General features: G+C 39.7%; 1 protein-coding gene across 1 annotated transcript; it reads right to left on the bottom strand.

The window, feature by feature from the left end:
• Positions 1-4,882: 4,882 nt before the first annotated feature.
• ACSM4 (acyl-CoA synthetase medium chain family member 4) lies at positions 4,883-29,524 on the bottom strand. Its single transcript, XM_004052629.2, has 13 exons — positions 29,064-29,524; positions 26,854-27,064; positions 22,842-23,049; positions 16,315-16,458; positions 15,413-15,569; positions 12,797-12,876; positions 11,059-11,182; positions 10,286-10,366; positions 10,040-10,141; positions 9,201-9,328; positions 9,003-9,102; positions 6,508-6,627; positions 4,883-5,315 (listed from the first exon to the last, which is right to left on the bottom strand). Exons 1-13 carry the CDS (start codon positions 29,262-29,264, stop codon positions 5,229-5,231), a joined length of 1,743 nt encoding a protein of 580 aa, XP_004052677.1. The 5' UTR covers positions 29,265-29,524; the 3' UTR covers positions 4,883-5,228.
• Positions 29,525-65,491: the final 35,967 nt, after the last annotated feature.

Here is a 65,491-nt window from a genome sequence, read left to right as displayed (position 1 = left end):
CTGCTAGCTTTTGAATGTGTTTGCTCTTGCTTTTCTAGTTCTTTTAATTGTGATGTTAGGGTGTCAATTTTAGATCTTTCCTGCTTTCTCTTGTGGGCATTTAGTGCTATAAATTTCCCTCTACACACTGCTTTAAATGTGTCCCAGAGATTCTGGTATGTTGTGTCTTTGTTCTCGTTGGTTTCAAAGAACATCTTTATTTCTGCCTTCATTTCATTATGTACCCAGTAGTCATTCAGGAGCAGGTTGTTCAGTTTCCATGTGGTTGAGTGGTTTTGAGTGAGTTTCTTAATCCTGAGTTCTAGTTTGATTGCACTGTGGTCTGAGAGACAGTTTGTTATAATTTCTGTTCTTTTATATTTGCTGAGGAGAGCTTTACTTCCAACTATGTGGTCAATTTTGGAGTAGGTGTGGTGTGGTGCTGAAAAGAATGTATATTCTGTTGATTTGGGGTGGAGAGTTCTGTAGATGTCTATTGGGTCCGCTTGGTGCAGAGCTGAGTTCAATTCCTGGGTATCTTTGTTAACTTTCTGTTAACAGGTGAGATGTGTTTCCTGGTGAGATGGGTTTCAGGTGAGATGGGTTTCCTGAATACAGCACACTGATGGGTCTTGACTCTTTATCCAATTTGCCAGTCTGTGTCTTTTAATTGGAGTATTTAGCCCATTTACATTTAAGGTTAGTATTGTTATGTGTGAATTTGATCCTGTCATTATGATGTTAGCTGGTTATTTTGCTCATTAGTTGATGCAGTTTCTTCCTAGCATCAATGGTCTTTACAATTTGGCATGTTTTTGCAGTGGCTGGTACTGGTTGTTCCTTTCCATGTTTAGCGCTTCCTTCAGGAGCTCTTTTAGGGCAGGCCTGGTGGTGACAAAATCTCTCAGCATTTGCTTGTCTGTAAAGGATTTTATTTCTCCTTCACTTATGAAGCTTAGTTTGGCTGGATATGAAATTCTGGGTTGAAAATTCTTTTCTTTAAGAATGTTGAATATTGGCCCCCACTCTCTTCTGGCTTGTAGAGTTTCTACCGAGAGATCAGCTGTTAGTCTGATGGGCTTCCCTTTGTGGGTAACCCGACCTTTCTCTCTGGCTGCCCTTAACATTTTTTCCCTCATTTCAACTTTGGTGAATCTGACAATTATGTGTCTTGGAGTTGCTCTTCTCGAGGAGTATCTTTGTGGCATTCTCTGTATTTCCTGAATCTGAACGTTGGCCTCCCTTGCTAGATTGGGGAAGTTCTCCTGGATAATATCCTGCAGAGTGTTTTCCAACTTGGTTCCATTCTCCCCGTCACTTTCAGGTACACCAATCAGATGTAGATTTGGTCTTTTCACATAGTCCCATATTTCTTGGAGGCTTTGTTCATTTCTTTTTATTCTTTTTTCTCTAAACTTCTCTTCTCGCTTCATTTCATTCATTTCGTCTTCCATTGCTGATACCCTTTCTTCCAGTTGATTGTATTGGCTACTGAGGCTTGTGCATTCGTCACATAGTTCTCATGCCGTGGTTTTCAGCTCCATCAGGTCCTTTAAGGACTTCTCTGCATTGGTTATTCTAGTTATCCATTCATCTAATTTTTTTTCAAGGTTTTTTTAACTTCTTTGCCATTGGTTCGAACTTCCTCCTTTAGCTCAGAGTAGTTTGATCTTCTGAAGCATTCTTCTCTCAACTTGTCAAAGTCATTCTCCGTCCAGCTTTGTTCCGTTGCTGGTGAGGAGCTGCGTTCCTTTGTAGGAGGAGAGGCGCTCTGATTTTTAGATTTTCCGGTTTTTCTGCTCTGTTTTTTCCCCATCTTTGTGGTTTTATCTACCTTTGGTCTTTGACAATGGTGACGTACAGATGGATTTTTGGTGTGGATGTCCTTTCTGTTCGTTAGTTTTCCTTCTAACAGTCAGGACCCTCAGCTACAGGTCTGTTGGAATTTGCTGTAGGTCCATTCCAGACCCTGTTTGCCTAAGTATCAGCAGCGGTGGCTGCAGAACAGCAGATATTGGTGAACCGCAAATGCTGCTGCCTGATCGTTCCTCTGGAAGTTTGGTCTCAAGGGAGTACCCGGACGTGTGAGGTGTCAGTCCGCCCCTACTGGGGGATGCCTCCCAGTTAGGCTACTCAGGGGTCAGAGACCCACTTGAGGAGGCAGTCTGCCTGTTCTCAGATCTCAAGCTGCATGCTGGGAGAACCACTGCTCTCTTCAAAGCTGTCAGACAGGGATTTAAGTCTGCAGAGGTTATTGCTGCCTTTTGTTTGTCTGTGCCCTGCCCCCAGAGGTGGAGCCTACAGAGGCAGGCAGGCTTCCTGGAGCTGTGGTGGGCTCCACCCAGTTTGAGCTTCCTGGCCACTTTGTTTACCTACTCAAGCCTGGGCAATGGCAGGCGCCCCTCCTCCAGCCTCGCTGCCACCTTGCAGTTTGATCTCAGACTGCTGTGCTAGCAATGAGCGAGGCTCCATGGGCGTAGGACCCTCTGAGCCATGTGCAGGATATAATCTCCTGGTGTGCCGTTTGTTAAGCCCATTGGAAAAGCGCAGTATTATGGTGGGAGTGACCCGATTTTCTAGGTGCCATCTGTCACCCCTTTCTTTCACTAGGAAAGAGACTTCCCTTACCCCTTTTGCTTCCTGGGTGAGTGAGGCGATGCCTCACCCTGCTTCAGCTCATGCACGGTGCACTGTACCCACTGTCCTGCACCCACTGTCCAGCACTCCCCAGTGAGATGAACCCAGTACCTCAGTTGGAAATGCAGAAATCATCCGTCTTCTGCGTCACTCACACTGGGAGCTGTAGACTCGAGTCTTAGTTCTAAAACGAAACTGACTTGCCACCTTGCCAGAGGAACTCTTGAAATGTTTTTGCAGCCACTTGGACTTCGGCATGAAGGGTACAACTCTCAAATCTTGCTATATAACCCACCTGGAGGAACCACAAAACCAAATTAAATAGCATTTTCTCTCCTTTTCCCAGTGCTAGTGTATGACTGGATAAGGAACCCTTTCTCTAAATTTGCTCAGCCTGAAATTTTATCTCTGAAGGAAGAGAGTGAACTCAGCCCTAATTAGACAGTTCTAGGTTTCTGTGAAATAGGAGTATTCTTCAACTTAATCCTAACACTCACTTACCATGAGGGTTCCCTGCAGGGGTTCCCTGAATTTGAAAGCTTTTTCAAGGACTGTTCCTGGGTAAAACAATTGAAAAAGGCTAGAAGAGACAGACACCAACAAAGTCTGTGAAGTAAACTGTCTAGATTAAGAATATTGAGGGGCTGTAAAGTTAGCTTACGGAAATGGACTTATTATTAGTTTTAAAAAGTAGTAAAAATGTTAGGCTTCCCACACAGGTGGCTATGTTTATTTAATGGCTAGTGAACATAGGAATATATTTTTAGCCTCCTAGCTAGTGTTTTTGCTTGGTAAACCAGACTAGAAGGATTTGAGAGGGGCAAAGAGAATAGGCAGGACCTTCCTTCCATAGCTTTAGATATTTAGAATGTTAACTCTTACTGATGTTGAAGTTACCTTGAAAGGATTGATAAGAGGATTATTAAAATCATTTAGGTGAATAGGGAGGATAGGATTTTGGTGCCTTCTTCAGTAGACTTGCTCCAAGACAAAGATTCTTTTGATAGTATAAGACCAAAGGACTCGGAATAAAATTAGCCATATGCCTACAGAACATACAGCTCCGTGGAACTGAGTTGTTTTCACTTTGTGAAAGCTGCTGCAGAAAGATTTTGATTTGATAGTTTGTTTTTATTAGGCTTTTATATTTATTTGTATTTGGTAAGCCTCGGTTGTTATACAAGCTCTTCTTTCCCAGCTATAAAATCCTGTGTTGGGTTATAACCTGAACTCATTAAAAAATTTGTTTTCAGGTTTATCAACTATTTATTTTTACTGACATTTGAGCATGTTACTTGATAAGTGATGAGATTCCAGGGTAAGAATCGAGTGCTTTTTTTTCCCCCTTTAGTTTTTTCTTTTAAAAAATTATGTCAGTTAAAAAAAACACAAACAAACAAAAAAAACAACTGCAGTCTTGTGGTTTAGAAAATTTGCTTAGCTTTATAGAGGAAAGAATGTTAAGCTTCGTATTTTAATATATGTTTCTCTAAGGTTAAAAATGGTTTTCAAATGTTATTTTTACTTGTATTTTGCTTTTGGTATGGCCAAATATCAAGCTTCTTTTTCATAGTTCCTGATATTTTTAGAAAAATAAAACTAACCTGCACAATGTGCACATGTACCCTAAAACTTAAAGTATAATAATAAAAGAAAAAAAAGAAAAAAAATTAAATATGGTACTGAAGCAAATAAACCACTAATAGCCGAAAAAAAAAAAAGAAAAAGAAAATAAAAAATAAAAGTAAATTTGTTCCCTAAAGATGGTATTCTGTACTTTTTCTTTCTTTTGGCCTCTTAGTAAATCTCTTGCTTTATGTGTATATATATACATATACACATTCAGATGTATATATATGTATATGTATATAGATGTATATATGTGTATATATATAGATACATATGTGTATATATACATTCAGATATATATACATATATACAGATATATACATATGTATATATACAGATACATCAGTATTGCAGTTAATACAGATATATCTATATATACATATGTGTATATACACATATGTATATATGTATCTAGATATACAGTATATATACATATATACACATATGTGTATATATACAGATATATACATTCAGATATTTTACAGTTAATTTGCTTCAAAATGAGGCACAATAATACAGTACTTAATTTCATTAAACTCGCTAATTTTTGAATTATTTATACTCCTTACTTTAATGTCTTGAAGTTTGGTCTCATAAAGATGTTAAGCAGAAGAAATTGTCTTGAACATTTCTCATGGGATATATGTTTATTTTGAATCAATCAGGCACAAGGTAAATGAAATACAGATTCAATGTGCACTTTCTTGTTCTAAGCAATCATTTTATTCCTGCTATTTTAAACACTGCAAATCATCATCATTACCTTTGTCAGTTTGGTCATTATAACAATTTTCATCCATACATTTTTGAGGCTTTTATTTACTTTTAAACTTTTTAGCTAAGTAAAAACCAAAAAATCAACAGTTGAGTTTTCAAGCAGGAAAGATCTTAAACATTTTAAGAGAGTAGTCGCTGAATTATCGGAACACATACTAAAAGAAAGCAACCATATTACTGCTTAACCCTTCAGCTTTGTTATCAAACTATCTTCCTCTCCATTCTTGGTCTCTTAAAACGTTGCGTTTGATTTTCCCAGTGATTGTCTTTGGGAGTTCTTGAACAAATTCCACCTAATTGACAGGAAAAAAACGTGATGAGACACTTGATTCCATCCTTCCAATTGTCCATGCGATAGGAAGGAGCTTGCATGGAACTCAGACTGAATTTTAAAGTCGAGATTATCTTAGCCTAAGCTCATTGAATTTCATGGACACCAGAAACGTCTGTTTATGTAGGAAGGGTGACAGTGTAGCTCCATCTTATGGGTTTTTAGTGCAAATTCACTGAAATGCTTTGCCAGAAGAAAGTAATAATCCCTTTACCCCATTGCTTTCCCCTAGTTCAAATTAGTCCTAGGCTTCTACTGTTCCCGAGAAATGGAGATTACAGCTAAATACAAAAAGAACAGTTCTTGTCTTTTCAGAGCTGGATGCTGGAGGTTTTGAGGAAGATTTTTAGGGATAATTTGGAGTATATACAGTTTTCCCTTCTGCCCTGACTTGACCACAAAAATCCTCTTTTTGTTCTCTTCTCTCAAAATAAGACTACTGTATTTTAAAATGCCCTCAGATAGCCTTTCTGAAAGTCAACAGTCACTGATTTAGTGACTTTAGTCAATGATTTAGTGAATTTAATGGAGAAAATGTGAGTAGTTTTTAGGTTTAACTACTTTTTGACTGAAACAGTGCTAAATAGAAATCTCATGCAGAGGATCAGTAATTATCACCCAGTTCCATGGTTAGAAGGAAACTACAGGGCCATCTTTATGTATTTACATAGTATTGTTCTTAAATCCTTCTTTGAAGAAGGTTTCAGGAAAGATTCCATAGTTTCTTTGGATATCATCTTCTTCTGAACATTAAATGAGGTCACTTGATACTTCAAGGCATGTACTTTGAATTTATAGGGGTATTAGGGATAAGAGTACTAAGATAGATGAATCAAGCACTGTCCCTAAAAACAAGGCACTTGGCAATTCTTTGCCACTGTGTTTTTCTCATACAGAATGGGACTAGTTAGTCCTAGAAAGACTCTTAGTAGTGATTCAGTATTGCAGAGTTGATTAAAGGTTCTGGTTTATGATTCACTTATATCGTTCTAATATAAAACATTTTAAAGCAAAATTCTTAGGGTTAAACAAATTGAAAAGTGTCTTCTACCTGTATAATGAGCTACTATAAAATCAAAATCCAGTAAAATCTAATTCTAGCTTAGACCCTAGTTTGGTAACATCCAAACTTAACTTTTGGGCAAAGTACTTGCCTTTCTTGGATATTTGTAAGGTGCAGTCGATTTTTTCACATGATCCTGAAGTTCAAGAGTTAATTTCTCTGGGTTGTAGGACTTAAAGGGTGCAGCTAAGACAACAAAAGCTTTCACCACCTGCAACAGAAAAGTTAATTTATCTTGCTCATTTGTTTTTCAGACACATCAAGGATTTGCAACAAATGCTGAACACAGGTGCTTACTATTTATTAATAACAGTTTGTGTGATGACTGCAAATGCCAGAGGTTACCTCTGAACAAAGCTTGGATACAATTACAAAGTGAGGTTTTTCAGAATATTTTCAGGTAAGTGGTTTATGAGTGTGAGGAGTGCAGCAGTTCAAGAAAGCTAAGTTCTATTTATAGATACATATATATTTAACATTTCAATCAGACTGATCCTATTTATTACACAGACAGTCCTTGGTTTATGGATGACCACTTACTCCATTAAACCTATACCATTAGAAGCATGTAGCAGGGGAACAAATGGAGTTCCTAGAGAATATGTGGTTTCAAAGCAGTTTGGAGGGTCTCAACAGAGGAAGGACTGTGTATCCTGGGAGATCAAATCTCAGGAAGGGGCTGAGCATGGTGGCTTACACCTATAACCCCAAGACTTTGGGAGGCCAAGGTAGAAGGATAACTTCAGCCCCGGAGTTTGAAACCAGCCTGGTCAACATGGTGAGACCCCATCTCTACAAAGACTTAAAAAGAAAATTAACCAGGGTGCAGTTGTGCACACCTGTAGTACTAGCAACTTGAGAGCCTGAGGCAGGAGGATCGACTGAGCCCAGCAGTTTGAGAGGTTACAGTGAGCTATAACTGCACCACAGCACTCCAGCCTGGGTGACAGAGCAAGTCTCCATCTCAAAAAAACAAAACAAAGCCAAAAGCCAAAAACCTCTCAGGAAGGATTGATCTATGTGAGGTCTTTTTTGCCTCATATTGTTTGCTTCTCTTTGAAATGCTGTTTAAAACCCACCAATTAGACAATTACTGAGGTTAGTAAGCATAATTTATATTATTTATTGTTCATACATTGATTCTAATTGTTGGTTACTTCTGTTCAGCTGAAATCATTTATATTGAGAGAATAAGAACATGGTGACAGGAAGAAACTATTTTTGAGAATGGAATAGATGGAGAGTAGAGTGAGTACAGGAGGTAAGAGTATGGGATCCATAGTGTCACTACAGAGGCTCACTGGTGTGTGAGAGGGAGGTACAGATGTGGAACGATGCTGACAAATTGTTTTGAAATTTTGTCAGTTGTTGTGTCTGTAGAAACTTCCATAAGGAAAAGCAATTATGAAAATAGGGCTTCCTCCTAGAATTAAGGCTATTATTGTCATTGCCAGAGTTCCCTTTCCTTAGATCCTAAATAGGCTCATGAGACTTGTTTGGGAACCTGGCCACAGTTTTGTTTCTTTCTTGCTTTTTCTTTGAGACAGAGTCTGTCTCTGTTGTCCAGGCTGGAGTACAGTGGTGCAATCTTGGCTCACTCCAACCATTGCCTCCCAGGTTCAAGCAGTTCTCCTGCCTCAGCCTCCTAAGTAGCTGAGATTACAGGTGCCCGCCACCATGCCAGGCTAATTTTTGTATTTTTAGTAGAGACAGGGTTTCACCATGTTGGCCAGGCTGGTCTCGAACTCCTGACCTCAAGTGATCCACCCACCTCGGCCTCCCAAAGTGCTGGGATTACAGGCGTGAGCCACCGTGCCCAGCCCACCATTTTCTATTTGTCTTGTTTCTGTGAGAAAAGATATTCTGAATTCCATGACAGTTTTCCATTCAGTGAAATCTGTGGCTTTTGCCTATGCAGTATCTGTTCCTCCTTTTTAGTAACTAATTTTCCTATGGAGTATTACCCTAACTTCTCTCTGGTGGGACTGACACCAACACCTACTTCCAAGGATAGACGTATGATCCAAGTCTGACCAATCAGCATGTACCAGTCTCTGAACCACATTGGTTAGAGATGTGATCTAAGGTAGGCAAATGAAGTCTTGAGAGTTACTTGAAACAACTGAAAACAGAGCTGTATCCTTCCCTGAAGGGGTGGAGGGTTGCTAAGGTGTATACACCTGGAGTTGGTTGCTAACAAGTAGGAAGAATCTGATCAAATGGAGCCATAACAAAGAATAGCAGAGCCAAAAGTGAAGAGAGGCTAAATCTTGCCAACCTCACATGAACCTTTGGATGTGGCTGTACTTAAGTACTTGTCACTTATATGAGCCAAATGCTTTTTTTTTTTTTAACTTAAGGCAGTTTGAATTGTGTTTCTGTCACTTGCCATCAAAAGAATTCTAATACCACCCCTTTGGGACACAACTTATTGTAAAGTTGGTTGCCTGATTTATATTTTGGCCAAATGCATGCTTCATAATGAGAATTAATAGATTGACCCCTCTTGGTTCAGCCTTTACAGTGGTCAAATGGACAGAACTTGAAAATATGATGTTGCTTCTTTAATAAATGACATTCATCTACCTCTCCGCGGATTTGATCTGGACTACTGACAACAGCCGATTCAACAACTGCTGGATGCTCAATGAGTGCACTCTCCACTTCAAATGGCCCAATACGGTACCTGAAGAGGAAAAGAAGTTTTTGACCACCACATCCTCCAAGTTAGAGATCTCCCTCCCTGTCGAATTGTTACCTCTTCAGAGTGGCAAATGTACAAACCCAGAGGATATAATGACATCATCAGCTCTGCCAACAAACCAGAAATACCCATCACTGTCCATCACTCCTCTGTCTCCAGTGACATAAAAATCTCCTCTTATCGTGGCAGCAGTTTTCTGTGGATTGTCCTGGGAACCAAGGATGACATTTGGGGATTAGTCTGGTCAGAACAGAGATGGGTATGGCACTCATTAAGTGACTAGTACATTACACATCCTACTTATATAGGAAATTTTTTTTTTTTAAGACAGAGTCTCTCTCTGTTGCCTAGACTGGAGCCTGCAGCCTCGACCTCCTGGGCTCTAGTGATCCTCTCACCTCAGCCTCCTGAGTAGCTGGGACCACAGACATGTGCCACAACATCTGACTAACCGTATTATGTTTTTGTAGAGATGGGGTCTCACTATGTTGCCCAGGCTGGTCTTGAACTCTTGGGCTCAAGCCACCCTCCCACCTCGGCCTCCTAAAGTGCTGAAATTATAGCCATGAGCCACTGTGCCTGGCTGGAAATTAAATTTTTTTAAAAGATAGTTCGTAATATAAAATACAAAAGGTCATAAAGAGTATAATAAAAAGCCCCTCTTCTACCTCTAGCACCCCCCAACTGCACCCTCATTCCAGCCTGTCCAATTTTCCTTTCTGAGGATAACCACTGCAACTGGTTTCTTACATTTGGAATTTCATCTTTACAGTACTCTTGGGTGACAGGTGATAGTCTCCCCATTTTACAGTTGTGAAAGATTTTGTTGCTTGCCCAAGATTACATAGCAAGACACGGTGGAAATGAAATTTGAACCCAAGTCTGTATTAAGCATGACCAGCACTTTCTATCCTCATACCACATATTTAGAGAAGAAACAGAAGGGCCGTGTAGGTTTGAGTCTGAGGGCAATTTCCCCTTCTTTGCCAGGTGGTAGAACATTGCCATTTTCATCTATAATCTGGAATGAAAGAAACAATTGATGGTCTTAAAATTTTCTTTTCACAAAAATGAAAGCAGCTTATGAATAGTTGTACAATGAATAGCAGAAAAGGAAAACGTTCTCTCTCCTTTACTGAACCAGTCAGATATTTTCTCAACCTACCTGGACATCATAGGGCAGCATTCCTTTCCCCATTGAACCTGGTTTAATTTCTTGGCCTTTCTGATTGGCACAAATCATTCCCTATTGAGAGGACAAGCTTTGTATAAGTATACAAAAGTTTATATTCTGAAACTATATCACGGCAATGAAAATTAAGATTTGATTTTGACTGATTTTCCTGGTATGCAGGCGCACCTTCTGAAATATATTATTTGAAACCAGTAGTTCTCAAACTTCGGCGTGCAGTAGAATCAAATTTGAGATTCTGGAGCATTGTTGAAACACAGATTGATGGGCCTTATCCCAGAGTTTCTGATTCATTAGGTGTGGAATGGGGTCTAAGAATTTGGTATTTCTACCAAATCTACCTAGATGATGTTGATGTTGCTTGGTTTGAGGGCCACACTTTGAAAACCACTCCTTGGACTCCGTTAAATGCACCTTGGACTCAGTTTCCCATGGACGCTCTCAGAGGATTATTCCCAGCACAGTGGAAAGATGAGCTGCTAAGTTCTGAACCTCACCCACCTGCTAACGCCTCTGAGATTTATCCTGCATAAGGGGGAGGCAGGAATGATGGAATAATCATCATTCTCCTTCATCAAAACCTAACTGAGCAATCTGCAAGTTTTGGTAACTACTGGCAAGGTGAGGTATCCCGGGAAACTCTATAAAAATTTACAGTGGGATGGGGGCACTTCAGGGGCTCAGTTGAAAAACCTGGGGCAGAAAGGCCCCCACATATACTAAACATAAATGCCCTTTAGATATACCACTTCCGTCTGTCCATAGCCCTCATATAGCTCCAGCCCAGTTTGCGCCCTCCACTGCTCCAGCACTTCTGGGTTGAGTGGCTCCCCTCCGGTCAAGCAGTGCCGCAGACTCTTGAATTTATATCTGGAGAGACAGAGTTGCATGGGTCTTTTCAAGAGGAACCTGAGTGCTTTCACTGCAAGACAATTAGGACATTCAAGCAGTAAGCATAGCAGCTAGGAGAGGCAAGTCTTAGCAAAGTTCATTCAACAAATACTTGTTGAACACCTGCTATATTGCCAGACATTGTTCTAGGCATATGGGGGCACATTAGTGATTATAATGAAAATTCCTGACAGCTTTCATTTTAGCAGGTGGAGGAGAACTTAGCTATTAAAGATGTAAAAAGGCAGGAGAAGATGCTATTAATGATACTAAGTGCTTTTGATGAGCCACATGATATAACAGCTAATATTGATTGATCAGTCGCTATGTTGTAAGGGCTTTAGAAGCATTCTTAGAATCTTCTCAACCCCTATTTACACATGAGGACATTGAGGTTCAGAGAGGTTAAAGAACTTGCCCAAAGCCTTCCATGTAATAAAGGACTGAGTTGATACTCATGAAACTCTGTACCAGGCACCTCCCACTTGTCAGGGTGATCTCACCAAGCATGTCACTTACATTAAATTCTCACCACAACCTTATGAGGGGGCTCTTAATCCTCTCTTCTAGATGGAGTTGATGCTTAGCAAGGTTACCTTGAGTGTCCGAGGCCACATGATTAGTAAGTAGCAGGGCCCTGCCTGTTTGACTTTGGAGCTTAGCTTTTAACCACTAGCCTTACTGGACACAGGTGAGAAAGCCTGGAACAGCCTGCTTCTCATACACTGAGGCCCCAAATGGGCCAGAGGGTGTGGGTAGAATACAAATCATGTGTATTCAAAATAATCATTGAATAGTCCCTGAATTACTCTTGAAATGTGAACAAGATGCTCATGTTTCAAAGGCCGTGACATAGGAGCAAAGGAGTTGACACTGACTAGGAAAAGAGAAGATCCATGTTTGCTTTATTCTGTCTCGCATAGCACTTTCCCTCTTGGGCAACCACACTTTGGTGGCAAAAGAGGATGGACAAGCCTATGCTACTTAATTTGCTCCTCTCTTCCTCTCTCTCCTCATGTATTGAGTTTGAATTAAACAAATATACATTGCAACTCTACTGGATGTTCATATGGTTTGGCTAAATTGAATATGACCTTCAAGTCATAAATTTTGTTAGCTTTTCTTCAAAGCAGTATAAATGTGCTTTTCTTTCTTTCTTTTTTGAGTTCTAAATGACAGTGTTTTTAAAAGAATAGAACTAGAGGACAATTTTTTTTTTGAGTGGGAGTTCTGGGACTACAGAGGTCTGGTTGTCTCTGGAAAAATGTCCAGTTGTCCTAGAGGATATTCCAGTGGTTCTTAGACTAGGGAACAGTTTTGCCCCCCAGAAGACATTCGGCAGTGTCTAGGGACATTTTTGATTTTCACAAATGGGGAGGAGGAGGTGCTACTGGCATCGAATAGAGTCTTGAGATGCTGCTCAACATTCTGTAATGCATATGACCGTCCTCCGACGATAGAATTATTCGGTTCAAAATGTCAGTGGTGGTAAGACTGAGAAAGCCTGAGCTATCCTATGCTGAAAAAGAGAGATCTGTGATCCTGGATGGTAGCTATTGTTTGTGGTTCAAATGGAGATTTCTGCCCAAGTACCTCTTAAGGTCTTTTTGCACGAGCATCCGGTACACGGTGGGAGGACTGCACAGGGTCGTGATGGGATAAGTAGTAAGTGTCTGGATGATGGAGAAAGACACAGATGTCAGAAGTGGTCTTTCAAAGGCCATGACTAGAGCTGATATCTACACCCTGTTATTTTCTTCCATTAATATGTGCCCATCCCGTGGTCACTACTAGGAATAAGAAAACAATATTTATTACTTGTCACTAGTGACTGTATATCTGTTGGGAATTTCCAATTACTGAAAAGAATGTATATATATTAATATTACAGTAACAGACATACACAATCTAATTCAACAAGTGAATTGCTTAATTTGAGAACAACCCAAAGTATGAACTGGTTTATTCTTCCTCAGGGCTACAACTTACCTTTTATAGTGTAATCTTGTAACCTCCTGCCAATATATTCATGGATAGTATTGACTATGGATGTATAAGCTAACCTACTGGGACCTTTCCAGCTCCATTCCTATAAAATACATTAGTCTTTTTCAGTAAGTTGAATAAATGTAGAAATAAGCATTTTTTTGGCCTTTTCTTAATTTTTAAAAATTTGCTGAGTTCATTATGTCTCTGGTTTCTTAAATAAGATATGGCCTAGGCATCTTAAATCTAGAGAAATACTAATGTTTTAGAGCTCCTCCTTCTGGAGAAGTTCCACCATGTCCCTTAATGTATTGACAATTTGTATTAAACTTAAGTATTTGGGAGAAGGCTCTCAAAATGTATGTCTGGGCTGCCTGGATTGTCACAGATAAAGTATGATGTTTGATCGGTAAGTAAGCATTTCTACCATGTGTATCTGCTCCGTAGAGTCTAATTATTTTTAGAAAGTGTAATGTATACACCTAAAAATAGCATAAATCTATAAAGGTTTTTATAGCACTTAAAATACACACATGATTTTTGTAAAATAAAAGTATTCTTATTTTACAAATGTAGGTTTTGAAACTGCAAAGTTAACTTACCAACTTTAGGGCACTTTGTAAACCTGATGTAGAGATCTCAGTTCTTAGGTTAGTGTACATTTATGTTAAGTAAGCCCTTTTAACCAGGGATCCCCAACCCAAAGGACAGACTGGTTTCTGTTTGTGGCCTATTAGGAACTGGGCCACACAGCAGGAGGTGAGTGGCGGGGCAAGTGAGCGAAGCTTCATCTGTATTTTTTTCTTTTTTTTTTTTTTTTGAGACGGAGTCTTGCTCTGTCACCCAGGCTGGAGTGCAGTAGTGTGATCTCGGCTCACTGCAACCTCTGCCTCCCAGATTCAAGCAATTCTCTGCCTCAGCCTCCCAAGTAGCTGGGATTACAGGCACCCACCACCATGCCTGGCTAATTATTTGTATTTTTAGTAGAGACGAGGTTTCACCATCTTGGCCAGGCTGGTCTTGAACTCCTGACCTCGTGATCCACCTGCTTCAGCCTCCCAAAGTGCTGGGATTATGCCTGCTTTATCTGTATAGCCACTCCCCATTGCCCGCATTACCACCTGAGCTCCGCCTCCTGTCAGGTCAATGGTGGCATTAGATTCTCATAGGAGCCTGAACCCTATTGTGAACTGTGCATGTGAGGGATCTAGGTTGTGTGCTCCTTAAGAGAATCTAATGCCTGATGATCTGTCACTATCTCCCATCACCCCCAGATGGGACTGTCTAGTTGCAGGAAAACAATCTCAGGGCTTCCACTGATTCTACATTATGGTGACTTGTATAATTATTTCGTTATACATTATAATTTAATAATAATAGAAATAAAGTACACAATAAATGTAATGTACTTAAATCATCCTGAAATTATCTCCCCGCTCCCCCTAGTCCATGGGAAAATTGTCTTCCACGAATCCAGTCCCTGGTACCAAAAAGGTTGCAGACTGCTGCCTTAAACCATCTTGTCAGACCATTTAGCAAAATAACAGGTGAAGAGCTTTTATTCACACACAGGTATGGTTTGTATGTAATAATATGCATTTTGTTAAACTTAATAAATTTGCCATGGTTGAAAAATAATTGGCCTGAATCACATTTTTCTAAAGTCTAAAGAAATTGGAGTTATCTGATATCTCAATCTAGCTGTCCCTGGTTGAGAAGGCAGGGCATGCGTGCCCGATTTCCAGAAGAGTATTGGGTTCTGAGAATTAACAAAGTGAGAAGTATAGGCTGGGGGAGAATAAGAGGAGCTGCTCTGGGAGAAAGGCACCCCCACCTTTAATGTCCACTCCACACAAGAGTTCTGGTTTATCAGCTATTATCTTTATTTCATTGAATCAGAAATGAAGTATTTGTTTAGACTTCAGACTCCTAATCTGTTATTTAGAACCAGTTTCTTAAGTAGCTACAGATTTAGCAACACTAGCAAATCCTGAGCTATTTGAAGCAGAAGTCTGGATTTCCTGCCTCAGAGTGTTGCAGTTGTTCCCCCTCCATGCTGTCAAATACGTTTCAAAAGCTGAGGCCCTTGAGACTTTGCTTTGTATAAAGAAATGGTTTCCAAAAGCCCAAGAAGCCTTGTATTCTAAGGAATAATTTCTTTGTGATTTTATGGGAAACAAGGAAGAACTCTAAAGATCTATCTAGCTGGAGGACATGACTTACGTCTAGGAAGGTGTCAGTGTCAAACTGTGCCATTCGATGCACAAAAACACAGGCTCCACACAGCCAGGAAGAAAACACACTGCCAATGGCGGCTTTGACCCAGCCCGTGTCAGACATATTCCATATGATATCTGAGGACTTCAAGTCCAGCCAATACCTAAATGATATGAAAAAGCAACAAAACAGACCAAAAATAAACAAACAAAAATTACAAACTGGTATCTTTCAGGGGTGACTTTGCCCCAATATCTTAAGGGCTACAGAGAAGGGTCAAAAGAAGCCCCAGGCAAGGTGATAGATTCAACTTCTACTCTTCTTAAGGGCATTTTCAGAATCCCAGGTGGTCTGAGAGTACAGTGGGAGGCTGGGTGTGGCATGGTTTTTTGAGTTTGTCCATTGGTGCAACAAATACTTGTTAAGCCGAAATGTGCTAGGCATTGTTCTACAGCAGTGAGCAAGGTAGACCAAATCTCTGCTCTTATTTTAGGGTGACAGATAGTGAATAAATATACAATAAAGTGAGTTAAGTACATTAATAAATGTAATTATTTCAAGTAGTATAAATGCCATGAGGAAAATAAAATAGGATAATGTGACAATGGTAGGATAGCCTCTCTTTTAGGAAGGCCTTTCTGGGTAGGCCTTCCTGGCAATGAGAAAAGGGAGCCAGACATGCTGTTAAGGGATTAATTAAGGTTGATTCTTAAGCTTTTGCTTAATCAGCTGGTTAGATGCTGCCGTTTACTGAGCTAGGTTGGGCAGGGCCAGCAAGAGTTCTGTTTTGTAGCTATTATAATTGCCAATGTCTTATAGCAATTCAAGGAGAAGTATCAGTTAGTTGGATACGCATATTCGCAGCTTTGGGGGAGTTCACCAAAAACAAACTGAATTTTCTTCCCTACCTTCCGCAGAGGGTGAACCCAATGCCGAGGCTGCTCTGAGAGTGCTGGGCCATTTTAGGAAAGCCTGTGGTCCCACTGGTGAAATAAATGGTCATTGGTTCTTGACTTCCTGTTTCCACACAGCTGTGCTCTTCAGAGGCGAATCTGCAAAATATGGACCCCAAGATGGTGGTGGAAGATGGCAGACCAGTTTAACTCTGATATTTCCTCTGCTCAACTACTTATGCCCTCTTGCTACCAGAAGATAGTTAACAGAACTGAACCTAATCCAAAGCTTTCCTGAGAGGAATTCCTCAAGAAATCTTAGCGGGACTTTGAAGATCAGTGCTAAGATTTAACAGCCCAGTTCTTCTTTTTTTAAGCTTCATCTCCCTATAGGGTAAAGAAATAGCCAAGATAACTTTCAATATTAATAACAAAAGACATGCATTTTATGTATTGTAACATTTTTTTTCCAAGTGTGTTTTAAGAAAAAGTCTGTGAGTTTTTAAAAATCAGCATTGAATCTTCATACATTGCTATTAATGTTTCAGGAGTTTTTATTATTTAAAGGAAGATCTTTTGGCATTTGATTCAAACTTTTAAATAATTTTTGTTCAGTATCTTCAATATCTGCGGCAGACGCAGCTAGTTGCTTACCAAATAGCTGTCTCCTTCTTCCTTGCACTCATAGAACTGATTTTGTTCAAGTATCAGGCAATCAAGTGCTTCAGGGGAGACTGTCCCTGTATAGCTGCTGGGGCAAATCTTGATTAATCTAAGCCAGTCACAGTCATTCCTTTGGTTTAAGATTGGGCACATGACGCAGTTATGGACAACGAGATGTAAGGCTTTAATGGAATATACTTTCTTGTTCTAAAAAGAGTCATGAGGAAGAGATGCAGCCTTCTTCCCCTGCCCATCCTGTTTTATGGCCTTTAAGTATTGTTGTGCAAGTACAGGATGTCTGGGGCTACCCTGGCCATCTTGGATGTATACTGAGGGTGGCGTGATAGGAAGATGAATGAATCTGGGTCCATGTTAATTTCATTGACCCACTGAATTCACTGAACTGATGACAATCTCTGTGTAAGATTGTCTGCAAAGATAGCTCCATGATTCCTTCCATCCCTGTACAAAAATTCTTAGATATTGTATTAGTTATCCATCACTGAGTAACAAATCATCCTTGTATGCCATTCCCTCATTATAGGGCAGAGCTTATGTCCTCTCTCTTTGAATCTGGGGTGATCTCATGACTTGTTTTCATTAATACACTGTGGCACAAGTTCTGGGACTTCTCAGCCTAGGCCTCAAGAAGCTTCATAGTTTTCATTTTCCCTGCGGGGTAACTTAGCCACCATATAAAGATGTTTAGACTGTCCTACTGGAGGGAGAGGCTATGTGCAGGAAAACTGAGGTGCTTCAGCTGGCAGCCAGCCTGACTTAAAGGTGAACCCACCTTGGATACTTGAGCCCCAGTCAGGCTGATGTGGAGCAGAGACTGCTGCCTCTGCTGAGCCCTGTGCGAATTTCTGACCCATGGACTCATGAGCAAATAAAATAACTACTGTTTACACCACTAAGTGCTGGGATGGTTTGTTACTCAATGATGAATAACCGGTACAGTATCTGAGAATTTTTGAGACTGGTGTATCATATTTTTATTTTTATTTATTTTTTTATTTTTTGCAATGGAGTCTCACTCTGTCGCCCAGGCTGGAGTGCAGTGTCATGATCACGCCTCCCTACAACCTCTACCTCCCAGATTCAAGCAATTCTCCTGCCTCAGCCTCCCAAGTAGCTGAGACTACAGACAATGCACCACCACACCCGGCTAATTTTTATATTTTTAGTACAGATGGGGTGCTACCATGTTGGCGAGGCTGGTCTCGACCTCCTGATCTCAGGTGATCCACCCGCCTCAGCCTCTCAAAGTGCTGGGATTACAGGCGTAAGCCACCACACCTGGCTGGTGTATCATATTTTTAATTTCTCTGGTTGAAGGGAACAGGGTTAAGGATGCTGTTTTAATTAATCTTGATGGTGAATGAGTGACATTGTCATTGAAATGGTAAAAACAGTGAGGATTTTTTTTTTTTTTTGAGACGGAGTTTTACTCTGCCATGCAAGCTGGAGTGCAGTGGCATAATCTCGGCTCACTGCAACCTCCACCTCCCAGGTTCAAGCAATCCTCCCACCTCAGCCTCCCTAGTAGCTGAGACTACAGGCGTGTGCCCCCATGCCCAGCTAATTTTTGTATTTTTAGTAGAGATGAGGTTTCACCATGTCAGCCAGACTGGTCTTGAACTCCTGATCTTATGTGACCTGCCTGCCTTGGGATCCCAAAGTACTGGGATTACAGGCATGAGCCACCATCTCCAGCCAACAGTGAGGATTATTTAAAAATAGTTTCATAAAATATTAACATGGTTTTCTTGGTAACTTGCTTCCTCCCCTTAAAATAGAAAAAGATCATTCATTCAACTATATTGATTTTCTTTTCAATGTATGTATACAGTGAAGTTGATATGTGTTGGGCTACAGAGGGGTATTTCTTCACAGAATCTAGTACCTGTGGGGAGACCTCTTATGTTTAAACATTTCTCAATCCAGTATGGAAACCTTTTGATAGAAGGCATCTATCTCTCTATCTATCATCTGTCTATCTGTCTATCTATCTATCTATCATCTATCTACCTACCTATCTTTCATCTATCTATTCATCCAGCCACCTATCTACCTACCTACCTACCTACTTATCAATCTTTCATCTGTCCATCTGTCTGTCTATCTAAAAGAAAAAGCATCACAATCTGTGAGTGACAGGAAGATTTTCAAGCAGTGATTCCATTATCTGACTTCCTTTCCTTGAATGCCTGAGTTCCGAGTTATGCCTTTCCAGATTTCAGAGCTAATTATATACTAATAACTTCTTGCTTTGTATCTTTGGCTCTTGTCCCTGAGACTCATGTACCTACTACCTGCTAGACCTTTGAATGTTCACAGACCCTTCAATCTTGTATGTCCAACTCTAAACTTATTATGTTAACCTCATCTACTGGCTCTTTCTCCAACTGATGGTACCCACCTACCAATCACCTAAGTCAAAAGCAGCTCAGCCTTGACTCCTTCTTCCTTCATCTTCCACATCCAATACTCTCCAAGTCCTGCTAGTTGTTTAGTTTGTTTTCTTTCCTCCGTCCTATTCATCAGAGCTCAGATTTAGTTTTTTATTATCTCTGCCCTAGATGAGGCTCAAAAAGGGCCGCTCTGATTCCAGTTTGTTCTTCTCAAACTAATCCTCTACATATTTGCCAGATAAATCTATTTAAAATCCAAACCTGACCTTGGCACTTCCCTTCTTAAAACCCATCAATGGCTTCCCTTGCTTACAGGGTCAATTTTAAGATTTAGCATGGCATGTGAGATCTCCCATACCCTGGCCTCTGTTTGCTCTTCCAGGCTTCACTCTGACTCCATAATTTTATTCTCTAGCTAAACCAAACTGCCTGTAGTCCATTCCCTGCACACCTTAGGGTACTTTTTTTCCTTCCTTATCTTTGGTCATGCTGTTCCCATGCTTGGAACACCATCTTGAACCCCTCATGATCAGAATCCAGAGTCCTGGACCCCACATGACAGGGTCCTTTGTACTAGGACAGAAAAAGAGAAATATCAGTCTGGCTTATAATTTTGACCTTTTCCATTATCCTATTATGAATATTCTGGAAACTGTTAATGGACTTCTATACTTGGGAGGCAGAAGGAGGGCAAGAAGCCTTAAAATGAACTTACTGAATAAAAGATCAACTCTAACAATGTAAAATTAGCCCACATTATTGCTGTGTGTAGTCTTCCGAAAAACTAGCCAACTGTTGGCAATGAGACAGCTATCCCTTCCCTAGTTTTTAGAGAAACAGTCCATGGCCTTTTTGGAGTTATGACACTCCAAAGTCATTTGTTTAAATAAGGATTTTTTCCATCTTGAAAACCACTCCCAAAGTGTGCAAATTTCAATTTGAAATCCATATGAATTTAAAGTCCTTTATCTGTTGTAAATTTTGTGGCATCTTTACAGTTTCTTGGGGACTCAATAGATTATTGCAAAGTTGTTTAGGACAGGAGTCTCTGAAGTGGAAGTGCTTGCTGCTCAGGGAGTGTGCAAGGCAACTGGGGTAGAGAAGAAAAAAGAAGAATTGCAAATTACATGTTTTTTGTTTTTTAGACAGGGTCTCTGTCACTCAGGCTAGAGTGCAGTGGCACAATTGTATTGTTTTACTTATCCTCTAAAATTTTTATTTTTGGTATTTGTATAATGCACAAAAGTACATGTATATAATTTATAAATAAATGCATGTATTGGGGGTATGTTAAAAAGTATGTTACTAGTGGAGATGCATATTCAAATAATATAAATACCATTAACTTAGGAATCACTACACTATTGAATGACTTTGTTAACTTGAAAATAATAATGATAGCAGTTATAATTACTATGATATTTATGGAGTAATTACTCTGTGCCAGGCATTAAGCTAAGAATTGTACATGTTTTATCACATTTGATACTTCTGCAACCCCATGAGGTAGATACTATCATCATCTCCATCTTATGGATAAGATAAAGAGTTTCAGCAATGTTACTTCACTTATCCAAGGTTACACAGCTTATAAAAGACACAAGCAGTATTCACTGGTGTGGCCCTTGGGATTGGCCAGTAGTATTTGGTTTATATTAATTAGTAGGATAAAATTTCATTCTCACAAGTAAAACTACCCTATTATTCAGCAGGGTTTACATGTCTTCTCTTTCTACAAACTTCTCTGGAAGAATTTTTATTTTAAACATAAGCTATTCAACACCTCTTTGAAAGATAATGCCATTAATTAACGTTTCACTCATTTTTTCACAGCTTGAAAAACACTTTCTCACATATTCATTTAATTTACCCTCAAAACAACACTTGAGATAAGTACAGTATAATTATTCCCATTTTACATATGAGGAAAACTGCAGTTGTGATCTCTTTTGTTCATTCATTTATAAATATTAAGCACCATTTATGTGTTAGGAACTGGAGACAGGAAGATCAACCAAACAAAGTCTCTGCTTTCTTAGAACTTATGGTTTAGGGCAGGGGTTGCCAAACTTTTTCTGTAAAGGGGCAGATAGCAAGTAGCTTAGGCTTTGTGGGCCATACAGTTTCTGTTGTAACTACTCCACTCTGCTGTTGTTACATAGACAACATGTAAAAAATGAGCATGGATGCATTCCAATAAAACTTTATTTACAAAAACAGAGCTGAGCATAGTGGCTCATGCCTGTAATCCCAGCACTTTGGGAGGCTGAGGCTGGCGGATCACTTTGAGATCAGGAGTTCGAGACCAGTCTAACCAACATGCTGTAACTCCCTTTCTACTAAAAATACAAAAATGAGCCAGGGATGGTGGCAGGTGCCTGTAATCCCAGCTACTCAGGAGGCTCAGGTGGGAGGATCACTTTAAACCGGAGGTGGAGGTTGCAGTGAGCTGAGATCACACCACTGTACTCTAGCCTGGGTGACAAAGTGAGACCCTGTCTCAGAAAAACAACAACAACAACAACAACAAAAAAGGTGGCAGGCCGGATTTGGCCTGTGGGCCTGAATTTGCCAAACCCTACTCTAGAGGAGAAAAAAAGACTCTACATAAGGGAATGGATGAATGGGCATGATAATTCAGGTGGTGACGAGTGATATGAAGAAAACAGGAGGACGTTGCAATAGAGTGGCTTGTAGTTCTATTCTAGGTAGTGTGGTCAAGGAAAACTTCTTAGGATAAAATACTGAGTCAAAATATGACAAGAAGGAGCCACTCATGAAAAGGAATAAGAAGAGCACTCCAGGCAGAAGAAATAACAGGAGCGGAGGTAGGGCATGTTTGAGGAAGAAAAGGGAGAGTGGTGGGAGATGTGGTCCAGGTTTAAGCAAGGGCCAAACCACACAGGATACTCATCATAGACCACAGCAGAGAGCAGGAGCGGGGAGGCAGAGCTACATGCCTTTCTTCTGCCCTTCAATTCATTTATTAGGTAATACTTTTATTTTTCTTTTCTTTTCTTTTATTTATTTATTTATTTATTTTTTTGAGACAAAGTTTCACTCTGCCACCTAGACTGGAGTGCAATGGTATAAACTCGGCTCACTGCAACTTCTGCCTCCCAAGTTCAAGCAATTCTCCTGCCTCAGCCTCCTGAGTAGTTAGGATTACAGGCAGGCATCACCACGCCCAGCTAATTTTTGTATTTTTAGTAGAGACGGGGTTTCACCATGTTGGCCAGGCTGGTCTCAAACTCCTGACCTCAAGTGATCCACCCACCTCAGCCTCCCAAAGTGCTGGGATTACAGGTGTGAGCCACCGCACCCAGCTATTAGGTAATTCTTTTCTGAGTAAGAGCTCAGATCAACTGACAGTGTTCCTGAGTCCTTGGAGGCAAAGAGATTCCAAGATGTAGCTATAATTTGTGTTGTTGCCAGCAGTGTAGATTGGCTGGGAAAAATACTCACTGAAATAACTCCTGGAAGCTGAGCCACCCATTCCGGCTTTGTGGAGACACCAGGAGTTTTGTCTTAAGGTCAGGACACTCCAATACAATGGACTCCACTGCTGGGGCCACCTCCTCACTGGCCACAATGCACTTGGCCTTGGATGCTCGCAGCCGGTAGAGGATGTCTTTTGCTGTCAGCTGGATTGTTCCCGGCATGAAGATGATCCCTGGGAAGGACAGAGGGCCCTGCACTGAACAGAACTGCTGTCCATTGTGGAAGACTTGGGCTTTGTGCCTCGGTGAGGAGAAGCATCACAATCCATTCTTCAGCTACCTCAGCTACCTCTGCCTTGATGCCCAAGGATATTGCACAGGACCCTGATCCCTGAGAGATCCCTTGGAGCACTAGCTTCAGAGTTTGACAGACCATGGGTCTAATCCTGCCCTTGCAATTTATAAGCTTTGTGACCTTGATCTCTCTGTGCCTTTCTTTCCTTATCTGTAAAATGGGAATAACAACAGTAAGTGTCTGGAATATAGCAGACATTATAATGGTGGGCCATTACTATGTAACATTTTAACGTCACGTTTGAATCATTATTTTGTACCACTTAAATAGCACTTTACAGCTTATAACACATTTCATGAGCACTGTCTCATTCAGTTCTCTAAACCAATGGTCTCCTGCCAGGCGCGGTGGCTCAGGCCTGTAATCCTAGCACTTTGGGAGGCGAGGCCGGTAGATTACTTAATCAAGCCCAGGAGTTCGAGACCACCCCGGGCAACATGGCGAAACCCCATCTGTACTAAAAATACAAAAATTAGCCAGGTGTGGTGGCGCACGCCTGTAGTCCCAGCTACTCAGGAGGCCTAGGCAGGAGAATCACTTGAACCCTGGAGATGGAAGCTGCAGTGAGCCAAGATCATACCACTGTATTCTAGCCTTGGTGACAGAGTGAGACTCTATCTCAAACAAACAAACAAAAGAAAAAAACCAGTGGCCTCCAAAGTGAGTTTTTCAACAATCCATTGGGACTAAGAAATGAAAATAGGAATTTGAAAAATTATTGGCTGGGCATGGTGGCTCACACCTGTAATCCCAGTGCATTCGGTGGCCAAGGCAGGAGGGTCACTTGAGCCCAGGAGTTTGAGACCAGCCTGGGCAACATAGTGAGATTCCATCCCTGTTTAATTTTTAAAATAATATTAAAAACTTTAAAGAATTAGAAATTATTGAGAAACTACAATTCTTTTAATGCTTTTATCTCATTTTTGTATGTTTCATAATATGCATACTGTATTAGCGCAGTAGAAGCACATAAGTAGCTATACCCAGACGGGAAGATGTGTATCCTAAATATTTTTATTGATAGATTATACAGTCAAAAATGCCTAGAGACTACTGTTTTAAGCAACCCTGGTAGGTCCATGTGGTTGTGCCCATTGATGGAATGTGAGATTTGGTCAGAGCTGGTGAGCGGCAGAGCCAGCCCTCTTCTCTATGGATTCCAGTGATCTGGCATCATCAAGGTTTGCCTAGACTACTTTGGCAATGCCTAGTTTATCTCACCTCCTCATTTCATCCTAAACACTGGCTGGAGATGTCTGATTTTAAAGTACCAGTTCATTCTGGGAAGAACATACATGGCCGAATTAGATGAAAGAGAGAAGTTTGTACTTTCTAAAGTGAATTATTGGGAACAAGAAGTGAAGTGTATATAAAGTGATACAGATAATCACTACTGTTTATTGAGCACTTATTACGTGCCTGGTATCTCACTTAAAATTAATCCCAGTATATAAATAATAACTTGCCCAAGGGTCACAAAGTCAATAAGTGGCAAAGGATAGAAAAGATTCAAAGATACATTTCCCACACTTCCAAGACCTGTGCTATAAGCCAAACTACTCATTTCTTGGTGAGTTCCCTGAAGTTTGCTAAATACAAAAATGTGGAGTTGAATTGCTAGGAAGGAGATTTCATTTTATGAATATATTTTAAAAGCTTTTAAATATCATCCCTTCTTGAGAAAGTGAATAAATGCATAAGGATAAGGAAGTTGATTAAGAAAAGACCTTAGAGTATTCGCTCAATATAAAAATTTAAGATTATTTATTTTACAAACCACTTGTTCTTAATGACTTACAAATAATTAGCTCCCTTGGTAGACTGGTGATATGAATGTACTCAATGGGTAGACCTCTAAATTCAGGGTTGGGAGAAGTTTTCTTCTAGTGGATTTCAGATAGCATATATCTCAGGCTTTACTGCATACACTTTACAGCAAAAAAACAAAATATTTTGCTATGTGGTATAGTACAAACAATTTCAATATTCTCAATGAAGATTTAATAATTCTGAGTTAGAAAATATAATCTCACCTCCTTGCTTTACATTTAATTTAGTGTTTTATGTTAGCCATTCAGCTTGTCTGTTTAGTTTTCACTATTATTTTATACATTTCATAACATGTTAAGCAATATTACATATTTTTTGTAACAAATCACCTTTAATCTACTCTCAATCCACAACTGGTTTAACATTTGCAAGTTGTTTTTAGTGAATGCAAAAAGAATTTTATATAAACGAATTTTATATAATGCTGTTTTTATTCAATATTGGCAGAAAGATAATCTTCAACAGCATTATGAAATCCTTGTAATTATCATTTTAGTGGTATTTCAAGTTGAATTACCATAATTTTAATCACTTATACACACACACCTCAACTTAGTCTTATCTATTATAATTCAGTCATTTCTATTTAGTTGTTTCCAAATTTCTATTACTGTTAATAGCATTGCAACAAACATCTTTGTGATTTTTACCATATTCTATCCTTTGATATTATTTATTCTTAATTGACTTACAAACATTTATGCCATGTTTTAGAGCAGGAATTGGAAAACTTTTCAATAAAGGCCCAGATAGCAAATATTTTAGGCTTTGCAGGCCATAGTATCTCCATCTCAATGAGGATTTCTGCTGTTGTGAAACAAAGGGAGCCATAGACAGTATATAAATAAATGAGCATGGCTGTATTCCATTAAAATTACTTATGTAAATAGATGCCCAACCAACAGGCCATGGCTTGCTAACTCCTGTCCTAGAGTGGAAAAAAATCCTGTTGGAATTTTTATTTGGGGTAAATTATAAATTACTACTTGGGGAGAAAGTGTGTCATTGAATATACTAGTTAGTCTGAAAAAAGGTAGAGATTTTTCAACTGGGATGTGCCAATCATATTCTTACAAGTCCTGATGTATAAATACTTTTTCTTCTTGTTGTATTTTTTTTTTTGTTAGGGAGAATCCAAATATATTCAGAGAAGTTATCTGGATCATCTGGATGAACATGTCCTAGATAATCTAGCGCTGCAAAGAGATGTTGGTACCCAAATTTGCTTTTGTAGAGCTTTGTTTTTAAATCCCAATTGCATAGCTTTCTAGCTGTGACTAAATAGAATAGCTTTCTAATTGTGATTTTTGGCAAGCTTTTGTTTGTTTGTTTGTTTGTTTTTGAGACGGAGTCCTGCACTGTTGCCCAGGCTGGAGTGCAATGGCAAGATCTCAGCTCACTGAAACCTCCACCTCCCGGGTTCACGTGATTCTCCTGCCTCAGCCTCCCGAGTAGCTGGGATTACAGGCACACACCACCACAACTGGGTAATTTTTTGTGTTTTTAGTAGAGATGGGGTTTCACTACGTTGGCCAGACTGGTCTGGAACTCCTGACCTCGTGATCCACCCGCCTCGTCCTCCCAAAGTACTGGGCTTACAGGCGTGAGCCACCACTCCCGGCAAGCTTCTTAACCTGAGCCTTGGTTTCCTCTTCTGCAAAATGGTTATCACACTAATACCTCCCTCTTAGTGTTATTGTTATTATTATATCATGATTGCCTTAACTCTTCTTTTTTTTTTTTTTTGTCTTCTGTATGCATACTTTTAATCAGAGCTAACAATTCAGAAAACCATTGAGTTTCAGTCTCTCTGTGTTTCTGTGTGATTTCGAATGCTAATATTGGCACTGACCTGTTCGTATGCAAGCTACGTTGACCAGCCACCACTCAGGGATTCGGGGCAGAATCACGGCCACACGGTCTCCTCTCTGCAGGCCACAGGGCTTGGTGAGCATGTTGGCAGCTTTTCGGGACAAGGAGCCCAGTTCTCTGAAGCTCCATTTTACCTCATCCCCTTTGCCATTCACCCACCACAGGGCTGGGTTAGCTGGTCTCTCCCCTGTCTGACCAGGGACACACGGAAAAGAGAGGGGTAGGTTTACATGACTGATTACTCTTACATGCGGCATCTGCTGTTTTCTCCCTTTGGCACTGGTTCTGGTGCATTCTGCTAACAGCGCCCTGAGTTCGCCTTTGAGGGAACTGCCCCTCTCCTATTGAACACAGCCTTGAAAAGAGAATCCCTCAGGTTGCTTTTACCCTTCCCCGAGCAGTAGGTGGGCATTTGACCAAAGTTGGGCCAATCAGACCTTCTCTCTCTGGACTTTTTGGTTTTCTGAGAGAAATCAAAAGATAGAAAATGGTTGGTACAAAACTTGTCTATGGGTTATTCGTGCTTACGCATCCTCAGAGAGCTGTCCTGATTCCTGTCCTCATTGAGATGGACTCTCCAGCTTCCAGCCCAATTTTGTGAGCTCTCCCATATTCCTTGAATAAATTTCTTTCTTGCTTAAATTAGATTCTTTTCCATCCAAATAACCTGAATGGATCTGCTAAGTTTGACTGGGAAGGAGACATCTCTTTGTACCCTAAGGCTGAGGTGTGGTTTTCACAAGTCACAAGGAGCAGGGTCAAGGGAGGCATCAATTTATTGACTTCTAGAGGTAACTTCTTCCCCATCATTCTATAAAGTGAGTCATCTGTACTGCAAAACCTCTTTGCCTTATGTATTGCCTGGAAAAAAATTACTCTCCCTTCTTTCCCCTATGTGGAATGCTTCTTTTATCTTCTCTGGCTGGCAAATACTTTAAAGCCCTGTTGACATGTCAGTTCGTCTGTGAGCTTTTCTTACACTTCTTTTTGTTTCTCCACTAACTTCTCTGTGTTCCTTCATCGTTGTGCTCATACTCCAGATGACTCCAATTTATTATATGACAGATGTGTCTCTTCCCTATGGATGTAACCTCTGTAAAGATCAGGGACTGGGTTTATGTTCTATTGGACCTGTGTGGCCTTGGATAAGTAGCTTAGCTTCTATGAGGTCAAGTTCCTCATCTGCAAACCTCCCAGGTTGTTATGGAATTTGGTGAAATAATATAGGTCAGTATTTCTCAATCTTTAGTCATTTAAGTATCATTGTTTCTGTCAGCTCTGCCTGCACCTGCACTATTCTTCTTTATTTTGTATACTTCTCTACATTGACTCACTTTTTACTTTTTACGTGTATACATTTACTTAAGAAGGAATATACATTTAATCAGCACCATTATTGGACAATTATTACCACTTGCCAAAAAATAGGTTATTGAAAAATAAATATGCTGAAAACAAAACTATGCCATTAAATTTTATCTAGAGATGATTAGCTTCTACCTGTGGTCCTTATTCAAGAGAGTGTTTAGCAAATGATAGGTGCTAAAGACACAGTGGCTTTCAAGGAAGACTTTCCCCCTGTATTTAACAGGAAGAATTGATTCAATGTTATTTAATAGCTTGTCTGTCTAGTACCTAACATCATGTTCCCATCCATGGTCCTGCAGTGCATTTTGATAAGCACTGCTTGGTTAAGTGTTTAGCTCAGTGCCTGGCATGGGGTGAGGATCAGTACACAGAGACCTCATCCTGAGGCTGCACTGTAAACATTGCATAAGGGCTGCTTGCTTTATTCTTGTCAACCTCCAATTCTCTCCTAATTACTCCAATGATAACTGTATTCATAAAACCAAAACTCAATTTACTACTTTTTTGATAAGCCTGTGACCAACTTGAAAACAAAGCACTGTTGCATGGGGCTTGGAGAAAAGAGAAGGAAAAGAGGCAGAACTCTGTGAGGAACGACCATGGGGATGGGAGATAGAGAAGGCTCCAGAGCCGCCCAGCCATTTGTGGCTGAGGATCTAAGATCTTCCCTGGGGAGAGGGGAGGGCAATTGGAAAACAAACAAAGGAAACCAAGAGGGTGAGAGAGTGCATTGGAATTAAGTGGTAGACCACAGAACAAGGAAGTGGAAGACTGAGGGATAAGGGGACACCAAGCATCTGCTGGAAGCCAATCGTCGTATACCTTCTCCTTTTGGGACCACTGGTCCAGCACATCCGCAGCAAAGTTAAAGTTTTTAGGCAATGGCCTGTTACAGCGATTTATGGCTTCAAAGTCAGCAAGAGTCAGAGGCGTCCAAAGCTGGTAATCTTTGTGTAAGCGCCGGCCAGGTGGCTTGGTGAGCCAGATGAATCTAAATGTCTGGTAGTGGAAAAAAATCTTCATGGTTCCCAAAGGACTTTGTCTACTGCTATGGACACAGAAGTACTACAGCCTGTAGGGAGAGATGGATAGAGAGTATCAGTTTCTTGATGCTCTGTGGTGAGGCTGGGAGGTGGATTTGTGGCTGTGTGTCCCTGGCAAGTTGAGGAACACCTGAAAAACACCTCATCCTTCCTCAGAGCTGCTGCCTTAGCCACTGACTGGTCTCCCTGCCACTGGACCCTTCCTCTTCATTCTGTCTGTGACCAGATGAGTCTAAAAAAACCCCTTAACTACAGAATTGTGAGACTCCTGTCTTCTGTTCCTGTCTTCTCCCCAACCAAACAACAGACAAATAGAAACTTTGCTGTCTGGATTGGCATTCAGAGCCTCCTTTCGCCTGCTTTATACACTGTTCTGTGTCTGCTAACTCCTCTACTTGAATTTCCTCTTCCAGTAGAGGAGGCCCGTGAACTTGCCATGAATGCCCCACTAAGAGTTGGCCTGTCATTTCCCTGGCTCCTGCTTACCCTGTTCTCTCCCCTTCAACTTCCCATTGTGATTGCTTGGAAACCTGGGTTTAAGTCCTGGTTCAGCCACTTTCCGGCTGTAGGACTTTGGGCAAGTTACTTATCTTCCTGCACCTCAATTTTCTCATCTGTAAAATAGGGGAAAATATAGTACCTCCCTCCTACAGTTATTGTGAGGATTTAATAAGATAATGTGTATAAAATGCCTAGCTCGTAAAAGGTGCCTTCGAAGTGTTAATTACTACTGTTGTTTTTTTGTTTTTCTGTTTGTTTGTTGTTTCTTATTAAGAAACAAGGTCTTGCTCTTTCACCCAGGTTGGCGCAATCACAACTTACTGAAGCCTCAAACTCCTGGGCTTAAGCAATCCCCCTGACTAAGCATCCTGAGCATCTAGGACTACAGGGGCCACACCACCATGCCTAGCTAATTTTTTTTTTTTTTGTAGCGATATGGCCTCACTATGTCACCCAGGCTGGCTTGCCTCCAACTCCTAGCCTCAAGTAATCTTCCTGCCTTGGCCTCCCAAAGTGCTGGAATTGTAGGTATGAGCCACTGCACCCAGGCAACCACTGCTGTTGTTAAGATTATTTTCCTTAATATTATTGTGGCATAGTTTTATTTTAAAAAATCCTACCATATGAACCAGAAGACTTGGATTTTATTTCTTTTTCAAAAACTGCTTTTAATATTGGTAAAATTGCCTGCTCTTTCTGGACTACCATCTGTAATCTAATTAATTTTTTAAATAATTTTGTGTTTATTTCTTCCTTGGGTTTTCCGTAACATGCATTTATGCTATTCATGTGACAGTTGTCTACCTTGTATTATCAATGATAGTTTTTCATATATGTGCCCTGTCTCCCTACCCAGCTGGTATGGGTTGAGGCTACGTAATGTGTTCTTAGCACTAAGCATGACTCACAGAAGATCTGCAATAATAAAAGGCAGTTTTTAGGTTCTTGATGTAGGCAGGCACTTTGCATTTCTGATGTCATTCAATATTCATGACAAGCTTGTGAGGTTGGTGCTATTATTATCTCTATCTTACAGATGAAGACACTGAGGCTTAAGTACACTTAAGGAACTTATCCAAGGTCATTCAGCTCGAGACAAACCATGTCTTGCCTCTGCCACCATGAGCTCAATGACGCAACCAGAGGCAAGGTTTGAACCTCTCTGGTCTGACTTCAGAACTTAACCTACTCAGCTTCTCTGCTATTTATTCTTCCTTGTGCTGCCTTCTTCAATAAAGGTTTCTTGTTGATGGTGAATGCCTTCACCCTTTTTTGCCCTTCAGGCTTGTGTAGTTGTTTTGAATGGAATGGAAGAATCTGCAAATGTAAAGAGTACCTGAGTCTGCAGCATGGTGATAACAAATAAACAATAGAAAGGAGGGTGCAGGATGTGCCATCCTTCATTGTTGTTGCCAAGTCCTCTGTGCTGCTCAGAGTGACTTCTGGATAAGTGGCAGGTCCATTTGGTGCAAACACAATTTGCTGTATTTCAAAAATAGCTATTTCTGTCAATACCGTTGGTGTTAAACTCTCTGTTATGCCAAGGTAAAAAAAGAAGAGGGATAGCACCTTAACTGGGCAATTATCAAGAGTAAAGAAAAGGGAGAAAAGAGAAGCAGAGTGGACCACGTTCATGGTTTAGCATTCTGCCAAAAGTGAGACTCTCATCCCTCTCCTAAAACACAGATGTGCACACACACATGCACACACACACACATACCACTTGCACCACACTTGCATCCAAACTTGCTTCTCTGGATGGCCTTTGTCAAGTTGCTTAACATCTCCAAGTCTCATTTGCATCTGTGCAATGAGAGTAATAATACCTTCTTCACTAGGTAGTTGCAAGGTTTTAGTGAGTACATTAGCACAGTGCATGGTTCGTGGCTAGGAATGAATAAATGCTGCATATTAAAAATAAAACCTCAGAAGCATTTGTGACAGAAGACTTCAGTTCTTGATATATAAAGAAACCTAGAAAAGCTGTTGGTTTGGAAGGCCAGATGTAGTGGCTCACGCCTATAATCCCAGCATTTTGGGAGGCTGAGGTGGCCAGATCACTTGAGGTCAGGAGTTCAAGACCAGCCTGGCCAACATGGTGAAACCCCATTTCTACTAAAAGTACAAAAATTAGCTGGGCGTTGTGCTGCGTGCCTGTAATCCCAGCTACTCAGAAAGCTGAGGCAGGAGACTCGCTTGAACGTGGGAGGCAGATGTTGCAGTGAACCAAGATTACACCAGTGCACCCCAGCCGGGGTGACAGAGTGAGACTCCGTCTCAAACAACAACAACATCAAAGGAAAGCTATTGGATTGGAGCTGCTAAGTTATCTTGTTTCTGCCTCTTATAATGTCCTGTCACTGTGCTCCAAGCTCTTGGGGCTGACCTGAGCCTCCATCAGTCTGAAGCAGTTTAGCTTTCACTTCCATTATCTTGTCCTTTCTTGGTCTCAGTTTAATGATGAAGTGGAAAAACTTCCAAGATGGGGGAACCTGGAACATTCTTGCTTCCTAAGGAAAATAGTGCAGAGAATATAGTGGATAGTTTTTAATGCAAATCTCCTCTCCATCCCCTCTGAATTGAAAAATGATTTTTTATGAATTGCTCTTTTATTCCTTGCTTCCATGGACAAATTTTCTAAATCATAATAAAACACCCAATTAACATACCAACAAATCTAAAACTAAATGTAAACAGATCAGATCTGAATATACATTTCAGCATTTCCTGTGTTGTATATATAAACAGAGTGAAAGATATTGCATATGCAAACCTAATGATTAGTTAGTAATAAAATATAAATTCAGATATTATAAAGTAGAATTTTTCAAACTTTAAAATCTTTTTGCCAACAAAATATAAATTAAGATATTATAAAGTAGAATTTTTCAATTAAACTTTAAAATCTTTTTGCAAACATTACTTCTTTTTTATCTCTTTGATCTGCTTTTGATTTCCAGATTGGATTTGGTGTGAATAGATCTTTAAGGAGATCACAAAACTCTGAAAAGCTGCCATTTTGCATTGAACAGAACCATTTCCTGATGTAGGGTTTTGTGGAAAGCTCATGATTCCAGGGTCAAATCTGACAATCACTGACTATTTTAGCTCAAAACATTATCTTTGTTGAAATTTGTATATAAATTAATGTAACAAAATGTCTCCAGAAAATATCTGTAAAATTAGGGGTCAAACTAGATGATTTAAAAAATTTTAGTGATTTCTAGAGTGTTAAGGGAAACCTTAACAGTGAAAAACAATGATTGACCAATTGGTGTGTGGTCATGTTAAATACTTCCATATAATACATGTCAACAGTGCTAGGAAGCAGGCATTTTATTTTCTGTATATACAATTTATTGTTTCATGCATAAGGTCACTGAGGTACTGAGAGGTAAGCAACTTATCAAAAAGCCATCCATCTAGCAAGCAGCAGAAATTCCAGCCCACCTTCGTTGTCTCCAAAGCTATGCAAGGAAATGCTACCAGGTTTTTGCTACATTTCTATCAACCTTAATAAAGTAAGAGAACATTTCATTTTCCTATCAGAGGACAGTTTGCTAGGGTTGGGTCTGCAGTTATCCAATTACAGCAAGATAATGTGCCTCTTCCTCTCTCTCTCTCTCTCTCTTTTTTTTTTTTTTTTTTTTTTGGTGGGGGAACAGCATCTCACTCTGTCACCCAGGCTGCAGTGCAGTGATGATCATAGCTCACTGGAGCCTGGACCTCCCAGGTTCAAGTGGTCCTCTCGCCTCCACCTCCTGAATAGCTGCGACCACAGGCATGTGCCATCATGCCTGGCTAATTTGTTAATTTTTTGTCTCACTATGTTGCCCAGGCTGGTCTCAAGCTCCTGAGCTCAAGCGGTCCTCCCACCTCAGCCTCCCAAAGTGCTGGGATTACAGGCGTGAGCCAGTGCCCCCGGCCAACGTGCCTTTTCTCTTACTACTGTGGTACTTTCCCAACTTCTCATTTACTAGAGTCACCTCCATGTTACCAGATGCATTGTTTCCTTACCAGAGAATGGTATTATTGATCCAGAAAGGCCGTTAACTCCTTCACAGAGACTCAGTTCTGTATCTGCCAGAAAGTCAGTTCCTTTCTTCTTTTCTTTTGGAGGCATCTATGCCATGGTAGCCCTAAGTCTCTGGTGTGCAGGTGGAAGGATCATAATCCTCTGGGAGGAGAGTTTTTGTTTCTCTGGACAACCTGTGGTTAAGGTGACAGCAGCTTATAAGACACAGCTGGCAGGAGAGAAAGGCAGTGCAGGGGCAACCTCCTCTCATAGGTCAGTGCCAAACAATGGCTAAGCCCCAGTGCATTAGCAGATTATTTTCATTCATAGAGCTGAAGATAAAGAGATCTACCCTGGTGCAGTGGTCTTTATCAGAGCCTCTCAACATTGTTGTCGAGCAGCCCAAGACATTGGCATGCTTGATTATTGTGACATAACTGGATCTGGCCTGGCAAACCTACCAAAGTAGTATAGCCAAAAAGCATATCAGAACCCTCAACTCACTGATTAATGAAGATTATGAGAAAACCTCCAAACTCCTGGCTTTTATTGAGCATCTACTGTGTGCCTGGCTGCTCCTGGATATCTGTTCTGATGCTATCTCATTTGGAAATTATCTTAAGACAATGTTGCTGAAGGGTTTGAACATAAACATTGCCTGTCTGTGCCCTTGTGGATGTTAGTTGCTGGCAACAGGAATTGGGTTTCACAAAGTTTATGCCCAAATGTTGCTTGTTGGTGACAGTGATGGTGGCAGTGGTCAGACAGTGGCATTTTTCACTTTAAGAGTTCATTGGTAGCCCGTATAACACCCAAAGGACAGTATCTCTTATGGGCTTATATATGAAGACAGCTTCCTGGTCTTTTAACAAATGAAGGCTAAGCCCAGGGTGCTAGACTGAATAGACGCTCTCCCTGCCAAAGATATCTACATACTAAACTTTAGAACCTGTGACTACGTTTCTTTAAATAGGAAAAAGGACATTACAGATTTGATTACCTTAAGGACCTTGAAATAGGGTGATTATCCTAGAACATCTGAGTGGGTCTAATAGAATCACAAGGGTCTTTATAAGAGAAAGGCAGGAAGGTTAGTCAGTGAAGGTGACATGATGACTCTGCTGCTGGTTTGAAGGTGCAGGGAAAGGCCACCAGCCAAGGTATGCAGATGACTTCTAGAAGTTTGAAAAGGCAAGGAAATACATTCTCTTCTTGGGGCTTCAGAATAAATACAAGCTTGCTGGCACCTTGATTTTAGCTTAGTGAAACCGATGGCAGGATCCTGACCTTCAGAACTGTAAGATGATAAACTCATGTGGTTTTAAGCGATTAAGTTTGTGGTAATTTATTACAGCAGCAATAGAAAACTAATACCCTCAGAGACTGTACAAATCCTGACCACTGTTGGATGTCTGCCATGCACACAGTAGAAGCTCAACAGCTTTTAAAGTAATGGCCTGTTTAAAAGTAGGTATTCCCTCTTCCCAGGTATGAAACCTGCAGACTGTTAGATTGTTGAGGCTGGATGAGTCTTTGAAAGTACACAGACCAATCTTTTCATTTTACTAATAAGAAGGCCCCAAGAGGAGAGGTGATTTGATGGGATACACAGCAGGTTGCTGGCAGAACTGGAACCCAGGTCTTTTGACTCCAGATCTGTGGAAGGAAAAAAAAAAACTTGGGACCTCAATTCATTACGCCAAAAGGAAAAAAATTAAGCTGAAGGCTGAGTCATACAAGAAGCTGACTTTCTTTTTGCTCCTACTGATAAAATGTTACCTATCTGCATAGGTAGCTACTTAGGTAAAGTGCCGATTTACTGAGCATGAGATGAATATATAATTGACTATTCACCTACCTCCTCCTTTTCTCTTGCAACGTGTGGATTCTGTAATGTGACCATACCCTCTCCTTTCCCCCTCCAGCCTGCTTTTCCCCTTTAAATATTGAAGCCCTCAAAATTATCTTTGGAAAAAGGCACAGACCACAGACTGTTTCTGTGATTCTGTGCTTTTTTTCTCCTAGGCATTGCCCTTAACCTTGGCAAAATAAACTTCTAAATTGATTGAGACCTGTCTCAGATATTTTTTGGTTTACAAATTGGCGACCAGTGGAAGGGAATCTAAGTGGAGGTGATCGTGACCGACAAATGTCCTATTGGTGCTTGGTACCAGCTTGAACGATCTTTATTGCTCAAACTAATAGGACAATCTGCTCAGGTCTAGGGAGCTCCCCACTGCAGAAAATCGCTGATCTCCCAAAATTTGGTTGATATCTAAGGTTTCTTTTGCTGTACAACTCCTTTTCTGGGGTTTTACTCACTTCCAACAAGGCAGGTGAGTTTTCCTGCTTCCGTAATGATGGAAAGCAGGTGATTCTTTTCAGGAGTTTCAGCTCACTTCCAACAGGGAAGGCAAGTTTAAGGTTTTTTCCTGCGTCTAAGATGGCGGAGGGCAATCTTCAGCCTGGGCCCCATTCCTAGGTAAGTAGCCAAATTGGGATTTTGTCTTGGAAATTCTTCTGAAATACTAAAAGTTAAGATTAACACCCAGCCGGTCTGAATTTCTCCTTGCCATTAGAGCGCTCAGTAATTGTATAAATTGGCCAGTTGTTTGTTTGTTTGCTTAAGTGTTTTTTTGTTTGTTTCTGGGTTTGTTGTTTTTCGTGGTGGTGGTTTTGTTGTTTTGGTCTTTTTCCCATTGGGTTTGACCAACTGGTAGATTTCCTTTGGTCGAATTTGAAGGAAAGTTCCAAATTATGGGGAACAATGCCTCTGAATTGGCTAAATTCCCACAGCTGAACAACAACAAAAAGAGACGAAAGAAGAAAACACAGCCAGCAAAAGGGAAAAAAAAAAAAAAGAAAAGAAAATTTTTGACTACCTTAGGGTCTTTATTTACAAAACAAGGCCACCTTTTGCTAGCCCCGCCAAACTGAGAGAGCAATAGTGGTCACCCCATGCTGTGGTTCAGTAGCTAAGATTCTGCCCTTTTTTCACCAGAGCAGCCTGGTTTTGGTTCCTAAATCAAATCCTTTCTGGTTTGATATTTGTGTTACTTTTGAAATACTGGCAGTTTGTCCCAGCTAAAATATGGTAATCAGATTTAAAAGGATTTTTTAAGAGCTCTATGGTTAAAAGTCAGCTTAATTAAAAGCAAATATCCAACGGGGGTGTGTGTGTGTGTGTGTGTGTGTGTGTGTGTGTGTGTGTGTGTGTGTGTGTGTGTGTGTGTGTGTGTGTGTGTGTGTGTGTGTGTGTGTGTGTGTGTGTGTGTGTGTGTGTGTGTGTGTGTGTGTGTGTATGTGTGGTGTGTATCTTTTATGCTTTTTCTCCTAGAATTTGTTTTTTGAGAAAAAGTTTCTTTTTCTTCTCAGTCAGCTGAATTTTATTTTCTCCATTTGCTTCTGCCTTTCTCTCCTTTCTCTTGCAACCCTCTGCTGCCTGACGGACCTAAAATAATGTCTAACAGCTCAGTATTTCTTAAACAAAACAGAGAAGGCACCAGACTCTTTTTTTGGAGAGAAACCTCTGTTTTTTCTTACAGAACTCCAAGAACGTGAAGTTCTTCTGACATCTTGTACTGCTTGCTTTTGTATTGTGTTTATTTATTTATTTTTGACTAAAATGTTATTACAACAGAGGCTATTCTTGGGGGTTTAAGACAAGAAAGGGTATGGTTTAGACACAGAAAAAATATCTTTGTAATGCTGATTAAAAGAATCAAACTCTGTAAAATATTTGAAGAGATTTATTCTGTGCCAAATATGAATGACCAATGGCCCATGACACAGCCTTCAGGAGGTCCTGAGAACATATGCCCAAGGTAGTAGGGCCACGGTGTGGTTTTATACATTTTAGGGAGACATAAGACATCAGTCAATACATGTAAGATGTACATTGATTAGGTCCAGAAAGGCAGGATGACTGAAAGCGGGGGGCTTCCAGGTCACAAGTAGATTCAAACATTTTCCAATTGGCAATTGGGTGAAAGAGTTATGTTACTGTTTAAAGACTTAGATGCAATAGAAAGTAATGTCTGGGTTAAGATAAAGATTGTGGAAACCAATGTTTTATCATGCAAATGAAGCCTCCAGGTAGCAGGCTTCAGAGAGAATAGATTGCAAATGTTTCTTATCAGACTTGAGTCTGTTCTATCAGTAATTCCAAAAGGGAGTAGGGTATAATGAGGTATGTCCAGCTCCCCCTTCTCTTCATGGCCTGAACTAGTCTTTCTGGTTAACTTTGGAAAGCCCTTGACCAAAAGGAGGGGCCCATTCAGATGATTGAGGGACTTAGAATTTTATTTTTGTTTTACATTCTTCCAGAATGTAGAACGGATGTTACCAGAAGCAACATCAATGGCCACCAAACTTTTATTTTGTCCCAAAGCATTGCTGGGTGGCATGGCTGCCTGCCCTGGATCCATCCTGTCCCTCGGTAGAACCCCTACAGCCAAGAGCCTTAGAGCCAAAAGACTTACGGCCAATTTAAATGTTGTAAGCTAGATGCCAGTGGATATGAGCAGGCATTCATTAACCTTTAAACATTATTTATGTAATATAAAAATCAACAAACAAAAAGCCAAAGGTGAGGTTCAAAATTAACTTATCTTTAACTTCTATGTGCTGAGCTACTGTAATTTTGGTTTTAGTAACAGACTTATAGCGATTAGCTATATAAAACACAAGCATGGTTAAATCCTTTTAAGCTAAGAAATTTGGAGATTTTGTCATAATGCTTTTTGTGGTCTTTTAGTAATTTGTTTTAAGGTGGCTGACAATTTTTTTAAAATACATCTATCTACATAAATCTCATAACTGGGAGTATTATACCCAGGAGGCTCTGTCACAAGGTATCTTTATATCCTCTGAGTAATAATTTTCTTTTAATTCTATAGGAAGCAGTAAATTTTTTATGGTTGGGATGCGTGAGAAGCTGCTACATAATAGTACTGAAGGCAAAGTCCCTTGTTTTACCAGCTGTTTAGACATCTGTGTACCCATCCTTGATTCGGAGGGTCTGAACTAATTCTGTCCCTCAACACTGTTCCTTACAACCTCACATGCCCACCTCTTCTGTGATAGTCACTGGGCTTTGAGGGAGGATGCTTGTATAGCTTTAGCAGCAGGGAACTGGCAGTGAAAAACACGTTGGGCCCAGTGGAATTCCAAATGACGGAGATTCGCAGGCTTTGTCAAATAATCTCTAGTCTTCAGAATACCACAATTCTGGTTTTCTCAGAATAAGTAATAAAACAAGAGATAAATAATATTAATAATTTGAAAATTAAAAGAGAATATGTGTGTCAGAACAGACAAAGAAATCTATTCCATTAGAATGCTAACTAAAAACATGAAGAAAAATTATAACCTTTTGTCTTTAGGGGATTATTGTAGCTAAGGAATAATTCATGATTCAACCTGCACTCAAAAGCAAAGTCAAGGCTAGAAACTAGTAACAGGTGTTACAGTTTTCCTTTGAAACAATTTCTCTCTAGCCCTTCTTTCTACTAAAGAAAATTACAGTAAGACCAACTTGTGTTTAAAATAAGTTTTATGCTTATTATACTTGGCCTGATTATTCACATAAAGTGCAGCAATAATATATTGGCCATATAGGCTATTTTCAAGTTGGCTTTGTTGGAACTTTACCTAAAAATATGTTATTTTAGTCCAAGCCTTGGTAAAATAACCAATGTCTCCAATCTTCCTGTTTTAAAAAAAGATTCTTACTAAATTTATGCAGATAACTATATTTTCATGAAATCACAAATAGTTTTTAAATTTTGGAGAACTCAGAGAGAAAGGTAAATTTGCTGACAAAAACATACTTTCTCCAACGGTGCTAAACAATAAATAACTCAGAAGTAAAAGACTTCCTTGACTCTTCTTTAACCAGAACAGTAGCCTTCCAAAGAAGATGTTGTTTGTTCACTTTGGAACTGCCATTCTCAAGCCAAGCTGCTCTTGTCAGATGAGAGCTGTCTATCAGGCACTGTAGGATCTGGCAGCTCCTCAAATAGAGTTAGTCCTAGGGAAAAAAAAAAAAAAGAGGCTCCCTGCTCATAAGTACCTCCTCCTTGCATCACCACATAGCAGGATTCTATATAAACCACTTTTATTTTATCATGGAACTGTTTTGGGCATCATTATTTCCATTAGCATACGAGTAGCTTTAGTTAACATTCCATAGCAAGGCAGTAAATGCCCGTCAAGTGGAAATTCTCCAGTCCAAAGTCCTATGTGCTCATACGTTTTTTGCTATAAGCCCTAATAAATGCTCCACAAAGAGCTATCAAGTGGAGGTTTTATGCTTATTATAAAGTGCTAGTCCTGACTAGTGCTCCAGCTTCTACCCTATATTCTGTGGACTCAGGCAATCTTACTATTAATAGTTCCCATTTAGTGTGTCCAATTAATATTTCTTAAAGGGTCGATTTACATGCCTTCAGTTTTATAGTACTAGGTAGGGGAAACATCCCCCAGTTACATACAATACCCATTTTCATAAGACATTTGCATAAAGAAATCACAGCTACCTTACATAAAGTCTGTTTAAACATCTCAAATTTCATAATCCTATCAACCTTTACATTTTTATGTTCTGGTCTCAGGAACTTGTCTTCTTTACCCCTAGACCATTTTACCTTTTCTGGTGAAAAAGGATTTAGGTTTCCAGCAGGGAGTTGAGCGAAGTTACTCAGACCCTTTTGTAAATCTTTATCTTAATTTGCCTCAGCGTTACCCAAGGCAATGTCAGCTTTCTCATTATAACCTTTGCCTTTTGATTTTTCTTAAATTTCTCCAGCCTGAGGCAAATGCAGAACACTGGTTTGTGACACTTTAAAGCTGGTGACCAGCAGACATTCCCTTGGTCCACTCAACATTTCACAGTGTTGTAAAGACCTTTGTTTTAATTCCATCCATTTTCATTTTATTTATTTCATTTCTTAATAACCATCTAAAGATTTACACCACCCTTCTGGGATGAGTCCTTTGACTTTCTTTTGCCTTTCCCATTTTTGTTTTATTTTGTTAATTACTCTAATGTTTTACTAGCATCTGTAAGACCTATGAGGACAGAAAATTTGATGATTCTTCTCAAACAATTCTTTGATTCTGTAGGAGTAATGTCACCTGGGGTGCCCATGTAGAAGGGCCCCCTTAACCACAGCATTTACTATAATCTGGGTCATAAGCATTGTCAATGGGAGGGTATCTTGGTCTTCCTAAAGCCAGTCCCACATGGCTTGCATATGAAGCATATCAGCTGCTTCATCTGGGGTGCTTCACTTGGCAATTTATAGGGAGAGTTGGGAAGTCTCCTTCTGATATGGTTTGTCAAATTATAATCCCCAGTTTGGAAGAGGGGCCTGGTGGGAGGTGTGTGGATCATGGAGATGGACTTGCCACCTGTTTTTCTCATGATAGTGAGTTCTCAAAATATCTGGTTGTTTAAAAGTGTGTTTCACTTCCTCCTTCTCACTCCTTCTCCTACTCTGGTCATGTAAGACGTGCCTGTTTTCCTCTCTGACATCCACCGTGATTGTAAGTTTCCTGAGGCCTCCACAGCTGTGCTTCGTATACAACCTGCAGAACCAATTAAACCTCTTTTTTTATAAATAACCTAGTCTCAGGTGGTTCTTCATAGCAATGCAATAATGGACTAATACACCTTTTCAGGGTAAACAGACCTTACAGTGGCATTTATCCAGTCCACTAGGCTGGCTATTCTCTCAGGAATAACCTCCTGTGCATCTGAATCACATATACTCATCAGTGATTGTTTAATAGTGAGCTGTGGGTCCTGCATCAACCCAAACATGCCTTTTCATTCTGCGGCATTTAAAATGAAAGATTCTGTCCTTAAAGTAGTTATAATCCGTTATAGTAAAGGTTTCTCAAGAAGCTGATGGAATCTACAAAATGGAACATTTCCTTTACATTATACCCTCTGGTTTTAATAGTTACTTGGTTTTGCCCTTCCCCTACACAACTATCTTGTCGGTAACCACAGGACTCAGAGGTAACTTTTGTTTTCGCTGGTTTAATTTTTCCTTTTCTGGTACCTTTGAGGCTAGTGGCCTGAGCTGAGACAGACCCATATTTGAGCTTGGCCCAGCCTTAATGCCCAACCTAGCATTCCTTTTTACTTTCATTTTAGCTATTACATATAACAATAACTAATGTATTGAATATTTTATCTTTTCCTTATTAGTTTGCATTTTCTTATGCATTCAGTGAACTCCCTGTGAGAATGAGTATGATCCAACTCTAAATTCCACTGGTAATTTTTACCTTTAGTAATTGAATGCAGCCCAGCTACAGCTTCTTAAGATGGGTGGCCATGTGGCTGCCCAAGAGTCAAGGTTTCTCATTCCCCACCTTTTTATTTTCTCTTTATACATTCAGTTTTATCAATTTTTATGTATTATAAAGCAACTCTTGAATAGTGTGTAAACTAGAAAAATTCACATTTTTTTTTTTGGCAAAAACCACATGCTTGTGTTTTTATAAACTTCACCAAAACCACCTTTGACTCTCCTACTATTTTAACTCTTAGTGATATGGTTTGGCTATGTCCGCACCCAAATCTCATCTTGAATTATAACTCCCACAATTCCCACACATCATGGAGGAATCCAGTAGGAGGCGATTGAATTATGGGGGCAGGTCTTTCCTGCAATTTCTAAAAAGCCCAATTTCTAAAAAGACTATTATAATTTCCTTTTAAGGATAGCCAATTTGATCATATAACTTTTAAAATACTCTTTTGCTAACCTTCTTACAACTTACACAGACCATTCACAACACGCTTAGACTTTCTCTTTTGTCCTTAATATACATCTCTTTTTTGAACAATCATTTTATTTTAGGACAGAAATTTACCATATAAGATCCTCTCTCATATAAAGTCATTTTTCTTTTATCCTTTATTTACCAAAAAGCACCTCTTTATGTCTCTTATTTCCTGGTTTATTTACCTTGCTTTGTATGTAATCTTTAAATAGACTTTGAATTAAACACAAAAATTTACCCTTTAATAAGAATACATTTTTTAGAAAAAATGTTTTTCTGCAGTATAATTTTTTAAATTGGAAATTAGACATTTAATGAATATCTATTATTTAATTTGATATAACTTTAGATTCTAAATTATATGACAAGTTTGTTTACAAGCATTTATTACATTTGCCCAATTATTTAAGTTTTAATAATTTACCTAGTATTCATAAAAACTGTGATAGTCATCATTTAAAATTATTTTTTCTGTTAGCCACTTTTATAGCCTATGAATTTCAGGTGTTTAAGAAACAGCGTTAACTCTTTGGATATTACCAATAACTCAGGATTTAGCTGTTTTTATTAAACTAACAATATTAAATGTCTTATTTATCAAAAATTAAACTACCAAAGATCATTCGCTTTGGGGCTGAGTTTATAGTTTTATAGCCCTTGTGCCAAATTTTGACACCTTATAGTTTTTGGCAGGTTAAGTGTGAAATCACTTGATCAATAAATGCAAACAAAATGCTGAAAATTCTTAAGAAATCTCTAATATTACTTTACCAATAATTTTAAAGCCAGCTTATTTATCAAAGCTTTTACTTAAAGTAAACTTGAAAAGCATTTGGGCTTATTATTAATTTATGAGTATGCCTTAACTTTAAGCCAATTTGGTACCTTTTAACCAAAATATATAACAAAATATGTGTCCATAGGCATAAACACCTGTATACACACTCATACGAAGATCCTATAGCTTTTACATTAGACCTTTAGCCATGACATATTAATACAATCTTACTGGTTTACAAAAATAAAAAACAGCACACAAAAAACATGCATGTATCCAAACAGTAGTATTTATCTCAGTAGAAAAATAACAGCAAATTTAAAGCAGGCAGAAAACCAAATAGAGAAATACAGAATTTAGGAACTAAATGGTTGCAGGTTAACCTTTGGGCTCTGAATTTTTTCTTGATGTAATTTGCCCATCAGTTTAAAATGTGCACAACAGGCCATAATATGGAACCAGCTGGAATACAAGAAAAGCTGGCATGTCTTCAAACTTTTCCATTTTACACAAATGCTTGCAAGTAGAGGTGGCATGAAACCACAGGGTGCTTGAAAAAGGGTTATTCTCCTTATCTTTTTTTAAATTTTATTTATTTATTTATTTTTATTTTTTGGGTTTTTAAAAAATTTTTTGTATTATACTTTAAGTTCTGGGATACATGTGCAGAATACGCAGGTTTGTTACAAAGGTCTACACATGCCATGGTGGTTTGCTGCACCCATCAAACCATCAGCTATATTAGGTATTTCTCCTAATACTATCTCTCCCCTGGCCCTCTACCTTCCAACAGGCCCTGGTGTGTGATATTCACCTCCCTGTGTCCATGTGTTCTCATTGTTCGACTCCCACTTATGAGTGAGAACATGTGGTGTTTGGTTTTCTGTTCTTGTGTTAGTTTGCTGAGAATGATGGTTTCCAGCTTCATCCATGTCCCTGCAAAGAACATGAACTCATCATTTTTTATGGCTGCATAGTATTTTATGGTGTATATGTGCCACATTTTCTTTACCCAGTCTATCATTGATGGGCATTTGGGTTGGTTCCAAGTCTTTGCTATTCTGAACAGTGCCATAATAAACATACATGTGCATGTGTCTATAGTAGAATGATTTATGCTCCTTTGGGTATATACCCAGTAATGGGATTGCTGGGTCAAATGGTATTTCTGGTTCTAGATCCTTGAGGAATTGCCACACTGTCTTCCACAATGGTTGAACTAATTTACCCTCCCACCAACAGTGTAAAAGCATTTTTATTTCTCTACATCCTTCCAGCAGCTGCTGTTTCCTGACTTTTTAATGATCACCATTCTAACTGGCATGAGATGGTATCTCATTGTGGTTTTGATTTGCATTTCTCTAATGACCAGTGATGATGAGCTTTTTTTCATATGTTTGTTGGCTGCAAAAATGTCTTATTTTGAGGAGTGTTTGTTCATATACTTCGCCCACTTTTTGATGGGGTTGTTTTTTTTCCAATACTATGTCAGCAGTGGTGAGAGAGGGCATCTTTGTCTTGTGCCGTTCTCAAAGGGAATGCTTGCAGCTTTTGCCCATTCGGTATGATATTGGCTGTGAGTTTGTCATAAATAACTCTTATTTTGAAATATGTTCCATCAATACCTAGTTTATTAGGTTTTTAGCATGAATTTTATTGAAGGCATTTTCTGCATCTATTGAGACAATCATGTGGTTTTTGTCATTGGTTCTGTTTACATGATGGATTACGTTTATTGATTTGCATATGTTGAAACAGCCTTGCATTCCAGGGACAAAGTCAACATGATCATGGTGGATAAGCTTTCTGATATGCTGCTGGATTTGATTTGCCAGTATTTTATTGTATTATTATATATTTTTTATTATTGTATTATTTTATTCATCAGGGATATTGGCCTGAAATTTTCCTTTTTTGTTGTGTCTCTGCCAGGTTTTGGTATCAGGATAATGCTGGCCTCATAAAATGAGTTAGGGAGGATTCCCTCTTTTTCTGCTTTTTGGAATAGTTTCAGAAGGAATGGTACAAGCTCCTATTTGTACCTCTGATAGAATTTGACTGTGAATCTGTCTGGTCCTGGGCTTTTTTTTGGTTGGTATGCTATTAATTTCTGTCTCAATTTTAAAACTTGTTATTGCTCTATTCAGGGATTCCACTTCTTCCTGGTTTACACTTGGGAGGGTGTATGTCCAGGAATTTACCCATTTCTTATAGATTTTCTAGTTTATTTGCACAGAGGTGTTTATAGTATTCTCTGATGGTAGTTTGTATTTCTGTGATATCAGTGGTGATATTGCCTTTATCATTTTTTATTGCATCTATTTGATTCTCCTCTCTTTTCTTCTATATTAGTCTGGCTAGTGGTCTATCTATTTGGTTGATCTTTTCAGAAAACCAGCTCCTGGATTCATTGATTTTTTAAAGGGATTTTCATGTCTTTATCTCCTTCAGTTCTGCTCTGATCTTAGTTATTTCTTGCCTTCTGCTAGCTTTTGAATTTATTTGCTTTTGCTTCTGTACTTCTTTTAACTGTGATGTTAGGGCATCATTTTTGGATCTTTCCTGCTTTCTCTTGTGGGGATTTTTGTGCTATTAATTTACCTGTAAACACTGCTTTAGCTGTGTCCCAGAGATTCTGGTACGTTGTGTCTTTGTTCTCTTTGGTTTCAAAGAACTAGTTTATTTCTGCCTTAATTTTGTTATTTACCCAGTAGTCATTCAGGAGCAGGTTTCCAGTTTCCTTGTAGTTGTGTGGTTTTGAGTGAGTTTCTTAATCCTAATTTCTAATTTGATTGCACTGTGGTCTGAAAGACAGTTTGTTATTATTTCTGTTGTTTTGTACTTGCTGAGGGATGTTTGACTTCCAATTATGTGGTTGATTTTAGAATAAGTGCTATTTGGTGCTGAGAAGAATGTATATTCTGTTCATTTGGGGTGGAGAGTTCTGTAGATGTCTATTAGGGCCACTTGGTCCAGAGCTGAGTTCAAGTCCTGAATATCCTTGTTAATTTTCTGTCTCGTTGGTCTGTCTAATATTGACAGTGGGGTGTTAAAGTCTCCCACTATTATTATGTTGGCATCTAGGTCTCTTTTTTGGTCTCTAAGAACTTGCTTTATGAATCTGGGTGCTCCTGTATTGGGTGCATTTATATTTAGGATAGTTAGCTCTTCTTGTTGCATTGATCCCTTTACCATCATGTTATGCCCTTCTTTGTCTTTTTGATTTTTGTTGGCTTAAAGTCTGTTTTATCAGAGATTAGGATCACAACCCCTGTTTTTTGCTTGTGTGTTTGTTTTGCTTTCCATTTGCTTGGTAAATATTCCTCTATCCCTTTATTTTGAGCCTATGCGTGTCTTTGCACATGAGATGGGTCTCCTGAATACAGCACACTGATGAGTCTTGACTCTTTATCCAATTTGCCAGTCTGTGTCTTTTAATTGGGGCATTTAGCCCATTTACATTTAAGGTTAATATTGTTATGTGTGAATTTGATCCTGTCATTATGATGCTAGCTGGTTATTATGCACGTTAGTTGATGCAGTTTCTTCATAGTGTGAATGGTCTTTACAATTTGGCATGTTGTTGCAGTTGCTAGTACTGGCTGTTTCTTTCCATGTTTAGTGCTTCCTTCAGGAGTTCTTGTAAGGCAGGCCTGGTGGTGACAAAATCTCTCAGCATTTGCTTGTCTGTAAAGGATTTTTTTTCTCCTTCATTTATGATGCTTAGTTTGGCTGGATATGAAATTCTGGGTTGAAAATTCTTCTGTTTAAGAATGTTGAATTTTGGCCCCAACTCTCTTCTGGCTTGTAGAGTTTCTGCAGAGAGATCCACTGTTAGTCTGATGGGCTTCCTTTTGTGGGTAACCCAACCTTTCTCTCTGGCTGCCCTTAATATTTTTTTCCTTCATTTCAACCTTGGTGAATCTGATGATTATGTGTCTTGGTGTTGCTCTTCTCAAGGCATATCTTTGTGGTGTTCTCATATTTCCTGAATTTGAATGTTGGTCTGCCTTGCTAGGTTGGGGAAGTTCTTCTAGATAATATCCTGAAGAGTGTTTTCCAACTTGGTTGCATTCTCCCTGTCACTTACATGTATACCAATCAAACATCGGTTTGGTCTTTTCACATAGTCCTGTATTCTTTGGAGGCTTATTTCATTCCTTTTCATTCTTTTTTCTCTAATCTTGTCTTCACACTTTATTTCATTAAGTTGATCTTCGATCTCTGATATCCTTTCATCTGCTTGATCAATTCATCTATTGAAACTTGTGTATGCTTCACTAAGTTCTTGTGCTATGTTTTTCAGCTCTGTCAGGTCATTTATGTTCTTCTCTAAATTGGTTATTCTAGTTAGCAGTTCCTATAATCTTTATCAAGGTTCTTAGCTTCCTTGCGTTGGGTTAGAACATGCTCCTTTAGCTCAGAGGCATTTGTTATTACTTACCTTCTGAAACCTACTTCTGTCAATTCGTCAAACTCATTCTCTGTCCAGTTTTGTTTCCTTGCTGGCTAGGAGTTGTGATCCTTTGGAGGAGGAGAGGCTTTCTGGTTTTTGCAATTTTCAGCCTTTTTGTGCTGATTTCTCTTCATCTTCATGGATTTATCTACCTTTGGTCTTTGATTTTGGTGACCTTCAGATGGGGTTTTGGTGTGGATGTCCTTTTTGTTGATGTCAATGTTATTCCTTTCTGCTTGTTAGTTTTCCTTCTAACAATCAGGCCCCTCTGCTGCAGGTCTGCTGAAGTTTGCTGGAGGTCCACTCCAGACCCTGTTTGCCTGGGTATCACCACGAAAGGCTGCAGAACAGCAAAGTTTGCTGCCTGTTCCTTCCTCTGGAAGCTTCTTCCCAGAGGGGAACCTGACAGATACCAGCCGGATCTCTCCTGTATGAGACATCTGTCAACCCCTGCTGGGAAGTGTCTCCCAGCCAGGAGGCACAGGGGTCAGGGACCCACTTGAGGAGGCAGTCTGTCCCTTAGCATTGCTCAAATGCTGTGCTGGGAGATCTGCTGCTCTCTTCAGAGCTGTAGGCAGGAATGTTTAAGTCTGCTGAAGCTGCGCCCACAGACGCCCCTTCCCCCAGGTGCTCTGTCCCAGGTAGATGGGACTTTTATCCGTAAGCCCCTGACTGGGGCTGCTGCCTTTCTTTCAGAGATGCCCTACCCAGAGAGGAGGAATCTAGAGAAGCAGTCTGGCTACAGTGGTTTTGCCAAGATGCGGTGGCCTCTGCTCAGTTCGAACTTCCCCGTGGCTTTGTTTATGCTGTGAGGGGAAAACCGCCTACTCAAGCCTCAGTAATGGCGGAAGCCTTTTTCCACATCAAGCTGGAGCATCCCAGGTTGACTTCAGACTGCTGTGCTGGCAACGAGAATTTCAAGCCAGTGGATCTTAGCTTGCTGGGCTCCATGGTGGTGGGATCCACTGAACTAGACCATTTGCCTCCCTGGCCTCAGCCCCCTTTCCAGGGGGGTGAACGGTTCTGTCTCGTTGGCTTTCCAGGTGCCACTGGGGTATGAAAAGGAATTCCTATAGTTCACTCGGTGTCTGCCCAAACGGCCACCCAGTTTTGTGCTTGAAACCTAGGACCCTGGTGGCATAGGCATCGGAGGGAATCTCTTGGTCTGCAGGTAGTGAAGACCATGGGAAAAGCATAGCATTTGGGCCGGAATGCACCGTTCCTCATGGCACAGTCCCTCATGGCTTCCCTTGGCTAGGGGAGGGAGTTCCTTGACCCCTTGTGCTTCCTGGGTGAGGTAACACCCCACCCTGCTTCTGCTTGCCCTCTGTGGGCTGTGCCCACTATCTAACCAGTCCCAGTGAGATGAGCCAGGTACCTCAGCTGGAAATGCAGAAATCACCCGCCTTCTGTGTTCATCTCGCTGGGAGCTGCAGACTGGAGCTGTTTCTATTCAACCATTTTGCCATGCCCCATTCTCCTTATCCTTTGTTCTTAATAATTCTTAAATAATTTGTTTCCTGCCTTTCTATTTTCTTTCTTTTTTTCTTTTTTTATATTAAAAGGAGGAACTAAGCTGTAGCCTAGGGTTTAGTGTGGTGGACTGATGTGTGCTGATTGTGGGCAGGACTCTACAGTGCTTCACCACTGAATCATTTCCACCCTCTTACATGTTTCAGTTTCTCTCTCTGTTGATTTTTCACCTCTCAGAGGGCTCAGAATGCGCAGTGGTCAGCTCTTATATATGTTTCCTGGATGAGCCCTTTAAAACTAATTTTGTTGGGGGTGTTCCCTCTAGGGCCACTGCATGTCACAGAGGGTAAACCCCGCAGGCACTCTCACTTGGCCTCTGGTCACCCAGGGGCACCTTTCAGCTGGGGGAAACAAAATGCCCTTTCTCTTCAGAGCTAAGGAGCTTAGTCTCCCATTTTATCTATGAAAAGGGCAATTCGGTTTCTCATGCAAATATGCAGACAAACCGGTTGAGCTTCATATTGGGGAAAAAACAATGGAGAAGACACTTTAGAATGCACTCCCATACTAGAAACCAAATGGGGTGCTTGAAAGGGGGTTGTTCTTCTTGTCTTTAGAAAAGGAAAATGGAGAGGACTCTTTATAATGCACCTCTGAACTAGCATTAGGATCCTAAATAACATCCTAGGAGAAAAAAAACCCACCTTAGAATAAATCAAGAACCATCAACCTAGCTCTGAGTTCAGGCAACTCCTTCATGTTCTGAGTCTTCTCAGAGGGCCCACATGTCTAGGTGCCAAGTTATTGACAAATAGAGTCATACTCTGTAAAACATATGAAGAGATTTATTCTGAGCCAAATATGAATGACCAATTGCCCATGATACAGCCCTCAGAAGAGCCTGAGAACGTGTCCAAGGTGGTCAGGCCACACATGGTTTTATACATTTCAGGAAGACATAAGACATCAATCAATACATGTAAGATGTACATCGGTTTTGTCCAGAAAGGCAGAACAACTGCAAGCAGGGGTTTCCAGGTCATAGGTAGATTCAAAGATTTTCTGATGGGCAGTTGAAAGATTTAAGTTATTGTCTAAAGATTTAGAATCAATAGAAAGAAATGTCTGGGTTAAGATAAAGGGCTGTGAGACCAGGCACCGTGGCTCATGCCTGTAATCCCAGGACTTTGGGAGGCTGAGGTGGGCAGATCACTTGAGTCCAGGAGCTGGAGACCAGCCTGGCCAACATGGCAAAACCCATGTCTACTAAAAATACAAAAATTAGCCAGGCATGGTGGCACATGCCTGTAATCCCAGCCAGTCAGGAGGCTGAGGCATGAGAATCACTTGAACCCAGGAGGCAGAGGTTGCAGTGAGCCCAGATTGCACCACTGCACTTCAGACTGGGTGACAGAGCAAGACGCTGTCTCAATAAAAAGATAAGGAGTTGTGGAAACCAACGTTTTATTATGCAGATGAAGCCTCCAGGTAGCAGACTTCAGAGAGAATAGGTTGTAAATGTTTCTTATCAGACTTAAAAAGGTGGTAGACTCTTAGTTAATTCTCTCCTGGATCAGGAAAAAACAAAAAAAACAAAAAAAAAAACCTTGAAAGGAATGAGGATTATCTACAGAATGTAGATTTTTTCCCCCACAAGAGACAGCTTTGTAGGGCCGTTTAAAAATATATCAAATAAATATATTTTAGGGTAAAACACTTGGATTTGTCACCTCTCAGAGGATTCAAAATGCAGAGTGGTTAGCTCTTACATGTGTTTTCCGGATGAGCCTTTTAAAACTTATAGACCTGATATCTGTCATGTAATGCTATATTAGAGTCAGGCTGGAATTTCGTGTCTTATTTCTACAAAAAGTCTGTTTTGTCAGTCTTAAGATCTCTGTTTTAATATCAGTGCTGGTCAGTTGTGCCTGAATTCCAAAGGGTGGAGAGTATGAGACATGTGTCACCCCCACTTCCCATTATGGCCTGAACTAGTTTTTAAGATTAACTTTGTAATGCTCTTGGCTAAGAAGAAGGGTCCATTCAATTTATTGAGGGGACTTAGAATTTTATTTTTGGTTTACACCCTGTGAACTGAAGCTAGACAACTTAAACTTTAGGAGAAAATAATGGCAACCTGTTTATATACAAAAATTATTTTCATCTCTATCTACTGATATATGGACTTCAGAATAATATGGCCTATGTCGGTTTTCCAGGATTGTTCTTCCTTTTTTGTTTATTTGTTGTTTTCTTTCTCTCTTTCTCATCCTATTTTTTTCTTCATAGAACATGAGGCTTCACAACCTGCTAAAATAATAGTTTCTAACAATGTGGGACCTATTTATCTGGGAATAAACTATCCTGGTCACAAGAGATCAGACAAAACCTAAGACCAGAGACTCATTTTTCTCTAAAATTCTTTCTCTGAAAGATTTTAAAAAGAAAAAGGGGGAACAGAAGTGAAAGGAATATAAAAACTTAGGACCCCAGCTCACTATGCCAAAAGGAAAAAAAATAAGCTGAAAGCTGAATCATGCAGGAAGCTGCCTTTCCTTTTATTCCTAAGCAGAGAGATACAGATAAAAGGTGAAATATCTCCCCTAGTTAGCTAATCTGTGTTGACTTTATCTTATGTAAAGTGCCAGTTTACTAAACATGAGATGAATACATAATTGACTATTCCCATACCTGCACCTTTTCTATTGCAACATGTGGATTTAGTAATGTGACTGTTTTTCCCATTCAAATATTGAAGCCCTCAAAATTATCTTTGGAGAAACATACAGAACACAAACTGTTTCTGTGATTCTGTGCTTTTTTTCTCCTGGGCATCGGCCTTAACCTTGGCAAAATAAACTTCTAAATTGATTGAGACCTGTCTCAGATACTTTTTGGTTTGTAAGGCCCACCAAGATCTTACTGCCGCATGACTCTGCACCACTTTTCTGACCACAGGTGATTTTTCCCTACTTTGACAAACAAATTGAGAAGTTATTAAAATCATAACTTATCCTTCTTCTATGTTTTCTCAGCACTACACACATTTATGATTATGTTGTTAAAAAAAATAACAATTTGTGAGGAAAAGGAAGAGGACCAGGTGCCACCTGCCTGCATTCTTCCTGGTGCTGGAGGCAGTGAGGCAGTGAGGGGGCAGCAGTGTGAGGTGACTTTAGGGTGACCTTGCCTTCTGGCTGTGCCTCTTCCCAGAGCCCAAGAAGCCTTGAGACTGTGGCATCCAGTGCTGAAAGGAGGAGACGGCGGCCCAGCCAAGGGTAAATGAGTTTCTGATGGATCATGGCAGACAGGAGGCAGAACTAGATTGCAGCTCCGACTAGGATGTACAGAGCAGCATGTGGAGGCTCACATAATAAATTTTTGCTCTGGAATGACTGCAGGAATAAATCAGGAAAATGGAGAGGACCCACAGACCCTCTGAAGAAAGCAGATTGCTCCTGCAGGACCCAGGAGACAACCCAAATACTGTGCTGGTATCCACAGCTGAGAGAGCCACAGACAGTTCACATCACAGGACTCTGTGCAGACATCCCAAGTACCAGCCTGGAGCCTGGTAGACGTGCTGGGTGGCTAGATCCAGAAGAGATAAAAATACCACAGCTTGGCTCTCAGGAAGCCACATCCCTAGGAAGAGGAGGATGGTACTACATGAAGGGGAACACACTTAGGGACAATAGTTCTGAGCAGCCTTCAGCCCTAGACCTTCCCTCTGACAGAGTCTACCCAAATGAGAAGGAACCAAAAAACAACTCTGGTAATACGACAAAGCAAGGTTCTTTAACACCCCCTAAAAAATCACACTAGCTCACCAGTAATGAATCCAAACCAAGAAGAAATCTTTGATTTACTTGAAAAAGATTCAGGAGGTTAGTTATTAAGTTAATCAGGGAGGCACCAAAGAAAGGTGAAGCCCAATGTAAGGAAATCAAAATAATGATATAAGAAGTGAAGGGAGAAATATTCAATGAAATAGCATAAATAAAAAACAGTCAAAACTTCAGGAAACAATAGATACACTTATAGAAATGCAAAACACTCTGGAAAGTCTTAGCCATAGAATCAAAGAAGTAGAAGAAGGAAATTCAGAGATCAAAGACAAGGTCTTTGAATTAACCCAATAAAACAAAGACAAAGAAAAAAGAAAAAGAAAATATGAACAAAGCTTTCAAGAAGTCTGGGATTAGTTTAAATGACCAAACCTAAGAATAATAGGTGTTCCTGAGGAAGAAGAGAAATCTAAAGTTTGAAAAACATATTTGGGGGAATAATTGAGGAAAACTTCTCTGGCCTTGCTAGAGACCTAGACATCCAAATAAAAGAAGCAAAAAGAACACCTGGGAAATTCATCACAAAAAGATCATCTCCCAGGCACATTGTTGTCAGGTTATCTAAAGTTAAGATGAAGGAAAGAATCTTAACAGCTGTGGTACAGAAGCACCAGGTAACCTATAAAGGAAAAGCTATCATATTAACAGCAGATTTCTCAGCAGAAACCCTACAAGCTAGAAGGGTTTGGGGCCCTATCTTCAGCCTCCTCAAACAAAACAATTATCAGTCAAGAATTTTGTATCCAGTGAAACTAAGCTTCACATGTGAAGGAAAGATACAGTCTTTTTCAGACAAACAAATGCTGAGAGAATTCACCACTATCAAGAAACCACTACAAGAACTGCTAAAAGGAGCTCTAAATCTTGAAACAAATCCTGGAAACACATCAAAACAGAAGCTCTTTAAAGCATAAATCTCACAGGACCTATAAAACAAAGAATACAATTTAAAAAGCAAAAACAAAAAAACCTAGGTATACAGGCAACAAATAGCACAGTGAATGGAGTGGTACATCACATCTCAATACTAACATTGGATGTAAATGGACTAAATCCTCCACTTAAAAGATACAGAATTGCAGAATGGATAAGAATTCACCACCCAACTATCTGCTACCTTCAAGAGACTCAGCTAACACATAAGGACTCATATAATCTTAAAGTAAAGGAGTGGAAAAAAGACATTTCATGCAAATGGACACCAAAAGTGAGCAGTAATAGCTATTCTTATATCAGACGGAACAAACTTTAAAGCAACAGCAGTTAAAAAAGACTAAGAGGGTCATTATATAATTTAAAAAGGCCTTGTCCAACCAGAAAATATCACAATCCTAAACATATGTGCACCTAACACTGGAGCTCCCAAATTTATAAAACAATTACTAATAAACTTAAGAAATGAGATAGACAGAAACAAAATAATAGTGGGGGGCTTCAGTACTCCACTGACAGCACTAGACAGGTCATCAAGACAGAAAGTCAACAAAGAAACAATGTAGGCAAGGTGCGGTGGCTCACACCTGTAATCCCAGCCCTTTGGGATGCCAAGGAGGGTGGATCATGGGGCCAGGAGATCAAGACCATCCTGGCCAACATGGTGAAACCCCATCTCTACTAAAAATACAAAAATTAGCCAGGTGGTGTTGTGCACACCTGTAGTCCCAGCTACTCGGGAGGCTGAGGCAGGAGAATCGCTTGAACCCAGGAGGCAGAGCTTGCAGTGAGCCAAGACCACACCGCTGCACTCTAGCCTGGTGACAAAGCAAGACTCCATCTCAAAAAAAAAAAAAAGAAAAACAGAAGCAATGTATTTAAACTATATCCTGGAACAAATGGACTTAACAGATATATACAAAACATTCTATCCAAAAACCACAGAATATATATTGTATTCAAGAGTGCAAGGAACCTTCTCCAAGATACACCATATGGTAAGCCACAAAATAAGCCTCAATAAATTTAAGAAAATTGAAATTATATCAATCACTTCCTCGGACCACAGTGGAATAAAACTGGAAATCAACTCTAAAAGGAACCTTCAAAACCATGCAAATACATGGCAATTAAACAGCCTGCTCCTGAATGATCATTGGGTCGAAAATGAAATCAAGATGGAAATTAAAAAATTCTTTGAACTGAACAAAAATAGTGACATAACCTATCAAAACCTCTGGGATACAGCAAAGACAGTTGCAAGAGGAAAGTTCATAGCCCTAAACACCTATGTCAAAAAGTCTGAAAGAGCACAAACAACGTAAGTTCACACCTCAAGGAACTAGAGAAACAAGAACAAACCAAACCCAAACCCAACAGAAGAAAGGAAATAACCAAGATCAGAGCAAAATGAAATGACATTAAAACAAACAAACAAAAAAGATAAATGAAACAAAAAGCTGGTTCTTTGAAAAGATAAATAAAATCGATAGATCATTAGCAAGATTAACCAAGAAAAGAATAGAGAAAATCCAAATAAACTCAATAAGAAATGAAACAGGAGATATTAAAACTGACACCACAGAAATACAAAAGACTATTCAAGTCTACTAAGAACAACTTTACATGCATAAAGTAGAAAACTTAGAAGAGATGGATAAATTTCTGGAAAGATACAATCTTCCCAGCTTAAATCAGGAAGAATTACACACCCTGAACAGACCGATTAACAAGCAGCAAGACTGAAATGGTAATTCAACAACAACAAAAAAGTCCAGGACCAGATGGGTTCACAGCAGAATTCTACCAGACATTCAAAGAAGAATTAATGCCAGTCCTATTGACACTATTCCACAAGATAGAGAAAGAGGGAACCTTCCCTAAATCATTCTATGAAGCCAGTATCCTCCTAATAAAAAAATCAGGAAAGGATGTAACCAAAAAAGAAAACCACAGACCAATATCTCTGATGAACATAGATGCTAAAATCCTTAACAAAATACTAGCTAACCAAATCCAACAACATATCAAAAAGATAATCCACCATGATCAAGTGGGTTTCATACCCAGGGTAGTTTAACATACCCAAGTCAATAAATGTGATACACCACATAAACAGAATTTAAAACAAAAACCACGTGATCATCTCAGTAGATACAGAAAAAGCATTTGACAAAATCCAGCATCTCTTTATGATTAAAACTCTCAGCAAAATCGGCATACAAGCGACATATCTCAATGTAATAAAAGCTATCTATGACAAACCCACAGCCAACATAATACTGAATGAGGAAAAGTTTAAAGCATTCCCTCTGAGAACTGGAACAAGACAAGTATGCCCACTCTCACCATTTTTTTTCAACATAGTACTGGAAGTCCTAGCCAGAGCAATCAGACAAGAGAAAGAAATAAAGAGCATCCAAGTCATTAAAGAAGTCAAACTGTCACTGTTTGCTGATGATATGATCATTTACCTAGAAAACCCTAGACTCCTCCAGAGAGTTCCTAGAACTGATGAAAGAATTCAGCAAAGTTTCCAGATACAAAATTAATGTACACAAATCAGTAGCTCTTCTATACACCAACAGCGACCAAGCTGAGAATCAAATCAAGAACTCAACCCCTTTTACAATGGGTGCAATAAAATAAAATAAAATACTTAGGAATATACCTAACCAAGGAGGTGAAAGACCTCCACAAGGAAAACTACAAAACAGCTGAAAGAAATCATAGGTGACACAAACAAATAGAAACACATCTCATGCTCATGGGTGGGTATAATCAAGATTGTGAAAATGACTGTACTACCAAAAGTAATCTACAAATTCAATACAATTTCCATCAAAATACCACCATCCTTCTTCACAAATTTAGAAAAAACTTCTAAATTTCATATGAAATCAAAAAAGAGCCCACACTGCCACAGCAAGACTAAGCAAAAAGAACAAGTCTGGAGGCATTACATTACATGATTTAAAACTATAATATAAGGCCATAGTCCCCAAAACTGCATGGTACTGGTATAAAAATAGGCACATAGACCAATGGAACAGAATAGAGAACCCAAAAAATAAACTCAAATACTTACAGCCAATTGATCTTCAACAAAGCAAACAAAAACATAAAGTGGGGAAAGGACACCCTTATCCCCAGGTGCTGGAATAATTGGCTAGCCACATGTAGGGGAATGAAACTAGATCCTCATCTATCACCTTATACCAAAATCAACTCAAGATGGTTTAAGAAGTTAAATCTAAGATCTGAACCTATAAAAATTCATTGGAAAAACCCTTCTAGACATTGGGTTAGGCAAGGATTTCATGATCAAGAACCCAAAAGCAAATGCAATAAAAACAAAGATAAATAGCTGGGACTTAATTAAACTAAAGAGCTTTTGCATGGCAAAAGGAGAAGCCAGCAGACTAAACAGACAACCCACAGAGTAGGAGAAAATTTTCACAATCTATACACCTGACAAAGGTCAAATATCCAGAATCTCCAAAGAACTCAGACAAATGAGCAAGAAAAAAACTATCCCATCAAAAAGTGGGCTAAGGACATGCATAGACAATTCTCAAAAGAAGATATACAAATGGCCAACAAACATATGAAAAAATGCTCAGCATCACTAATGATCAGGGAAATGCAAATCAAAACCACAATGTGCTACCACCTTACTCCTGCAGGAATGGCCATAATCAAAAAATAAAAAAATAGTAGGTATTGGTGTGGATGCAGGGAATACTTCTACACTGCTGGCGGGAATGTAAACTAGTACAGCCACTATGGAAAACAGTGTGGAGATTCCTTAAAGAACTAAAAGGAGAACTACCGTTTGATCCAGCAGTCCCCCTCCTGGGTATCTACCCAGAGGAAAACAAGTCATTATTCGAAAAAGATACTTTCACACAAGTGTTTATAGCAGCACAATTTGCAATTGCAAAAATGTGGAACCAACCCACATGCTCACCAATCAATGAGTGGATAAGGAAAATGTGATTATATATACATATATGATGGAATACTACTCAGCCATAAAAAGGTTTGAATTAATGGCATTTGCAGCAACCTGGATGAGATAGGAGAATATTATTCTAAGTGAAGTAACTCAGGAATGGAAAACCAAACATTGTATGTTCTCACTGATAAGTGGGAGCTAAACTGTAAGGATGCAAAGGCATAAGAATAACACAATGGACTTTGGGGACTCCGGGGCAAAGGGTGGGAAGGAGGTGAGGATAAAAGACTACAAATAGGGTGCATGGTGATCTCACAAACCAGCACTAAAGAACTTACTTACATAACCAAACACCATCTGTTTCCCAATAACCTATGGCAATAAAGTAATAATAATAATAATAATAATAAAACAACTTGTGGTGTATTGTATTAATTTATGTAAACCCTCTCTTTGTAGATTCTAAACCCTTAGAGGACAGGGCCTTGCCTCTTTCTTGTCCTCTTTTCTTTTGTCTTCTGATTTTTAAAGCTGTATATACTTATTATAGAAAAGTTAGAAAAACCATAACTTTGTAAATAAAATAAAATTGTAATTCCAACCAGATTTTAGGAAATAGATACTCTATTTTGAACTATTTCCCATTAGTCCTTCTGGTGTGTTTAAGCATTTATATACCCATCCACACCTAATGCCCCCATGTGTATATAGTCATACTTATTATTATATATGTATTCATGTATAAAATAAGGGTATAGAGTTATGGTTTCATATATATATATATATATATATATATATGTGTGTGTGTGTGTGTGTGTGTGTGCCCAATGAGAGGGGACACAAAGAGGCACAGGCACATCACCATCCCTGACCCTGAGGAGTGCCCAGTCCAGCAGGAAGGGCAGGGGCACAAATGACAAGGCCACAGCAGTGAAGGGCCTTACAGGGCTGGGGATCTATTGGTTCTGATGGAAATAATATTTCACTAGAAAAAAAACACATGGCTTTTGGAATCAGACTGACCTGGTCTTGAGTCCTGCTCACTAGTTCTGTGATTCTAGGCAAGTCACATTGAGTCTCAGAGAAAAAACTGAGCTACTTCATGAGGATGGCTGTGATGAAGTTACATGGAATAAGTCCAGTGTCTGGCACAGCACCTGGCAACTGGCACAGGCTTGACCAGTGATAGTTGTGCCATCTCCTCCTTTGTACTTCCACCCCCTTATAGGGCCTCTGAAACAGTGGAGCTCACTGCAGGATGAGCTAATTGAGGGCTTCTTGGAGCCGGTGAAATCTTAATTGCCTTTAGAGGATGGCAAGACTATGAGTAGGTGGAATGGAGACCTATTAGGCATCTTAGAAAGGGACCACCATATAAATAAAGACAAGAAGGTACTTAGTAATGAGCAGGCTCTGTCAGGGATGGTAAATTGACACGTCTCTGGAATTAAGCTCTGTGTTGGGGAATGGTGGACAATGAAGTTGAAAAGACAGGCTATGGAAGACCTCATAAGCCAAGCCAAGAAGTTTTGACTTTATTTTGTGGTTAATGGGGAGACACTGACAGTTTAAAGCATTTAAGTAGTAGCAGCAACAGCCACAATTGATTATTATTTTATTTCTAGTCTATTGTCACAAAACACACAAGGTGAAACCTAATGAAATTAAACTTAATAGGTTACGAAAATCAGTATATAAAATTTCATGTATACTCTTGAGCTAGACTGGACCTGACACAGTTTTACAATGGATGACAATAACAACTCAGGGCTAAAGTGACTTTCATTTTGTTTTATCACAGAATCAGGAAACAAGCCATGTGAAGACTATACTAAGATCAGGGACACACAGAGATGCATTACAGCGAGACTTAGGGATAAAGTGATAGTGGAGGACGTGAGCACTTAAGGGAAATGGTGTGTTCATAAATGTTTAACAATTGGCCCTCTGGCAAAAAAAAAAAAAAAGCCGTGATTTATGTTATTTGTCAATTTCCATGCTGTAAATATTCCCATTATGGCTGATTTTGTGGCTGATTCATACCTATCTGTGTGATGTCACTGAACACAGAGCTGGGAAGAGAGGCGCACAACTGGCTCATGTGAACTGGTCAGAGCCAGCTCCAGCACACCACTGCCAAGTCTTTCTTCTTATCATAAACAGAAATTCTTGACATGCTGTAATACCTATCCCTATGTTTTATGTATTGCTGTGACATTAGGCCTCTCTAAGTTTTCATGCAATAATGTTGTCCTTGCCCTGATGCAATATGATTCCAATTATATAAAACGATACACAGATGAATTTTTAAAAACATGGAGGAAAATACACTAAAATATTAACAATGATATGTATACATAGTTGAATTATGGGTGACTTTCATTTTATTTCTTATATTTTCTAAAATTGTACGTGTTTTCTACCATGGGCATACATTACTGCTTTTTTTTATAATCAGAAAAAATTATAAATTATTTCTATGGTCATGAAATACACAGTTACATACTCAGATATGTGAAAAATACAATTTTATATCTCTGTAGCAATACTGTAACTTTTATTCTTCTATTCCCATTTTGCTTAAGATCAGAACACTTGATGCAGCCACTGCTGGAGAGACTCCATCACTTTAGTATTTAAATTTCGTCAGTTCAAAGTTTAAACTCTGTCAGCTTTGTGATTCTTCCTCCTCTTCTTCTTATCTCTGTGAGAATCGTGTATATTTCAGAGGGCTGGTGTGTTGTCCTAGAATCAGGGAACAGAATCTGGTCCATAGTCACCAACATCCATCCATGGTATCTTCCACTGAGCTGTGCAATCCTCGCTGATCTTTGATCCCTGCGTCTTCCTGCTGTGTCCACAGCGAAGGAGTTCCATGATTCTTTGCTCTGCGGTCACCATGGTCAAGTGGCCCTCTTAATATTCTTAACTGCAGTGTAGCCCTAGTCCTCCAACCTCCTTTCAGCCAATTCTGCACCCCTTTTGGCACACGTTCAGATGGGCTCCTGAGTCACACTGGAGTGGCAGGAATGTCTTAGGTCTTCTCTTCACATTCTCATTTACTTTTTACTGTGGCGGCTGCAGGTTGGCATTGTATGTGTGTTTGGGGTGGGGGAAGTGGCATCTAGCCCTGGGATATGTAGGCATAGAGTTTCTTTGTAGGCAATCACCCTGAAATAAGCTCTAGTTTTAGCTCATTCAATCACCTCCCCCCTCCGCCCCATTTAACCTTTATCTTCTTTGGGGCAGAATAAGTGTTTTTATATATTCAAGCCATCTTCCCTCATCCTATTCCCTGAGTTATTCAGAGCCTTTGGTTCTTGATATTCATAGTCAAGCTTCTGGACACACACACACACACACACCCCACAAAGACACATAACGTTTTATAACAATCCTGGCTTTTCAATTGGAAACCTTCTTTTCTTTTTTTGTTTGTTTGTTTGTTTATTGTTGTGGTTGTTGTTCTGAGAAGAAGTCTTGCTCTTTCGCCCAGGGTGGAGTGCAGTAGCATGACCTCGACTCTGCAACCTCCACCTCCTGGATTCAAGAGATTCTCCTACCTCAGTCTCCGGAGTAGCTGGAATTACAGGCACCTGCCACCATGCCAGGCAAAGTTTTGTATTTTTAGTAGAGATGACGTTTCACCATGTTGGTCAGGCTGGTCTTGAACTCCTGACCTCAAGTGATCTGCCTGCTTTGGCCTCCCAAAATGCTGGGATTACAGGCATGAGCCACTTGCTGTAAACCTTATTTTCAATTGATGCTGGTAAGTGTTTCAAGAACACGTTTTGGTACACCTACTATGTACCCCAAATGATTGAAATAAAATAAAAAATTTAAACGACAAAGAACACAGTTTGAAGTGCTTCAGTCAATATCTCTAAATATTATTCCACTCAGTCCTTAAAAAGTTGCTGAGAAGGCTGGGTGCAGTGGCTCACGCCTGTAATCCCAGCACTTTGGGAAGCCGAGGTGGGTGGATCACAAGGTCAGAAGATTGAGACCATTCTAGCCAACATGGTGAAACCCCGTCTCTACTAAATATACAAAAATTAGCTGGGCATGGTGGCATGTGCCTGTAATCCCAGCTACTCAGGAGGCAGGGGCAGGAGAATTGCTTGAACCAGGGAGTTGGAGGTTGCAGTGAGCTGAGATTGCACCACTGCACTCCAGCCTGGCGAAAGAGCAAGACTCTCCGTCTCAAAAAAAAACAAAAGAAAAGAAGCAAACAAACAAAAACTTGCTGAGGAAAAATGAAATAAGTCCATTCTGATCTAAATAAATGATTTAATCAATAAATGAATGATTCTTAATAATTTATGTAGGTAGCCTCTGAAGGAGGTATAACTTAACTTCTTGACTCCTGAGAGCTGACTATGCTTAGTAACATACTTTTAAACAGTGACGTATGAAAAGGCAGGGGAGAAAATAACTTTACAGTGGAGAAACTTGGGACACAGGACCTCAGCCTAGCAATCAAGGTTTTAACACAGCATAAGTGTCAGTGATAAGTTAATAGCATGCGCCCTTGATGTAATGTGATGAGATTATCACTTCATCTCTGTGATCTTCTTCTCAAACATTAGCGATCCCAGTCTAACCATGAAAAAATTATCAGACACATCCAAATCGAAGGACATTCTACAAATGCCCAATCAGCACTCCTCAAAATTGTCAAGGTCATCAAAAACAAGGAATGTCTAAGAAATTTTCAGACATGAAGTCAGGACATATGACTAAATGTAATGTGGTTTCCTGGATGGGATCCCAGAACAGAAAAAGGACATTAGGTAAAAGCTAGTGAAATCTGAGGAGAGTGTGGAGTTTTGTTAATAGTAATGTACCAATGTTGGTGTCTTAGTTGTGATAAATGTGCCATGGTAATTAATGTAAGATGTCAACAATGGGGAAAACTGGGCGAGAGGTATACGGGAACTGTCTGTATTGTCTTTGCAACTTTTCTGTAAATCTAAAACTATTCTAAAATTTAAAAATTATTATTAAAGTTGTATTCAGGAAAATATAATAAAGAATGGATTAAATCTCTTTTTTAAAAAAAATACTCCATGAAAATCAATGTGGAAGAGGAAATGATGGTGGCCTTGTCCGATCTGAGTCCAAGATTTGAGAAGTTGCTCTGTAACCTACAGGTGGACACCTTACCATCAATTAGTAATTGTAGTTACTGAGGGATGGAATAAAAGTAATTTTATTTAATAAAAAAGAGATAGAAATGATGCAGGCAAATAAAAAAATGGAGTAGGAAATAAGAATAACACCCAGTGTGAGAAAGTACACAAAATACGTGCCACAAAGACCTATCCATTCACTAGAAGTATGCCAAAAATTTGGCTAGAGCTTTCTCCCATCCAGCCAAAAGAAGGAAACATAATCAGATATGTGTGGTGTCCTTAAGACAAACATGTAGACTAGTGGCCTAGAAAAAAATCTCACCTTTTCCTAATATTGACAGCAGTGGGAAATTTTTCTCCTGTATCTTATGGTGTATGTCATCTTCACTATCATTTCTACACTAAATTTACCAGCAAATTTCTTTTTAGTTTATTTCTGTATGTGAGCCAATAGCATTTGAAAACCAGGCAATTTGATTAAAGCAAATTCTGTGAAGGTTTAGGAGCAGAGAAGTATCTGGAACACAGCTGTTAAATCCACATGCTCTGCTGAGGTGAGGTTTGGATTGATATCCTCTTCAGAAAGTTGAGGTAGACCTGATAAAGACCATACTAACTCCACATACAGACAGGCCAGAAGAATAAATAATTACTAGAAACCTACAGTATTTCAGGCCATGCACTAGTAACTGGGGCATCACAGATAAATAAGATGTGATGCCTGTCCTGGGCCGTTTTCCCTTCTGGCTGGGGAGAGATATGTAAAGAAATTAGCACACCAAAGTGTTGTATGTATTATGATAAACATGTGAATAGGTTTATGAAGGGAGTAGTGGATTATACGCTGACGGTGGTGAGGAAAGAGATGTGGAAGCAAGGAAATGTTTTATAAAGAAGAGGTATTTTAGGCTGGACACAGTGGCTCATGGCTGTAATCGCAGTGCTTTGGGAGGCCGAAGCAGGAGGATTGCTTGTGTCTGGGAGTTTGAGACCAGCCTGAGCAACATAGGGAGACCCCATCTCTACAAAAAATTAGCCGGATGTGGCGGTATGAGTCTGTAGTCCCAGCTACTTAGGAGGCCAAGGTGGGAGGATTGCTTGAGCCCAGGAGGCTGAGGCTGTAGTAAGCCATGATCATGCCACTGCACTCAGCCTGGGTGACAGAGTAAGAACCCATCTCAAAAAAAAAGAAGAGATATTTTAGGATGGTCACTCTGGCAATGATCTGGAGCATGTGTAGTAAATGAAGATTCCAGAGGCAGAGCAGAGTTGGGTGATGATCCATAGAAAGGTCAGTTGGCTACTGAATTCTGTTTCTATACCAACGTGAAAGTGCAAGGAAACAATACTATATTGGTCAGGACCTTTTTGGTTGTAGTGACAGAATTCCAATCAATATAACTTGTGGAGAATTGGGAGGGAATTTATTGGCTTGCTGAATCAAGAATGTATTGATCAGTCAAACCATATGAAGAACAAGGTACAGCTGGACCTTAGAAAAATGAGGGACTCAAACATCATCAGAAGTCTGTCTTTCCATTTCTTGTCTGTTTGTCTGTATGGGTTGATTGCATTTCTTTTTCCTAAAATTGGCTTTCTCCACATGGAGGTAAACATGGGACTTTGTCAATTCTTATATTTTTCATCCTAAGCAGCCTGCCACTCCAGAGATTGGCTATTTTATTTATACTTTGAGAAATTCTGGAGAAGAGCTTTGGATAGGGTTAAGTGCCAACCACAGGACCGATCCACAGAAGCCAGGATGAGGATGGGGTCAAGAAATAGCATGGGAGCTGCCATGCTGGCCATACAGTTGAGAGAATTGGCTTTTCCAAGAAACTGACTGCTGGGCACACAATCCTAGCTATCTGCCTCACTAGATTAATGCTGATTTTACATCATGTTCTGCTCAAGGAGCTGGGGATGTGAGGCAGTGCCCCATCTTCTTTAAGATGTCATGAAAAAAACAATCACTAATTCCTGGACAACTTTCTCCTGAATTCAACTTCTCAGTTGCTTTTATCTAGTGTTTGGGGCTGAAGTCATTCGACCCTTTCATTTGGGATCCATTTGGCTCTTTGAGCATCTCTGAAGTTTTTGAATGCTGCAAATGGATTGCAAGAGCTGGAGTCTCCCTTCTACAAGGAGCAGGAAGTATTTCATTCTTTCTTTCTTGGTTATACAGACTTCCTGTGGGACTCACTTGCTTAAATGAAGAAGGCAAGGTAACAAGTCACCACTGGATTGCCACCAGCCCTTTAATGGTTCTTTTGGAAGGACTAAGATTTCTTCCAGTTATAATAAGCACCAG

This window comes from Gorilla gorilla, chromosome 10 (assembly GCF_029281585.2).
Source record: "Gorilla gorilla gorilla isolate KB3781 chromosome 10, NHGRI_mGorGor1-v2.1_pri, whole genome shotgun sequence".
NCBI classification, from domain to species: domain Eukaryota; kingdom Metazoa; phylum Chordata; class Mammalia; order Primates; family Hominidae; genus Gorilla; species Gorilla gorilla.
This window is presented reverse-complemented; position numbering and strand designations above follow the sequence as displayed.

Excerpts from the sequence above, each read along its gene's own strand:
- ACSM4 (XM_004052629.2), bottom strand. The coding sequence starts at position 29,264 with ATGAAGATTTTTTTCCACTACCAGACATTTAGATTCATCTGGCTCACC. Across the intron at positions 23,050-26,853 it reads CGTAGCTTGCATACGAACAG|GGATCATCTTCATGCCGGGA; the intron begins GTCAGTGCCAAT and ends TGTCCTTCCCAG. Across the intron at positions 15,570-16,314 it reads GGGTTCACCCTCTGCGGAAG|GTATTGGCTGGACTTGAAGT; the intron begins GTAGGGAAGAAA and ends CATATCATTTAG.